General features: G+C 41.7%; 1 protein-coding gene and 1 pseudogene across 2 annotated transcripts; one reads left to right on the top strand and one right to left on the bottom strand.

Annotated features, from left to right (window-relative positions):
- Positions 1-14,768: 14,768 nt before the first annotated feature.
- LOC111144508 (nei like DNA glycosylase 3) lies at positions 14,769-62,159 on the bottom strand. Its single transcript, XM_022498822.1, has 10 exons — positions 62,004-62,159; positions 46,080-46,207; positions 38,543-38,677; positions 38,056-38,269; positions 35,271-35,345; positions 33,282-33,448; positions 24,581-24,738; positions 22,700-23,120; positions 16,831-17,005; positions 14,769-15,245 (listed from the first exon to the last, which is right to left on the bottom strand). The coding sequence occupies exons 1-10, from the start codon at positions 62,157-62,159 to the stop codon at positions 15,063-15,065; spliced, it is 1,812 nt and encodes a 603-aa protein (XP_022354530.1). The 3' UTR covers positions 14,769-15,062.
- LOC111144509 lies at positions 52,891-54,160 on the top strand (annotated as a pseudogene). The gene has a single exon (XR_002640405.1). The product of XR_002640405.1 is annotated as a triosephosphate isomerase pseudogene (transcript).
- Positions 62,160-72,089: the final 9,930 nt, after the last annotated feature.

Genomic DNA, 72,089 nt, shown 5'->3' with positions numbered 1-72,089 from the left:
CATATTTAACAAGTGTCCTGATCTCAAAACTCGTCTGTCTACCTCTTCTTTCCATTAGTTTGAGTCTGTTTCCTTTCTGAACTTCTATGTCAATCCATTCTTCATTCTTAAAAGAATGCAGTCTACCTCCTAGTTAGGCTAGACAGTAATTTGATTTTGTTCTTTTTTTCCTCCAAATTTTCTCATTGTGTATTGCTCCCAAGACTCCAAATAGTTAAGTTATCCTTGACTTGAACTCGCCATTTTCTCCTCTGTCTTCCCATCTTCCATCCACTCCTGAGCTTTTCCAATATATTCCCTCACCAGAGGCGCCTATGCTGGGACTCTCATTTATATTTTAATCACTTTCTATATCAAATACTACCTCTACCTCATTTATAGCCTTCTTAAATCTTTAATCTGTGAGTTTCAGAAGATTCACGTTTCTGCTGCTACACTGTGTTACCTCTGCATTTTTCAAAGCTCTATATTCTTGACCTTTTCCTATAATCTCTGATGGCTTCTTCATCCATTTTTTTTTTCTAACTCTCAGTTACCAGCTCACTTGCTTTATTCTTGAATCTTTTTAACTTTCTCATACTCTTTGCTTGAAATAGTCCCATTAAAAAAAAAAATTCACACTACAATGTACCTAATTTCAGTGTGTTTCTGTGAAGTTTATCTCACTCTATCACTCAACATAAAGCCGCTGAACTCTTGAGTCTGTGCCAGAAAGATGAATTGGAAAGTGCATACAGAATTGGTATACTGTATATAGGCATCTACCATTAATTGTTACTGAGTTGATGACTCCAAGGTAACATTACAAACAGAAATTACTATTCTATGGCATAACAAAGGGCTGACTCTAACACCAAAAGAGACAGGATGCCCCCATACATTTCGAATTCTTGATCTCTGCTCTCTGTAGTTTCCAGCTTTCGTGTTGTCTTGCTTTTATCAGTGTGGATACCAATAAGCAATCTCCTTCCTTCCTCCCTCCCTCCCATTTTTCTGCCTTTGTCTTCTGAGGTCTGGAATACCAGAAAACCAATTTTAGGAAAATAAGGTACAAAACAAAATAGGTTCAGGATCGAATCCTCACCCTTAGGGTGTTAGGAGTCCATCCTGAAAGTAAGTTGTAGAAACTTGGAGAAACTTGTAGAAACTTGTAGAAGCCTGGACTTAGGGACTTACATTTTATTTCCTCAAAAGCACATTTTATACCTACAGTGTCCCAGTGACTACTAGATACCTGGGTTCAACATGCAGAGGTTATTAGATCTGTCAGTGAGGTATCTAAAGGTATGTTAAAACTTTATTCAACTTCTGAGATGCACAACCAACTCATTTTCATCAAGAGAATAACTTGAAGCCTTTTGGGAATGGCGATATTCTATAACAAAGAAGTTATTCTTGAAATTTCAAAAATCAGTTATTTGTACTTTTGTTTTTCCCTTTCAAGTTCTTTGGGCTCTATGTCAAGAGATTACATTTCCTGTAGATTAGGGATATTTGAAGAAATAAAACAAAAATGCATTTTTTGTACATTAAATTTTGTAAATATGTACCTCTTGTCTCTTGAAAGCAATTAGAAGTAAGCCTGGAGACAGAACCTGAGAGTGGACCTCACTGCACAAATGGAAAGTACCAAAAGTTCTGGAAAACTGGGACTCCCGAGCAGCAAAATAATTCGACAGTATACGAGGATAAAGCCAACGCACTCATTATTCATAGACTAAAAGAATTTCAGTCACTAATTTTTAACCATGAGATCCTTTACACTCCAATGAATCTTTTGGGGAAAAAATACTTAGACAATGGCTAGCCACACTCTAACATTTCTAGAGGAGCCACAGGAAAGCCTCTGATATTTGGTTTCCCTGAATACCAAGAGAAGTCTTTTCATTGCTCTTCTAAAGGAGAAATTTCTGGAAAGTCAAATATATAAAAGAGCACAGCCCACTCCATTGTTCTTTGCCCTCCGTCCAGAACAAAGAGCCGAATAGCTCCCAACTGTATTCTGCGGGGCCCTCCTGGCTTTGACTTGCAGGAGAGATGCTGGGCAGCCTGGCTAGAACTCTCGTCTGACTTCACTGTGCCTCACTGTGCCTTCCTGAATGGAAGTCGTTGGATATGAACCAAGTTGTGTTTTCCAAGAACGTGTAACACTGAGCCATCAGAAGCTTTTTATTACTATTATTTTTAACACACTGTGCTTCTGCCTGCTGTCCTCCTCTAATATCTGGAAGACAATGTCATAAACTTCCATTCCAGGCCCCCAGTGAAAAACTCACGAAAAGCTCTCTTACGCTCTGTGAGGTCATGTAGGAGTAAGTCTTTGCCACCAGTCCTCAGAGACAGGGAACAGTCAGTAGAAAGGAAGAGGGCATAGAGCCTTGGTTTGCTGCTTCCAGAAGCCCCAGGAGTTTGGGTGTGGTTAGTACGGAAGAGGGCAGGGAAAGTCACCCCAGGAGTTTGAGATAAAGTTGCCCTCCAAGAATAAAATCAGGGAGATTCAAAACATAATGGATGAGATTAGTTATCTGTAGAAATGATGCACCCTAAGGAGTCACCAAAAAGATTATGTGGAGAAATTTAGAAACACCCTGAGGAATTTGACAATAGCAGAAGCTTGATTGTATCCATATATTTCCAGCAACAATCTAATCAAAGTAAATGGATGAAGCCGTAACACAATCAAGCAGTAACTTAATCAGTTATAGTGAATAGATTAAGTACTCTAATCACAATCAATTGTATTGCAACCCACCTAAAGGAAGGGCAGCTGGGAGGAAATGGGTACCGCAGGACCTGGACTTGTCTGGGCCTCCAGCTCCCTCCAGTGTGGGAAGACCAGCGAACAGGCAGGCCTCAAGGCTGTTTCCATGGTAATTTGGATTCTGAAGGCTTAGTCACAGGTCCATTTGCCTACAAGGAGAGAGTGCACTTGTCAGCAAAGCAGCAATCCTTATTGGTTTTGAGGCCTAAGGACTGCATTTTTAGAATTATAGTAATCACCAAAGAACAGTCAGTAAAATTAATAAAGTAATTGGATCCTGTTTGCTCCCCCACCATTTATGAAACGGCTGCTGTACTCAAGCCACTGGCCTAGGAGCTGGGGGTCAGTGTCGAACCAGAACACCCTTGCCCGCATGGAACATTCGGGCATGTAAGAAGGAAGACAGATATCAAACAACTAGCTAGATGATGGATTATTTTGTTATAATTGTGACTATTTCTAGGAAGAAAACATACAGAATTTACTTGAATGGGAGCACATTACAGAGACCCCTAAGCTGATGGGAGGTTTGGAGATCGCTTTCATGAGGATCCCTTTGGTGGATGTAGGCACATCTTATAAAGGGGAAAAAGATGAAAAAGACAAGAATAAACACAGGTTGAGGAGTAGGATTAGACTAACCCTGTGAATAAAGCAGGTGACAATAAGTAGCTCAGAAATGATCTGTGACAAAACAGTTACCCACACAGAGACTGGAAAGACTACTGCTAATACTCTTGAGAGGGGGCACCAGGGGAGGCTTACCTAGCAATCCATATTCCAGAGACAATCTACTATTTAGAAATGAACTACCTCGATATTTTTGGACCTGGTAAGAGACGGGGAGATTTTACGCCACCGGAGTTGACGATGGATCAACATTATCTATGTTTGCTCCGGAAACAAAATGAGAGTGTTTGCTGGAAACATGGTATGACTGCAGCACCACACTGCAAAGCACCAGATGATCGGCTACGGTCGTTAGACCGATTTGGGGATGCAAGACCATAAGACATAATAAAGGTAGAATGATTGCAAAGCGATGGGCAAATAGAGCTCTCCCCTGTAATTTCCTATCCGAGGCAGAGAAGGGCTATTGAAAAGTTTTAGATCAACCATGCACATGCTCTAAGTGGATCTCAAGGGCACTCAAGCAGAAGCTGCATTACCCAGGAACGTGTTAGGCGTGGAGTGCCAGGACATAAAATATGGAGTGCTGAAACGCCGCTCTGTGTAAGATAGGAGGGAGTGCAGGCATATGCTAGCTGCCCAGTCACAGATCAGAACAGAAGGGAGGCAGGAGCTGATGAAGCAACAAATAGGCAAATCGAAACACTGTATCTTCTTGCAAAAATACAGGTAACATTTTGGAAAGAAGCTCGAAGGACTGTAAAGAAAACAGATTTACTGACTGTGGCCAAGATTTTAAGGCAGTAAGCACTGGATTCTTTATGTATTCCTTAAGCTTTGATTGAGAAATCATTTGTTTCGGGTGTTAGACTTAATGTTAGGGAGGGTTTTTACCAACTTTTGCCTTTTGGAAATTTACCCGAGTTTAACATACACAAGATTTGGTGACAAAGCAATTCAACCCAAAGAAAGTCTGCAGGAAAAAAAATTAAAAATGAGAAGGAAGGGGTAGGGGAGAGGAAGGGAGGGAGGGAGGGAAAGAACTTCTAAGGCACTGTGTACAAACAGAACAGTTGAGCTATTTTCCCTGGGTCTCTTAGCTTCTTGAAAACTTAACTTCAGTGAATGTTTATTTTCTCCTTCATTCCCATCCCCTGTGAATTGTTCCATCGACATTCTAGAGAGGATGTTTCACACTCCGAGTGCTATTTGTTTTGTTTTCATCGAAAAGTCTATTGGGGAGTTTTAATCAAGGAGTCTTCATGAGAGTTAAAATGTATAAAAGGAAGTGTCTCATTCTCAACAGTCCTGTAACTGAACCAACCACTGACCCAAAGGGGGAAGACAGAGAGAAAAGCAGGTGCAAAGTGACGGCCAGGAAACACAGCAGAGAGCAAGGACCAGAGGGCTCGCAAAAGACACTAGAAGCAGGAAAAACGATGGAAGGGATTCAGCAAAGAGACTGGTGTAATTATGTTACTTAATTATGCAAATAATTGACATTGAAACCCATTCAGAGCCACAGTGTTACAGACTTGGAAAGGGATGTCAGAATTCTTCGAGCACCACCTCCTTGTTTTATGTCTGAAGACTCGGAGGTCCAAGAGCCGTTCGGTGTCTGGTCTCTCGGCAGGCTGCACGTTATTTAGCAGTGATTATTTTTATTCGGTCGTGCAGGGCCGGCCCTAGAAACCAGGTCGCCTGACCATCCGTGGCTCTTTCCTCAACCTCACATTCCCATTCCATTTCAAAATGAGTCATTATTACAGCACATTTAAAAAAAGAAGCATTACATGCTGTTTTTAGTATAGTAGATTCAAACGTTTTCTGAAACAAATGTAAAAATACTGCATTCCAGAAGCCAGCTTCACAGACTGGAGCTTGCATAAGCGTTCCCCGGGGCTTCCTACGGCAAACATCTCCGGCCCTAATCCTGGAAAGTCTCCCAAGCTTTGGGGTGATGCTGATGTGACGGGCCCACATTTTTATTACTTTACTGGTCCGGCTCCCAGAAATGGCTAGTATTTATAGTAGACCGACTCCGGGAAGTTTGCATGAGAGTAACCAACAACCTGCAATGAATCAACGACATGAAAATAATGACCACAGCCCAAGTTGGCTGATTTGGGCTCTAGTTATCCTCCATAGGTCTAATACAACAAACAGCCTCTCTCTGTGCCAAACACCTCATACACAAACTTCTTCCATGCCTACGAGCTCCTCCTAATCTCTACCTGTTTGTGGCAGGCCAACTCCTCACCTCCAGTGTTTCCTCCTACAGGAAGCCTTCCTGGTGTCCCTCAGGTTGCCATGAGAGCTCTTTGTCCTCTCTGTTTCTGTATGACAGCTCTTGTCATATTGGATCTAATTACAATGGTTGCTTTGAATGTTTACTTCCCCCAAGACTAGAAACAACTTGGTCCCAGCAACAGCTCCTTAAATATTTGTTAAAATATTACAAAAATGAGGATAATCAGAGAAAACAAATATAAAATACATACAACTAATTCTCTGTGAGTGAAATTCATGGTTTTAAATTTTGCTTATTACCCTCTACCTATGTATCTATCTTACCCTTGGTAGACCTATAAATAAAATGAAAATTTCTGTCAAGAAACAATAATAAACATACTAAACATGATTTGACACGATACAAATCTTCAACGCAAATATTCAGAAAGTGCCACCCAAAAGTTTAGCACCATCAATGATGATTCATTATGTGCCAAACCATTTCCTTTAGAGGTTTAATTCCTAGGATTTTACAATGGGAAGAAGCCTTTGGTGGAACCTGAGGTCCTTTCTAACCACATCTGCCCTTGATGGAGGTCAATCACTGAATTTATTTGATGACATCTGGAAGGAACCTAAACATCTCACACTGTACCCAGTTCAGTTTTAAGAATTCTAATTTTGGGGGGCGCCTGGGTGGCTCAGTGGGTTAAAGTGTCTGCTTTCAGCTCAGGTCGTGATCCCAGGGTTCTGGAATCGAGCCCCGCATCGGGTTCTCTGCTCAGTGGGGAGCCTGCTTCCTCCTCTCTCTCAGCCTGCCTCTCTGCCTACTTGTGATCTCTGTCTGTCAAGTAAATAAATAAAATCTTTAAAAAAAAAAAAAGAATTCTAATTTTGGAATTTTTGTCCTATTAAACCCATAATCTCATGTCTCTTAGTTCTGTTTTTCTGGACCCGTATGAAAAAACACATTTCTTTTTATGTTGTATCAGTCCCTCAGATTTCTAAAGATAGCTTCACGTTCTGTTCAGCACGTTTTCTTTAGTTAAAAAAAAGACAAACAAGATCCTAATTTAAGAAAGAAATGCTTATCAACTACATTTATTAATCAAATGGAACTATATATTTACTGTAAAGATATCATCATTGAGGTATATATCTGAAAATAATCTCATCCAGAAGGGATATATGGTGTATGCAAATCAAATCTGGTCCAAAAATGTAAACAAATACGAATGATACATATTATAGGAATTTTACTAATGGATTTTCCTATCATCCTATTTCATGAGCACTTTCTGGTCACTGGTAATATCCTTATTTCTGTATTTTTCACTTATGGAACTTTATTCCTGTGAACATAAGTAGTATTAGCAAAAGAAAATGTAAAATGGCTGTATGCCATCGAATGTTAGAATCCCATCCCTAATTTCATTTCATGGTGTTACTCCCACCAGTTCAGGACAGAGCTGATAAACCTCCCTTCCCCTTGAAGTCTCCATGTCGGATAAAAAATGGAATACTTGAGTTTATGCAGCTGTTCATGAGCTAATTATCTGCAATCATTTCTGATTACTTAATAGGCCATGGTAGGATGTGTGTTTGCTGCTATGTTGAGTTTAGACATTAGGCTTTAATGCGCTGATATGGTTAATTGTTGTGCTCACTGCTGCCTGCTAATAGACCATTCCTGAAAATGAGACCATATCTCAATGGAATTTGCTTGTTTATTTTAAATAAGTAATAACTACAAACTCAGATCCTAGATCCAGTGTTTACCATGTTAAGAATGTACTTTTTAATGCTGTATCATTTCTAATACATTTAAATTATTCAAGTTTGGAGAACACACGTTATTAAACTAATGAGTCAATAACCAACTCAAATACTTAGATTTCACATTCTTCCTGCTCTGTTCGGCTTCCTAAATTGTTTTCTGCTATTGATAGCAACATAAATTCTCTTTAAATGCGGCCAAACAAGCTGAATGTAATAACACAATAATGAGAAAAATATATGCATATTAAAAGCAGACAAGTATTTATTAATATGTGAGCCAAGATGCCGATGCGCGCGGCCGGTCGGAGCCACGTAGAGGCGTTGACGCACGAGGTGGACGAGGAATTGTAATGATCCTGCTCATTTGTTCGGCAGTTTTGCATTTTATGACAGCGTTTAGTCCAAAATGCTAGTGTGTAGTTTTAAAAATTTAGCAGGCTGTTCTTTTGTCGACTCTCTCCATATATCTGTGTTTCTGATTGCCCGCGACGGAGGCGAAGTGTCCATACAGATCCTTTGGGCGTCTCTTTTCCTTGCTGTTCACGAGCTCTATTTTTTCCTTCTATGAGCAGGGTTTCATTTCTTCATCTCCTTTAAACTTCCTGTCTTTTCGCTGTCTCGCTATTCTGTGACCAGAGGAGCCAGTAGGATCCAGACAGGAAGTAGAAAGTGTTCCAACCCCCAAACTCTCGGCTGCCTTTCTGCAACTTCCAAGAACGGGGTCCTTCCGCCCTCTGCCTGTCCCAGGCCTTGTTAGCGTGGATGGACCCCCTTTAAAGCAGACTTCAAAGAAGGGGACCCTGGGGATTGTTTGGGTCCATCGCTCTGGGTGGCACGGTACAATCCTATAACCTGCTTTCCCAGAAACACGGTACACGTCATGCTTCCATGAAATTAAAGCTGTGTCTCTCTCTTCAAGATTTTATTTTTTTTTATTAGAGAGAGAATGAACGGGGAAGGAGCAGAGGGAGAGGGAGAAGCAGACTCCAGGCTGAGCAGGGAGCCCAATTCGGGGCTTGATCCCAGGACCCCAAGATCATGACCTGAGCCAGAAGGCAGACATTTAACTGATTGAGCCACCCAGGCACCCCCAAAAGCTATGTCTCTTCTGCTGTCAAAGAAACAAGGAGAGACTGGAACTAGAATTGTATAGATAGTGATTTATATTCCTTATTGGATTTATAGGATTTCCGTTTAGAATGTACTATGTACCTGGATTTCTTTGAAACTTTGGCTTTCCATCACGAATTAAGGTTCTTGGTGGTTCTTTCATGTTTTCTATTTCTAAATGTTTGAGGTATCCCTGGAAACATAATTACCCCAGCATCTCCTTCCTCATACCTTCCTTTTTCAAAGTTCTGGGCTCTCTGTTCCCCAGACTCAACATGCACTTCCTCAGGTACTCGCGAAAGCCTCTCTCTGGTGAAATTCAAATCCTGTCCGACCACTGGCACAGCGCTTTCCTGAAACCTTCCACAGTAGTTGTAGCCGTAGTAGTTAAGCAACCATAAAGTTAGTAATCATAAAGCTAATGAGACGAAATAGAGTTTTTTAACCCCCAAGTGCTGTGCAAGCCCATTAAATGGATACAGTACTTCATCCTCAAAATGGTGCTGTGATGTGGTATATTATCATGATTTCATTGAGGAGTTAACTGGGACTTGGCTCTCGGTAGCCAAAGCTTAACAAAGATGTTCAGGGTCACATGGTCAAGGTCAAGGTAAGCGATAGGGCAGGTCTTTGAACTAGCAGTCTTAAGAACTCAATCTTATTCCAGAATCTGCATAATTAAAGACTAGACATTCAGTTCCCGGGCACTGCTGGCAGGATAGAGGCCTTCTTCTCATTTGTTCAGAAAGCCCCTGTGTTCGCATCGGTGGTCCAGCAGGGTTCCCAGGCAGCACTGGCTTGCTCTCTGCCCCTGGGCTCCTGCAGGGAGGACTTACTTATTTTTATATCCTCAGAACAAAGAACTGGCCCATCTTGTAGCACTGAAATGGAATTAAGTCTTCCTTTACAAAGATTTTTCTTCCTATGCATACCTGTCCTTAAGATGCACCATTCATTTACTCTTTTACTCTTCTCCTACCCCCTTAACCCCCCATGTTGCGTAAATGAAACAAGATGGGATTGGGAGGGAGACAAACCATAAGTGACTCTTAATCTCACAAAACAAACTGAGGGTTGATGGGGGGAGGGGGGTTGGGGGGGTGGGGTTATGGACATTGGGGAGGGGATGTGCTATGGTGAGGGTGTGAAGTGTGTAAACCTGGCGATTCACAGACCTGTACCCCTGGGGATAAAAATATATGTTTATAAAAAATAAAATTAAAAAAAAAAAAAGATGCACCATTCAAGCCACCCAGACTATTTGCTATTACCCACACATCCCCTGCGCGATGGTCTTAGATATCGTTGCCTCTGCTATGCTCGCTGCCTGAAATGCCCTTCCACACATGCAGATCTTCAGAAAGTTGGAACTGCAATTGCAATCTCTTTCTGGAAGCTCTTCTAGCTTGTGAATCAGTTGCGAGGGAGCTCTCCTTCCTTGTTCTTTCTGCCCCTTGCTTATAGGGCTGGTATCCCTTATGATTTCCTACCTCAGAGACTGCCAAGCTCTTCTTTAAACCTATGTAATACTGATTTTTTTTTTTCACATAGTAGGTGCTTGATAGAGATTAAATAAATTCAAAACTGAGAAGTTATTTAAACCAGTTGATTTGGTTTCCTGTAAAATGAGAAGGTTCAGACTCATGGGCACCGGGAGTTGTAGGTACATGTGTTCATCTCTGTTATTAAATGCAGTTTAGCAGTAAGGCAGCATTCTTCTTTTCATTTCTTTTTCCTTTTCAATGATTGCATACCCTTCGATCTGATTAGTTTTGGCCTATCCATTTGTAAGCAAATATCTACGGAATGCCAAAAAAAAAAAAAAAAAAAGAGAGAAAGAGACACTTTCATTTAAATTACTAGAAAGACTTAACAGCTTTTGGATACAGGAATTTCTTTCTTTTTTATAATATACCAGCAACACTCTCTTCAATGACATTTAAGTGCATTTATGTTTGAGTAGTGAAAACAAGGTTAAAAACGGTCAGTAGACTGACATTATATTAAACTTTTATCTTGAAATCCAACAGATGGTCACCAAATTTCTACTGTGTGCAAGGCACAATGCTGGGCAAGATTCTGTGAAGAACAAATAAGACATATAAAATCCCTTCAAGAGGGAACATAAGGAAATGCAGATAGAACAAGTTACGCAAAAGGAGACACACTGTAGTATTAGCTCCAGAAAACACAGCAAAAAAAAAAAAAAAAAAAGAGGTTACGTCTTTTGGGAAACTCATTAGAACATTTCTTCTTTCGTTTCACACACCAACTTGCTAATGATGGTGGCTTGGAATATGTGATGACAGGTGCCTTTAGAAAGTACCTAAAAATAATGGATTAAAAAAAAATGAATAGAGGGGCACCTGGGTGGCTCAGTGGGTTGAAGCCCCTGCCTTCAGCTCAGGTCATGATCTCAGGGTCCTGGGATCGAGCCCCACATCAGGCTCTCTTCTCAGCGGGGAGCCTGCTTCCTCCTCTCTGTCTGCCTTTCTGCTTACTTGTGATCTCTGTCTGTCAAATAAATAAATAAAATTTTTAAAAAAATGAATAGAAATTAAATAAATAAAAACAACAGAAGGTAGTGGAAATTTAAAAACAAATTAATGGGCATTTTAACATTGCCCATTTAACACGATAAATTTTAAGGAAAAAAGGAGCGTAATCTTTTCGCACCACGATTTTCTTTTGCCTGTTAGGTATTTGTGCTATTCTGAAACCAGCACTTTAGTACACAGAAAGGAGAACAGCTTCTTCAGTGCGGACTTTCACACGTTGCAGACCTCATTCAAGCCACAGCCTGTGCGACATGGACGCCTCTCCCACTTCACCTACAGGAACCAGGTTTCCTAAACTGGAAAATGAGAAGAAACAACAATAATAAGGCCTATTCCCTGGATGGTCAAGAGCATCCAATGAAATGCTCCAGGGAAATGACAGCTGTTGTCCCAAAACAAAGGCCCACGAAACAGGGGCTCTTTACACCATCCCCCTCACTGTACCTCCTACCTCATTCTCCGTCCACCCCCATCCCCGAAATCCTTCATACTCATGTGATATGGGTCTGAAATACCAAGAAACAGGCAGATTAATTCCAAAGAGCTGAACAGCAGCGGACCACATAGCGAGTCCCGGAAATGCGGGGCAGTGTTGAACAGCTGCCTCCGAAAGGCTGAGGCCGGGTCCTGGTCCCACAGCTGTGGGCGTCCATGTTGTCCAAGTGGGACAAGATCCATACCTGCTTCCCTCCAGCTAGAAGCATCAGGAGACAGAGAGGCGATGGCTTCTGCCCTCGCTCCCCTCCCCCTGCAGAAGGTGGCCTAGAAGCACCCGGCAGCCTGGCGAGTCGCCTCTTTGCCTAAGATAGCACAGAAGCACCGAGCAGGAACCTCAGCAAGAGCAAAGGGAAGCCAAGCAGAACCACATGACCAGGGCGCTGTGACCGCCACTGTCCCTGGGCCCGAAGCCCACAGTTTATGTCACAACCTACACATTGATCTAAGCAGAACAACAACGTGCTAAAGCAGAAGACCTAAATAGGCTGGAGAGTTTCCTAACATCATAACGAAATATCCAGGATAGAATAAAAGATCACCCATCGTGCCCCAAACCAGGAAAGCCATGATGGAAAGAAGAAAAGACGCTGCACCGGTGGTGATTAACAAGACGAAGAGATGTTTGGATGATCTGACCAGGATTTTCCAAGTGCTTCCAAGATCAACTCTAAGTTCTCTTGAAACCAACTTAAAAAAAATGGAAGATCTTAGCAAACAGACGTTACGCAAAATAACCAGGCTGGAAATTACAGGACTGAGAAGCAGAGTCACCGACATAAACAAGCTTGCTGGGGGTCTCCCTGGTGGTAATGGCAGACTCAGGGACCACGGCAATCGGAGGACCCAACATTTGTATCCTTGGGATCTCAGAAGGATGGGGGCAGTGTGTGGGACTGAGAAAATGTTGGAAGAAAGGGTGGTTGAAAAGGAGTGGGTATTACGTCTACGTACTTAACCTCCGCCCACTGAGATAAAAGGGTACCGCTTCGCATAAGATGTAGAAACCTGGAATCTTCTCCTTCGACCTCTCTGTCCTTACACTACAGTCATCACAGCCCGCCTGCATGTATCGTGCGTCTCATCACATGTTATATTATCTTGCTTTCAACAGTCCCATGTGTTGTAAAGAAACTAAGAGAAAATAGGAAATATTTCATATTTATTCAGATATTTGCCTTTTCAGGTTTTCCGTATTGCTTCTTAACGATTTGCATTTTGGGCAGGCATCGAATTCCTTTGGCATGGACCTCAGTGGGCATCATTTGAACAGCTGCTTTAAAACCCTTGTGTGCTAATTCCCATGTCTCGACCATCTTGGAGTCGGTCTCCGTTGTTTGTCTTTTCCCTGAAACTAGGTCACATTATCCTGGTTCCTCTTATGTTGCATAATTTGGATGGCATCCTGACTATCACATGGAGGTGGGTCGGCACTGGGGACATTCCTCTAGAGAGTGTTGCTGTTTTTGTCTCCACTGGCAATTAACTGGGTTGGATGCAAACTGCAAATTCTGTCAGGCAAGTTGAGTTCTTTTGTCCTTAGCTGCTCTGTGTGCAGTCTGTCCCCGCATGTGGCTGGGGTGACTCAGGGGTCAGGCGAGGACAAGGGCAGTTTAAGCACAGAACTTGGGGCTCCTCCTCTGGGATCTCTATTTCCCCCTTTCCAGTGGCCTCTTTGGGCCCCTTTCTGACAGACTTTCTGCCACTTCCAGTGGCAGCTCCGCTTGGCACTGGCTTTGTTCTGCTCTCAGGATTAAAGCTGTAGTGCATGGCAAGTTACCTCCAGCTGGTCTCGCCTCCCAAACCTTCCACCTCTCCAGAATCTGCCAGCTGTGGTTCACTCGCCAGGATGGTTGTTGAGTGTGTGCAGAACCTAGTTATCCGGTTGCCCAGAAACTAGAGTTGGGTCCAGTTAGAGCTTGCCCCACCATGGAAACAGAAACCTCCTTGGGGTTTTGAAGGGAGATGCAGTTGAAACTCCAAAGTAGGTCTGAATGAATGTCATTTTCCAAACAGCCATTCTTTCTAAACAAGATCCTGTCTGGCCTGTCCATCTGGTTCTTTGATGCTCCTCAGGAAAATTTCCTTCGTACAAATCCTGCATGTTTCTTACCAGGTAAGTATCTACACGTACAATGCTGAAATTGATTGCATTTCGTTTGCCTCTATTTCCTTGGCGTTACTTTGCTCATTTATGGAAGCCTCATTAGAGATGGGCTTCCCCACCCCGGGGCACAGGAAGTCTGTGGTTTTGTTCTGAATGCACACCTGGGAACTTCACACCAGGTCAGCGAAGCTCACCCGTGGTCCAGCCCAGTCCGAGTCTGCCTTGTTTGTCATTGTCTTGTTGAGCTCTTTGGGTTGGGATCACTGATCTTGGATTGGTTCCAAGTCTGTCTCGTCAATGTAGAGTTCAAATGCAGATAAGACCATAGCATATGCTCTGACCTTGCGGAGAATTTCATATGCTGGTGACTCTAAGAGCTGTGCGTGGACATTGTAGCGACAGAATGGGAAAGGGGTCAAGCCATTTCTCTGCAGTCCTTTTCTTTTCTAAAACATCTTTTTCATAGACCGAACCAGCTCTGAGTGGAATTTTCCACAAACATGCAGAAGCAATGTAAGACTGAAGTTTTCCTTTTCTTTTGGTAAATAATTATACAGTTACCTGCACTAAATTTGGCGGGGGGGGGGGGGTAAAAAAAAAAAACAGAAGGAAGATAAAATGAGAAAAAATAATAGCATATTAAGCTTTTTAAATGGACTTGTTTTTAAATAATTAATTTCAGATATTAAAATTGAGATCAGAAAAACTTAATATCAACTCTTCTAGCAAAGATCTACAGACAACTTCTTCTGTTCCTAAATGTTACTTTTATATTCTGAATCCCCACAGGTTTCTAGGAAAATGCATTTGAAGTTATCCAAGTGTTTGGCTTATCTCTAGCATCTAACAGGGAACCTGATGTCTGTGGAATAGAATAAAAACCAGCAAGTGTTCTTTTCCTTAAAGGAGACTTCATTTCCTTAAATTTCATTTAAGAAAACAAGAAGTACTTTAATCATATGCTGTGAAGAGCGGCGATAACCCAGAACGTTACTCATTACAGATAGGAGACTCAGCTCTTTCCTTGGACTGATAATCTTTTCCTTAAAAAAGAAAAAAAAAAGTCACTCCTTCCCCAAAGAAGTTATAAGAGACCAACAGCGCACTAAAAATACTTTATTGTCATTACTTGCATTACATATACATGATAAATAGAATATACAGTACTTCTGATGAAACACCCAAAGTCTTCATCCAGGTAAAAGAATCATCCATAGAATGGAAAGATGACACCCATTAAAAAAAAAAAAATGAACATCTCTCAAATATTGCAACAACTATAAAAAAAGCCACAGATATTCTACAGCCTTCCTATTAAACAAAAGGGGACTAAACGTTACATATGGTTTGAAGAAATTAAATGCCAGATATTCTACAGAAGGAGAAAATATTAGCACCCTGGAATAATTTTTATGCCTGGTCCATTTTCTGCCCACTGGAAAAAATTGCACTGTTTTGCCTTTCCAAGAGGACACACAAAAAAATTCTTTCCATTATTAGGTCCAATCTTTAGCACCGTTCTCATGATGGAGCGTTTGCCATGGTTGCAGAATGGGAAGGACAAATCTGCCCACTGCAGGGTGAAAACAGAAGGATTGTAAAGTTTAGGAGCAGGTTAGAAATACGTACAGACTAAGCCAGGGTGCACATCATGAGTGCACCCCACGTTCCCTGCTACTATTAATCAGGCATTGTGAAATTGACACAGGTCATTAGTTCCGGCCCTTAAAAAAAGCTTATAGACTGTAAGAGCATCTCCTACAGATTTGCTTGAATTATGCAGAAAACTGCCATGACTGAGTTTCTTTGTCTGAAGGTATGCTTATAGGAGTTCCTTCCTCTTTATGGAAAATATTTGAAAACGATCAGAATCCTGCCATCAAGCCATCATATTTCTGTTATCAGTCTGTTTCAGTTCAAACAATGAAGATCAAAGATTTGTTACATGTTTGACACTAAATTTCCTTCATCTCTTAGGAAAAGAAAGAATCCAATGCAGAATTATGTGGATGAATTTAGTCACATTCCCTTGTATTAGTCTTATAAATTTAGGCCTCAAGGGAGGTTGGGGGCCAGCTGTGATATTATTAACTTGTTACCTAATATTTTTTTCATTGCATCCACAAAATCTCCTTGAAGAGGATATGTGTCAGTTTAGGAGGGCAGAGTTACATCTTGTGCAGGGATTAAAACCCGGAAAATTCCTTAGTAAGGTACCACACTGAAGAAAGAGATTTTCTTTCTCAATGAGCCCAACCCCCAAAATTTTTACTCCAGCAATGAAACAGATCAGTATTTTCTTTTTTTCAGTTATGCACCAGATGCAACAAGTGGAAAAATACCTATCTTTCAACATTAGAGTCACACTCAGCATATGAGAGGCTCACACCCTGAGAAACAGAGAAGGTGAACCTGAGGAAGAAGGACCCCAGATTTTAGTGCCCTCTCCCATCTTCATTTCCAGGGACACACCCAGATCCACAAGCGGGGGTGGGGGGACGAACTGCTCTCCACTTACATTGTTACTGTGCAAGCTTGTGTAATGGGACTTAGTAAGGTCACTGTAAACCTAAGGAATGTTAACTAATTTTCCTGTGTACTTCTATCCAGTGCACAAACTCAGAAATTAGGAAGAGCATGTTTGTATCTTCATTATTTGCCACCTGGGTAAATCATTCAAATCCTTCTATCTTTATAAACCAAGGGCAACACATCTACACTTGTGGCTCATATGTGACATACTAGAATCATTGAATGGCTATTATTTATGTTTTCTTTGTTTGTTTGTTTTGATGAAGCTCTTTGAATTTTAAGTTCTTCAGCATTCAGGCTTCTGACTGAAGTGTCAGTATGGCTATTTGAAATTTAAAGGTGAAAAAGGAAATAAAATTTAAAGATGAAACTGGGAAAAAGATTGCTATTCATTTTTTTTTTTTTTTTTTTTTTTGGAGAAGCTGGGAGGAGGGGCAGAGGGAGGAAGAGAATCTTAAGCCCTGACGTGGGGCTTGATCTCGCAACTCTGAGATCATGACCTGAGCTGAAACCAAGAGTCAGACACTTACCTGACTGAGCCACCCAGGGGCCCCGCTATTCATTACATTTTAATAACGGAAGTATTCAATTACACTAGAGTGAGCTTAAAAAAATCTTACGCGTACTTGGAAAAATCCACACTGCGCTTCCCTAGGTAGAGGACAAGCATAAAACTGCCTGCCTTTGTTTTCGCCATCCTTCCGCACGACTCGGAGAACGCAGCGGCGGCTGTGTTTACTGCAGCGAGGACGATCAGCATGTAATGCCCAAGTACCATCTGCCAGATTAATTCCAAGTTCACTGAAATGACAGGTTACAAAGTTACTACAGTGTTAACAGCGCTGAAGGGACAGTTCCCACCACCTCCCCCCTGCGTCAGAATTCTGTTGGTACCAAGACATGGGACCAAAAAGTGGACCATGGTCCACTGGAGGTCATTACACACGCTGGGACATCTTTTTAATTCTTGGTTTTCCCAGGTAATCCCAATTTACTTCCAAAGCTACCCGTGCACTCAACGCACGCGATTGGAATTTCTAAAGAACAAAAACAGCTTAAGTGTGCACGAAGTATACCCACCTTACTTACGTTTCATTTGTGATACCCAGTTCTTCCCTCATTCAGGATTATAGTGTGGCCCCTTTGATTTCCCCTAAAATATTCTCAAGTCCGCCGCTCCCCGCCCCCCCCCACCCCGAGTAACTAGAATGTCAGTCTCCTCTAATTATTTTCTCACCTGTAGCAAACTCTCTTCAATGGCTCCAACAAGAGCCAACGAGGTCACCCTTTCTGTTGTCCACTTTAAAGACAATTTTCTATGCTTTTCTTTGATCAAGGCTACTATAATAGTTGCAATCATATTTCAGCAAGGCACCGGCTGCCTGGCGGAGCAGAAATGTGTGTTCTGTAAAGCTACTAGGGAAGCTTTGTTTTCCCCCACAATTAGGATCAAGAGTATCTGCAGGTTAGTCCCACATACCGTGGACAAAGGTCAGAAGCCCGACCTCTACTGTGAGCTGGAGAAGAGGAATTTTCTCTTGGAAAAGGAGCTTCATGATCATTTTAAGCTTTTTTTTTTTTTTTAATATTTTGCATATTTTTAATAATACCTTTATAAGAATTGGTCTTTAATAAACCAGTTGAAGAGAAGAGCTTACATTAATTAAAACCAGAAGTCCTTCCCCTTAATATGGCTATTTTAAAACTTTTTAATGATAAAAAAATTCATCCTCCCTCATTTGTTTTGGTTAAAATATCATTATTAAATAATTTCTAGGGCAGGATAAAATATCACTCTTAAATAATTTTTAAAAAATACTTAAAAATCATAAATACTTCCCCTTTTTCTTTCTTCCTAAACAACATTCTTCATATGCTTATTCCTGTAATGATGCTTCAAGGTATCATATTCAATTGAAATGTTCAAAGTGTGAGGTATTTTTTTTTTCTTTCCAGTTTTACTGAGATATAACTGACATATGAGGTCTTTTATTTGCAGTGAAATTGTTTTAAAATCACTTAGAAAGGACGCCTGGGTGGCTCAGTCAGTTAACGAACTGACTTTGGCTCTGGTCATGATCCCAGGGTCCCAGGATCAAGTCCCACATCTGGCTCCCTGCTCATCAGGGAGCCTGCTTCTCCCTCTCTGCCTGCTGCTCCCCGTGCTTGTGCTTGCTCTCTCTCTCTGACAAATAAATAAAATCTTAAAAAAAAAAGAAATCATTTATAAAACAGATGCTTAAATATGTTGCTTTCAATTAACTCAGGTATTCTCAGGGTAGTTTCTGAAGCTGGTCACGCAGCAGGTGTTGCTAAGGAAACCATTACAGTTAAATATTTTGCCAGCAACTTTTTCGTGGCTACCTTCTTCAGGGTGGGGGACACTAGCCAGTATTTTAGAATCAGAGGTAATACCATCCCGAAATAGCAAAGCCTGAAGACAACAGGCCTTTCTTTTTCCACACTCCCTCCATTTTACCAATGCCCCTTCCAAGAGAGGGGATATTAAAACTTTAACTTCCAGGGAAGCTACATCTGTAGGTGGTTGTAGATAAGCCAAGACATGTCAAAACCAAAGGGAATCATAAATGTGCTTTTAAAAAAACTGTTAAGAGGGAATGAAAAAAGGGTAAAGAACATTAATAGAAAGGAGAGAAATGATGCTTTCTTACAAAAAACATGCACACAGGCCAACACAGTTTTCTACATTATTTTGAAGGTGGCTACCTCAGGTAACAATTAGTTGAACATCTTCTAACCCATTTGCTTCAACCTAGACATCTCCAGAGCTCCAAATACCCAGGAGAGGTTTCCATTTCTCTTACTAGTAGAGCTTTATGGGGAGGGGCAAGGTGGAAGGTAGGATTAAGGTGTGTGGGGGAAGGCCCCAGTGACACCCTTGAGTTCCTCATCTTCTGGCTTTCATTCCATTTCCTCCTTGGTATAAGTTAAAGACAAAAATATCCACATGCTATCTTATCCCTAGTACTTGGAGGGGGGGCCGCTGACCAGAAGTCTCAGCATTACCTGGGAGAGCCTTACCCCCTGCTTGGGATTGCCCACAGAGTTGGAATCCGGATGTTAACAGGATTCCCCGATGATTCTTACACACATTAACTTGTGAGGCACTGAGTTAATGTAACCAAGATATTGATGCCACCTGTGATCATATCAACTCTAAATATGTATAACTAATCTTAATTTTATGATAGAAAACATTATCCAGGATAATTAAATGTTCTGATTAATTGAGGACATCTTGGTTCCTCTTTGTTCCCATCATTACTTAAAAACTTTCTAAAATGTAGCAGACCATTTTCTTAGGTAAACTTAGCATACAAAATAGTTTAACTTGCTTTGATAACTAGAACCATCACTCTGAATATTCATAGTGGATTATAAGTGGCCTGTTTATATAATAGATCCGGGGTTGACAAATCTTTTCAGATGGCACATATATTCGGCTGTGGGTCATAACAGTCTCTGTTGCAACTACTCAACTCCGCTGCTGTTGCATAAAAAGCAGCCATAGAAAATATGTCAGCCAATGGGAATGGAAGGTGTTCCAATAAAACTTTATTGATCAAAACAGGCGGTGGGCCAGGTTTGGCCCTGTCATGGTAAAGTGAAAGTCATTAGAAGTGAGCAACGCTTGATGCGTAATAGGTTCTCAATAAATACTTGCTAATTAATAAATAAGTAACACTGAACAGAGATCAGATAAAGACTATTATCGAGAACAAGGACATGACCATGCACAAGTCTGTAATTTTAAAGTGGGTAGTTCTCAATGCTCGATTTATCAAGGTCTAACTTATCTTACAGATAGGGTGATTCATTATAATGAGAACACTGCCTAAAATGTTTTGAACTAATCAGCGTTGTTGAAGGTAGATTTTGGAGCTCAGTGGTATTTCACGAAATAAAACAGAGGTTCAGTGACTCATCCTAGGGGGTCACCGGTGGTTCTAAAATCCTTGGGGACTGGAACCTGCAAAGGGGACAGGAAGCGCATCTAAGGGGTCCATGCTTCCCGGGTATGAGAGGTGGAGCTCTGCCGACGCTAACTGGCAGACCGGAGAAAATGTGAGTGATGCTGCCATCTTTATTTCTCCTCCAAATGAGCCTCTGCTCAGCTCAGGAAAAACCTTAACTGAAAACACGTACTACGTGGGAACTACGTACCCCAGTGTTTCGCTCTGCATTTATAGTAATTGGATCAAAGACTTAAAGCCGTTTCTAGCAGTTATTCTGAAGTGCTTAAAAACCGGTTTGACCACCCAATTTATAATCCAGTAGCTGGATAAAATTCAAGTATATGGAAAGACCAATCTGGAATTATGCCTCATCAACATAGCACGTATCATGTGGTGATGAGCCCAGTCACTAAGAGAACAAAAGGCGAATTAATTACCATATAATTATTAAAGAAAAAAAATAAACTGGCTATAAATTCTTTGAGTGGACCACCTGCTTTAATCGTATTATGTTGTAAGCTTCTGCTCTGCATCTTGTCTGCAAGATGAACACTGTAGCTGCCAGACAAGGAGAAAAATGAAATAAATGACAGTAATTTGCAATTTATTCCTTGTAAAGTAGCTGGGTGCAGAAGGGCTGCTGGGTGAATGTATTTCATCACTTGACATTTATTCTGCTAGTTGATCTTGATTGATTTTAGAGTCTCGGTCCTGGGGTTCTTCTATTCAACGCAGGCTGCGGCGTTTCTAAGTAATGCTGTGTGCTGTGATTAATCATACGACCCTCTTACTAATGGCTTATGAAGAAATCATTTAAATTTAAGGTTACATTAATGTTTTTTTAAATCCCTAATTCATTAGTTAAATTGTCTGAGATTTTCTACAAAGCACTGAGGAAATAAAAATATGCCAAGATGTTCCATCAGGGTACAAGGAAGGCCACAACACTTTCAAATGCTCGCCTCTCCTTCTTTCTGCTGAAGCTACAGCCCAGGAAAGACTTCAGCAGTGATTTTCTTAGAGGACAGCCTCCCAACTCAGACCTTCCAGACCTTAGCTCCTTCACGACCTCTGATTGGGGTTCATTAGGCATTAATATGGATGAAAGTGTAAAGGGAGTGTCCGATCCAGTCAGTGACATGCCTCCACAACTTAATTCAAATGTCTGTCATTCCTCAGTATCAGTGACAAAAGTTAAAGCAGTTATTACAAGTGATTATGAACAAGATTTTTTTAAGAAACCAGCCAAGGATAAATCATCAAGACTAACTGGATGGTAAATCTCGAGTTGGGATAGAAGACTCGAGACAAAAGCATCTATTGACCAAATACTGCCTCAGAATTATGAAATAAGCTCTAAGGGTTCCCAGAGGCTAGTCTGGGATGGTACCCCAAGCCGGTCCCCTGTCTTTCTGCCTGAGGGAAGAATCTTTCCCTCAGCAAAGACACAGTCCATCTGGGGAGAAGCTAATAATGCAACCCTCCCCCCACAGTCACTTTCAATCCCACACACACCAACTTTCTTCTGCCCATCGCCACGGGCACTGAAAGACTCCCGGGAAGAAGACTGTCCACCTTCACTTCACTGTAGAAATGCAGGATGGACAGCACCTGCTTCCTGAAGGTGGGTGGGGGGGGGAAACATGGCTGGGAAAAAAATTGTGGAGAAATGTTTCTCTATGAGGGGAGCCTTATACCAGGTTGTGAGAGGAAGGAAGCCCAGATAAAGGGTGTAAGCAAGGTCGTGTGGACAGGCAGTTTTAGGCGCTGACAAGAATCCTAAGGGAGGGGGTGACATGTTTGTTAACATTGCTTTATCTCTGGTGACAGCAATCGGGCATGGGAGGGAGCTTCTCCTAGATGTGAAGTTCATCGTCTCAAAACGTATCTGGTCTCTAGTATTTACTAATCAAAATGACAGCTTTTCAAGTTCAGATACAAAAGTCGCACACGTGTTCTTTGGCCCTTACTGGCTGAAACCACCACCACCACCCCACTGGGCTACTGAGATAAGCCACTTTCTCTAGGAGGAATATTACTGAAAGTAACTCTGATCCCCTTCTCTTTAGAAGACACTTAGTAAACTGTCATGAGTGACCTTTCCTTTAGAAGAACTATCTTTCTTTGGAAGGAAATATATTAAACAAAAATGTTAACAGTGGTGATTGATATCAGGTGGGATGATGGGGGATTTAAAAAGTTTTCTTTATACGCCCAATTTTTTTCCAAATATTCTGTATTGAACTGTAGACAATTACAGTCAGGATAAAATAACTTTTTACAAATAGATATAGAAGGTTCTGTTTTCAATCTCTTCCTTTCTTTAACATTATGAGCTAGAGACAGCAAGGGAAGTAAATTACCATGAGACAGCAAGAGAAGTAAATTACCATAATCATCTTTCCTGGTTTGATTTACCTTCCAAAATCAACGCAAATTGCTTTAGCAGGGGATGACTTCCCTGCCCTCTTAAAACTTAATGCAAATACCTTCAAGATCAAGGTCAGAAGTATCATACCTGGCAGGAAATCCAGGCTTACCACTTCGGAGGTCTGGTGATGAGGAGTGGGTTGTTTTCGATTTTTTATATGCTGGACTAAATAATTCAGACTGAGGGCAGAGCGAAGGCGATACATTTGCTTTGTCAGATGGTTGAGATCCGTGGTTTGCTCTGTCCTCAGAACGGTGCAGTGGGTCATTAAAACAAACGTGAGTCGGCGAACGGTTCTGAAATTCTCCATCTAGGGTCTGGTTTTGGCTCGTTTTTCTTTCCAAAGCACTGGACTTATTGCTGAAATCGGCCAAAACAAGGGTTGTAGTTCCAAATGCTGTTTTCCTGTTGATCTTCACTTCCTTACTTGGTTTTCCGAAGCTGTTACAAGGATACCTCACTAAGTCGGTAAAGGCAATGGAATGTTCTTCGTTCTTGATTACCGAATCTGGGAGGAGACAGTGGTAACTCTGCAGTATCCCTATACTATACGGACTACATGAAATACATATAAACCTACATATTTGTAATATATTGACTGTCTGAAACATCTTTTTACAGGACTAAAACTTATTCACCTATGATAGTGAATACGTAGAATGAATAACACAAAGTTACTTTGGACAATTAAGGATTAGCCATCTGGCTAGGAAATGATGTATTACATAAAGAAGAAAATTTCAACCACCCATAGAGGCTCCAAGGTGGTTTAACAAAGATTTATATTTGCTTCCTACTAGGTCTACCATTTAAAGGTCACGGAGCTACCAATTCCGTTACTATGTGGCAACATAGTAAAGCAGCGGTAATTAAGAGGCAGACTCAGGTCTGCCATGAGTCTTTAGATCAGTGGCAAGACACCTGTCTCTGGATTACCAGGAATGCTTCCATGAATGACACAGTAAAGGGAAGGGCTTAGTAAAATTAAGCAAAGATGAATTACAAAGACTAAACATTAATTAAAAATGTTTCAGCAAAGCATCCCCGGATTTTGGAGTCGGGACTGGAATAAACCAGTCTTTCGTACTCAGAGAAATAAAAGGAAAATAGTTAATGAGATGCAAAGTGGCATTTCGGTTGAAATGAACGAGGAGCCCTAAGACTGTGGTTTTCTGAGGGCTCTCTGCTCAAAGATCCCAGAACAGGAGGCGCTGTCCCTTCCAGCAAAGCTGTGAGCACCCGGCGAGGCCTGCCTTTCTGGCCCAGAGAACAAAACGCCGTGTGACAGCAGGCACAATGTGGGGTCCGCAAGTCAAGAACGAACTTTCTCATCGCTAATTGAAGGAAGAAAGAAGGCTTTGAGAACACAATAGGAGCCACATCAATGAGCGGGATCTTAATCACGGGCTCTCTCTGAGGTTTAACTTTCTCTGAACACATGAAATTGTGAGCTGTAAAGAGTTATTTTGAAGGATTTCAATGAAATCAGTACAATTGTCTGGGTAAAGATTTTAATAACAAGGGGTAGGAAGGATAAAGAAGAGAAAAAATTCAGCATTTTTCTATTCCACCTGCAACGATATTCTTACAGAAATCCTCCCTTTCAGTTTACAAAGCACTTGGACTGAATAACAAACTCCAAAGTTGCTGAAATCTGCATAAAACAAAGCTTTATTGAATAATTCATTAGAAATAGTAGAGAACAGATGTGATCATCTCCGTTTTTTGAGATACAAAGGCACATACTCTTTTAGCACAAGCATGTTTCCCCTCCCTGTTTAAAAAAAAAAAAAGTGCTTAACAGAATATTAGCGTGGTTTACGTGCAAAGGCCAGCAATTCCTTTAAATCTTTCGGAAAGAAAGCATTTGACTTAGTTATGCAATATCAAGGTGGAACAAGATATATACCTTTGTATAATTAGCCCTCTTTGAAGCAGAAGGAATTCCGAACCAGAATCCAGGCTTACCTGGAGGTCTTGAAGTTAGGCAAGCGGCACAGATCTTCGAAGACGGGCTATTTATTAGCGTACAGACCACACACGCCCATTGCTCTTCCCATTTCCGGGCCACGTGCTCCCCTCTGCTAGACCGCCACCTGATTGTCATGTTTCTCGTGGGCAACTTGCTGCAAAAGGATTTTTGACATTAATCACGAACACTGTTGCTGCTGTTCTTATCCATTCTGGGTATTTTAGAAATTCTTATAACCACTAATACCCACGTGTGTACTGGCTCTAATTCTCTTGGAATAAAATGTTTCCTCTTGTGCCCTGCTGATTGCTATTAAAGACAGAAATAAAAAATAAACGTTTTTATTTAAGTCAGAGTTGTGGGGATTTTGTTGTTGTTATTGTTTTTAAACCCACTAAAAAGAGTTGACAATAACTCCTAGGAAGCATTTCTCAAATAATGTTTTAGGTAAGTGGTCCTTCTTCCCAAAGCCAAACTGAGATAACTTTATACAACCAAATTGGTGGGGAGGAGGTGGGGAGAAGAAAAGACTTAGGCAGAAATTAGAACATGGAAAGTAAAATGAGAAAAAATTTTAGTTACTTCATGTGCATGTCTCTCCAGAATTTCTCAACAGGGTCTACTAAGCACTAGATCTACTACCTGATCAATAATGAAGAAAAAGATTCCTGGCCTCATATTACTTCCCCTTAGGTAAAACTCTTTCCTGTTAGATAGCTAATAGATTCATAAGAAAAGAGTAAAACCAACCCTGATTTTTGGACTCAAACGTAAATCATGATTTCCCATTTGGAATTTTTTTTTTTTTTAAGATTTTATTTATTTACCTGACACCAACAGTGCACAAGCAGGGAAAGTGGGAGAGGGAGAAGCAGACTCCCCACTGAGCAGGGAGCCCGATGCGGGAATTGATTTCAGGACCCTGGGATCAGGACCTGAGCTGAAGGCAGATGCTTAACCCACTGAGCCACCCAGGCGCCCCCCCACCTCTGGTAATACTTAATTGACTATTGTTATGCAAAATACCGTTAAAAGCTCTGCTGAAACCCTACTCTTAAATACATAGTTTTTTAGCGCACATCATGTGGGTAAGCAACATGGCAGAGCCATGGATTTCTTTCAGGATTCTAAACATCCACACGGAGAAAAGCTTTCTGGTAAAGGCTATGGGACCTCCCATCTCAGAGCATGAGTTCTTTGACTTGCAGCAGTACCCTGTCCCCTGGAACATTCTGCTCCTTACATAGAATTACAGCAGTTTTTAAAATCAAGCTTGTCTGGTGAAATAACAAATAGCATAAGAAAATCTGAAAATGAGACACATCTCATTGTGGTTCTTTTATCGTTACTGACTTTTAATGCTACTCAGTATTTGTTTCTAGGGAACCGCCGACCTCCCATAGAATTTGTGTACTTGGCCTAACTCCTGCCCTCCTACCAACTTACTGTGAAAGGCAGCAAAATGCATTTATTCATAATTAAATATACACAGTTTAAATAATCTTCAGATTTTTTGTATGCTACAATTTTTCACCACTTTCATCTTCTATCCTACAGAGTTCACTAACCATAAGCACATGTTCATTGTTACCTATAGAAGCTGTGGAAGCATTTCTTCCCCTTACTGTTCCATTTCTCAATAACCTACTAAGAAATTCTTTTCAATCCCCACTTGGAAGTGCAATAGGAATTTCAAAGTTAACATACATCTGTCCTGGACTGAGCAATGGTCTCCCAAAGATAATGGGTCATACTACCAGGACCCTGCAAACATTACTTTATAAAGAAAGAGGACCTTTGCAGATGTAATTAAAAATCTTGACATGGGGAGATTATCCTGGATCATCTGGGTGGTCCCTTCATCCAAACCCCAGTGTCCTTGGAAGAGAGGCAGAGGGAAGCTTGATACCCTGGCAAGAGAAGGTGATGATGTGACCCCAGAGGCAGAGACTAGAGTGAGGCAGACTGCAAAGGAAGGAGCCCCAGCTACCACCAGAGGCTGCAAAAGGCAACAGATTCTCCTCTAAAGCCTCTGGAGGGAGCACAGCCCTGTCCATACCTCTGGCCCCATGAAACGGATGTTGACCTTCTGGCATCCAGAGCTGCGAGAGTACTTTCTGCTGCTTTAAGCTACCAAGCTTGTGGTTGTCTGTCATGGGCAGCCGCAGGAAACTAGTGTGAATAAAATTCATGATCACCGCCCCCCACATAATACCTTGCAAGCCTGCTAGCTCGTCTCATCTCAGTAAATGGCATCACTGTGCATGTGATGGATGGATGGGTCAGGCACTGTGCCTGACCCACTGCTCCGGCCAAAAACTTGGGAGCGATTCTCAATGCTTCTCACCCTCACGTCCCACGTTCGGTCCACCAGCGAATCCTGTCCACTCTGCTCCAGAGGCAAATGCACTCTGAAGCTACCAAAGCTTCCATAGCTCGCTGTGTTCTCCTCCATGGACCAGAGTGGGGAGCATAGAGAATGCATGCAGTAACCCCAGCCACGAGTCCTGTGGCGTCCGTCCTGGGGTTCTGGTCAGGCAAGGCCCATGCACCACCAGCACCATCTTGCATCTGCTCAGTGCCCGGGACGAGGTGCCCCAGTGTCTCTACTTTCAGAAGGACCTGAAAAGGTCTGCTGCATTCTTTGCTCAGGGGCCTTTATGACCCAGGCTGCAAGGCCATTTGACAAATGCACCCCCCAGCAAAGGCAAGAAGTATGAGGCCAAAATGTGGAAAAAAGTGATTACACACGGGGTGCCTGGATGGCTCAGTTGGTTAAGGAACTGCCTTCAGCTCAGGTCATGATCCCAGAGTCCTGGGATCGAGTCCCGCATTGGGCTCCCAGCTCCATGGGGAGTCTGCTTCTCCCTCTGACCTTCTCCCCTCTCATGCTCTCTCTCTCACTCCCTCTCTCAAATAAATAAATAAATAATCTTTTTTTTTTTTAAAAGTGATTACACACAGTTGTGGCTTGCAGCTGATAAGAGTATCTTAGTTGTCTCATGTCTGTGGTGTTTATAAATTATAATTTGTTGTTTCTTATTCTAAATATTCAGAGTAGGACCAAACTTAGCATTCAAATTTTTAAATATTTTTTTCATAAAGGCCCCCTAAATTGATTTCAGCCCTTAACCTTTACTACCTCAACTTCTAAAGCGATCCTAAATTCAGCCATTTTTTTTTTACCCTCCACCCCCCCGACCACAAGTTGCCGTCATTTACCAAGGGTCGTACTGTTGAGCCACCCAGACGCCATCTCTTCACTCTGGACACACTTACAGTCACTTTTCCACATGGTGACATCACCATCCTCATAAAACACCAGTCAGTGTATGCCACCCCTCTGCTCACAACGGTCCAGCGGCTTCCCAGCCCACTCAAAGTCAGTACACCCCCCTGCTACCCAGAGCGATCTTTCAATATCTTCTCTCCCATTCAAAACCTCTGAAGGCAGCTCATCACACTCCGAAGACACCCAGAACTTCTTGTCATGGTGGGCCAGACCCTCTGCCCGCATTCATTCTGCTCCACTCAGAGCCACACCTGCCTCCGTCTCCCCATAAACAAGTCAGAGACTTTTTCATGATCTTCCAGTCACCTGCCCCTCCACCTTGACAAGGAATCAGAACCTTTCGAAAGTCTCCTCAGAGACTTTATGTATCTCATACATATGATAATCTCATACATTATCCAAGGACACAGAGCTTCTTCCTAAGATCTCCTCCCACTGGAATAGAGAGTCCCATGAATAGGTCACAAATACAGGTTAAATGAATGAATTTTGCCCTGCTGGAAGATCATCATTTCCACGTTGTTGAAGGCAGTGGCCATCCCTCAGGCACCACCGGCTTGAACTCCCTGGATGTCACTCTGTCAAACACTCCCCACGGCTCTTCCATGGGCGCGTTCTCATCTTTTGATCAGCAAAGTCAAGGTAACCTCTAGGCTCCCCTTAGACCTTCCTGGCTTGTCTTCGTACATCCTCTCCGTGAGTGCGATCACTACCAGATTCCACTCTCGTCTCCCGTGATCCCAAGGCCAGTCGCGGGGAGGGGCTCTGTTCTCAAAAGTCAGACGCTTACAAAACAGGTGGAGGAGAGCCATGTCTCCGAGGAGTGTTTGCACTTCTCAGTGGAGACCAACCACCAGCATGGGAAGCAACTGATTTCTCTTTATCTACATGAAACAGATTGTTTTTTAAGGACAGCAAAGTAAATGTTAATAAAACAAAAAGAGGTACACAAAATCAAGTAGCATTTAAAGAAGGTTGGAATAAAGAGGATGACCAAGTGGCTGTGCAGCTGCTATTTTAGGGGGATCGACTGCTATTCCAGGTTAATCTGATCCCTCGCTCACGGAGCGTCAATACTTTCTGGGAGCCCCTCCAGAATGTGTTTCTTTTGCAGAAACCAGAAGGAGGTTACCATCGTGAGGCTTGAGCAAGCAGCAGCTTACATCCTCCTTTATTCTTTCTCCCTGTTCTAGCCATGGAGAGCCCAGGCGAGGTCGCCTTCACGGGTTCCAGGCCCCAGGACTCAAGTTTTGATAGTTTTCTATTAATCCTGTGAATTCCACCAATATTCATTTTGGTTACATGACCCACAGATTCCCATTTTTGTTTAAGATAATTTGAGCTGGGTTTCTGTCATTGTCCTCAAAAAATCCCTTTTAAATTATGTTTTTATACATGACAACGGTGTCATCAAACTCTCTTGCCGGAGCAAGCCTACCCTATCCAGGTTAACCCATGACAGATTTTGTTCAATTCATGTCTCCCGAGTTCTCTGGAATTGCTCCATCCCCTTCAAAAATCTCTAGGAGCTCAGACCTGCCTTAACCGTTGCCTTGCAAACATCAGTAACTTTTCCTTCACTAGCAAGCAATTCTCAATAACTTTCCAAACTAGATGGCTTTCAGAGGCCTTTTTTTTTTTTTTAATTTATTTGACACAGAGAAAGAGAGAGCACAAGCAGGGAAGCAGAAGGCAGAGAGAGAGGAAGAAGCAGGCTCCCCGCTGAGCAGGGAGCCCCACACAAGGCTCCATCCCAGGACCCTGAGATCAACCGACTGAGCTACCCAGGGGCCCCACTGAATATATCTTCTTATAGGAACAAAACGCCCTCGCCTTCATGTGGCTCTGCAAATGCATGTTCCTGCCTTTTGTTTTCTTTTAAACCAAGAGCAGAACCAGAGAGAGAGAATCTTTTTTTTTTTTTTTTAAGATTTTATTTAATTGTTTGACAGACAGAGACCACAAGTAGGCAGAGGCAGGCAGAGAGAGAGAGAGGGAGAAGCAGGCTCCCCGCTGAGCAGAGAGCCCGATGTGGGGCTCGATCCCAGGACCCTGAGATCATGACCTGAGCCGAAGGCAGAGGCTTTAACCCACTGAGCCACCCAGGCGCCCCATTGTTTTCGATGAAATTCTATTTCCTTCCACACGGATCTCAAAGGTCACCTTCTCCAGAAAGACTTCCTTGTTCTTCCCACATAGATTTAAGTGTTTCCTCCTCTCGTCTTCCACTACCATTAGTAGAACCTTGCCCTCTGCAGAGCTTCCATTCCAAGCCCAAAGGAATTTTAAAGAACTATTTACTCACTGACTCCCCACCTTAGACTTTGAGCATTTTGAGAGGCTGCACTGTATTTTGTCTTTGGAGTTCCAGTACCTGACGTAAAGCAGACACTAATAAAGAAAAAAGTAATAACAAATGATTTTTTTAAACAAATTTGTAAAATAAGGACTAGTATGGGAAAAGAAACAATAGCACAGTTTCCCCTCAAGGAAAAAATATTCACCTGGATAAATTATGCTAGCTCGTATATAAATTAGAGCCAACAACAGATGGTACAGGCATTCAATAAAGACTACAATTTGGGGAGAACTTCATGAAGGAGTTAAGTAAACTGTACAAATGAAGGAACGCGGGGATTTAGATCAATACTGCTTTTTGTATTTTTGGGGCTTTTTGTATTGCTTCAACTTAATTCGAAATGACTTTAACTTAAAATGAGAAAATGCAGTCAACATAAAAAATTTTTTCAAAAACTCATGGAGAAAATGAACAGAATATACTTCATGATAGAAATCTCTAAGAATAAGGCAAATACTACTGATTTTCAAATGTTTCATTATGTACACATTTTTAGTTGCTTTTCCAAATGATGTCTGAAGCTGAATGCCAATACCTAAATCAGAAGTAGCTGAGGAGGGAAGAGGGATTGCAGGGCTCAGAATATTTTCAGTAGAGCAAGTCCTCCCCTAATTCATAGGTGCCCCATGTCTCTTGCAAGGAACCCCTGAGCTTTACAACCTAACTTCAAAAAACCTTTGGAATGGACAATTATTTATATGGTAAATAACACATTTAACAATTTGGAAGTATACTTTTTTTGTTTTTTGGGTCATTTAAGATTTTATTTATTTGAGGGAGAGAGAGGAGAGAGTGAGAGAGAACAAGAGTGGGGGGGTAGGGGCAACGGGAGAAGCAGATCCCCCACTGAGCCGGCAGCCCAAGGTGGGGCTTGATCCCAGGAGCCTGGGATCATGGCCTGAACAGAAAGCAAACGCTTAACTGACTGAGCCATCCAGGCGCCTCAAGAATACCTTTCTTAAAGCCTCAAAAGTTATCAATTCAAAGAAAACAAATATAGAACATTAAGCATCTGTTCAGTAAACATGAATCCAGTGTCCTCTATCTGCCAGACACTGTGTTAAACACTTTTGGTCAGAGAAATGTACACCTATAATATTAAAAATAAGAAACCACAAATCTGCACAATAAATATATTTATACCTAAACACATCACAGATACCTCTAATAGTACAGTGGGGTGAGGAAGAAGCTGTGAGAGATTCTGAGAAAAGGAGCTGAGAATAAGAGAAGGAGAGATGAAAAGGAAGTCGCAAAGGGAGGGAGGACAGGAAGAAAGCCACACACTTGAAGGTGCAGGTGGAGCCCTCCCCGCACACCACCTCCAGCCCATCACTGAGCTTGCCATGGAGAAGATGGCGCCTCGCATCCCAGGATCCATAGCGGCAAGATGGCGCCTCCTGCCCAGGTTCCACAGCGGCAAGATGATGTCTCCCGCCCCAGGTTCCATGGGGGGCATCCTATCCTGCCTTATTCCTAACCACACCACTGTGCTCTCTTGGCTCACTCTTTTCCTCCTACTCTGGATATTCCCTAAAGCTCAGACCTTGGTTCCTTCCTCTCCACTTTCCCTGTGAACGATCTCTTGAATACTTCACTTAACCACCATGAAGCCATTACCTGCCACCTGGGATGTGGCCCATGATGCATCTCTTCCATCTACTGTTGCTTCACGACACAAAGCTCTTCTGTGCTGCTGTATCCCAACTTTCTCAGAGCCATACAGTGAACATTTCTATTAGTCTGAAACTTTTTACATTGTTCTACATACCAAATCTGTCCCAATTCTTGTTGACTTTTAAAATTCTTTAATTGAAGTACCTATTTTCTTTTCTGTTTCCAGTGCCCTGATCTCAGGCCCAGGAACCCTCTCTCAATGTTACACTGCAATAGCTTCTCTACCTGTGAGGTTTAGTCTCACCATTTCCCACTCACTGAAAAGTCCTTAATCTACTGATTTCCGCAAGACATCAACCATTCCCAGAAGGACCAATGAGTCCTATTATTTGATCCCAGTCTATCTGGAAAACTAGCTTTTGCGATCCAACACCTGAGGGACTCCCTGGGGCTTGGCCAGTGTTCCCATCATCCTCCAACATGCCATGCTAATGAATGGTTAGGGTTTGTGGCTGTGGTATGTCTTTCCACTTAACTAATATTTGTTTTCTCATTTATTTAGCCAAAATTCCATCTTTTTAGAGTAAACTTGAAGATCACACTCTTTCTAGATCTTTCCCGCTTTGTGTGGTTATATAAACCTCTAACATTCCTGAACTCTTGTAACACTTAATGGGCTTCATGTCTGCTCTGGTTATTTTGGCCTATAATCACATATTCCTTTAGATTATTCATATGTGTCCTGGTCTTTCGTAAAGGGAAGTAGGGACTTTTATCAGGGTAACTGTGCATCCTTAAAAAGGAAGTAATCGGACCTCTTGGGAACACTGTACACTGGCTCCAAGCAGATACTAATTCCAAGGGACTCAAAATATCACTGTGCTCCACCAGTCAGCGCCGGGGCTTATGGAAGTCAGGTGACCAATGCAGTTGTAGCTCAGATCCATCTCAGCGGGTCCCTGAACCTACCCTCTGGTTCTTTGCCTAGTTCTGGAAGGTGTAACTGGAACAGACATAATCAGCAGCTGGAAGAATTACCATGTATGTGTTTAGTAAGCAGTCGACTGTTTCACCCAAAAGACATGAATTTTGTAAAGACATCTTGCTTAGGTTTTATAATATTACTTCCAAATAAAGCAAGAACTTTTGAAGATAGTTGCATTTTTCCCATCATTGACCTATCTACACCTCCTGGTGATCACTTTACAAGTGGGATTAAAGTGAAACGCTGGATATTAACATATGAGCTGGGGATTTTCTACTGAATCCAGAAGTGGTCCATACATCATCTATAGCTTACCCAGGTTTTTTGATGACGTTATTTACTATTTCCTTCCAAGGGTTCAAATAACTTTGAATTATGTTCTTATTAATAGCCTTTGAGTTAGTGATTAGGGCAAATAGTATACGTTTAAATTAGATAACTCACCAAATGTCAACATGTTGAGGATTTTCTTTTTGACAGCGAGGGCAGAAATATGTCATTCTGTTATTCTCTCCTAAGCGACACACAGTTATTTTGCAACAGCACTGACAACAGTGAGGACGCTTATAGACCTTATAGTGTTTAGAGATAACAGATCCCGTTTTATGGCACTAAAAACAAACAAACAACATTATAATATTATCTATAAAACAGTGTTGCTAAGGATCCAAAGATACATTCCAGAAAGTCATTTCTGAAAATAATTTGTTGAAAATTTACATGTTTGTACATAAGTCCGTGTAATCTTTTCTCTCATCTGAGAAAAGTTATTGACAAGACTCAGCAATATTTGTCAAACAAGATTTGTGTGAAATAATTAAGCCATTATTTTATAACTTATTAGTATTCAAATTGTTCTTTGCATAGCATTATCTTTTTATCTAAATGGGATGTAAAAGTTCTACAATTTAAAATGTCGCTCATGCTTTTAAGTTTTTTTTTTAATTAAACGTAATTATGTGGTTATAAGAAAAAGACTAGATTAGCTAGAAATCTGATTATTTTTAGAACACTAAAGCTGCTCACTCTCTTTCAACAGACAAAAGCAAAAAAATTTATTGCTACAATGAAAAACTTGAGACCATCCTTTTTTGTTGACCTGACAAAGGCTGCTTTTTCATTTTTAATCTCACAAATTCACTAAAAAAGAAAATAAAAATTCGAAAGCCTTCCTAGCAAAGAATATGTCCCATTTGGTATACATTCTAATTCAAAAGACATTTTGATATTCTGTCACAGTTTTATTCTACTCGTATATATTTAAAGCTTCTAAAAAGACAATGTTTGGGGTTTATATCAGCACTGTCAAAATCTCAAGGCCCAGAAATATGACTTGCCAGATATAAGTTGAAAATTACACAAACAACTTCCATTGATTTAAGCCAAGTATTAAAATACCCAAAACTTAATCTGTCTCAAAAATGGGTAGTGGTCTATAATCACCTTTCCCTGAAAGAGTAAGCAAGCATACAGAATATTAAATTTTTTTTTTTAAAGATTTTATTTATTTATTTGACAGAGAGAGATCACAAGTAGACTGAGAGGCAGGCAGAGAGAGAGAGAGAGAGAGAGAGGGAAGCAGGTTCCCTGCTGAGCAGAGAACCCGACGCGGGACTCGATCCCAGGACCCTGAGATCATGACCTGAGCCGAAGGCAGCGGCTTAACCCACTGAGCCACCCAGGCGCCCCAGCATACAGAATATTAAAATTGCCATAATCCTCAAGGCAGACTTGCAAAACAAGAGGTTCACTACATGAGGCCAACACATGAAGACTCCTATCATACCTGCTATCTGAACATAATAAAATTAAAAATTTTGAATAGAAAATGGACTGTGGGGGAAAAGAAAACAGACACGTTTATACTCTGCTGAAAAGAGAAACTGTGTTTCCCGAACTGCCCATCCAGAGGTATAAGCATATATACAACTCTCCAAAATTTATAGATTAGCAAGTACTTATTTCATTCTCAAAATAGTCTTTGTGGTAGATAGAAAAATATTATTATCCCATTTTACAGATGAAGAAACTATACCAAAATTATCTAAATAATCTAAACCACACAGGTAGCAAGAGGCAAAATCTGACCGAGTTGAGATATATTTATTCCAAAGAATTGAGTCTCTCTCTCTCTGGAGCTCCTACATTTTTCTTTCATATGTCCAAAAATAGAACAAAAGTCTAAGTAAAATGCTAACACAGGTGTTCCCGAACATTGTGTAAAGATAATTTAATATAATTATTGGTAGACAAGTTTGGACTGACCCATGACACCAGATTTCTAGAAGTGAATTATGCTGCCCACAGGTCCCTCTCCCTTCCTGTACCTCTACACACTGACCACTAGATGGCTACAAACAGCCTTAACATTTTTGGTGCAATCCAAAGGGAAATAGTTGACATTTTACATAATGGAAACATTTTTACTCTTACCCTGTAGAAGAGAATGCTGAAGTCACGTATCATTTTCACAAGGTAATGGGTCTGTTCATCTGTCAACTGACAAACCTTAAAACACAGAAAAACCGTTGAAGACAGTGTCATAATTTGTTACTCTCCAAAAATAATACCCGTTGCGAGTTCTAAGAAAACTATATACAGATTTAAAATATATGCATATCTTCTATTTCTCACACATCTATTTAATTTCATTAACAATGGTTTCAAATGACAGCACAGATTAAAAAAATACCGTTCTTGTTTATAAATTTCTATTTTAAATCTTTTTTTTTTTTAAAGATTTTATTTATTTATTTGACAGAGAGAGAGAGATTACAAGTAGGTAGAGAGGCAGCCAGAGAGGGGGGGAGCAGGCTACCCATCAAGTAGAGAGCCTGATGCGGGGTTCGATCCCAGGATCCTGAGATCACGACCTGGGCCAAAGGCAGAGGCTTAACCCATGAGCCACCCAGGTGCCCCTAAATTTCTATTTTAAATACAAATAATTCTAAATAAGTATCTCTTCTGTATGAGACATCTTCAAAGTCCCAGCAATGTGTTTTGGCCCTGGATTTGAAAAACAAAAACAAAAACAACAACAACAACAACAAAGAAAACTAGAAAGAAGGAAGGGAGGGAAAGGGATAAATCAGCACAGGAATGAATGACCATCAAGGTCACTATCAAGCTTTAAAATGATATACACCCATTAATATCAGGGTACTTGTTAACACCCGGAAGAACTCAGAAATAGCAATTATGGAAGAATTTTGTGTGTCACGGTCTGGCATAAATCTCAGTGTTACCCTTGTAGAATTAATTACCATTTGGCATGTGCTTTTGTTGTTGTTGTTGTTGTTGTAGGCAAAGAGGCAGGCAGAGAGAGGGGGGAAGCAGGCTCCCCGCTGAGCAGAAAGCCTGATGTGAGCCTGGATCCCAGGACCTTGAGATCATGCTCTGAGCCGAAGGCAGAGGCTTAACCCACTGAGCCACCCAGGCGCCCCGGCATGTGCTTTCAATAGTGATGCCAGAAAATAGCTTGTCTGATGACTTAACCTTGTTTATGTATGTGAATATATGCAAACATCTATATACAACAGAAACTAATTTATCAATGACTATAAAACCTAAAATCACTGAATCAACATAATCATTACAAAAATATTATGTCTATTTTTCATTTATTTAAAGTTTAAAACATAAACACTTTAGATTCACAGACCTGTACCCCTGGGGATAAAAATATATGTTTATAAAATAAAATAAAAATTAAAAAAAAACACAAAAAACATAAACACTTTGAAACTGAGTTATTTCTTACCATATCTTATATACTATATTTAGTCAAACCTTGAAATGTTAAACTAAACTTTTTTAATAATTGTGCATGTGATTTTAGGGGGCTAATAGCTAAGCTTGAGAACTATCATTAATTTTTCAGCTCCTAGACATGTGGGCAAATGATCTTTTACTAGACGAATGGCCTGCTGGATATACAGATAAAAAGTAAATTCTCAGTTTATCATAGATAATGACAATGTTCTAAGTAACAGTACTCCAGTTTCTTTTTTTCTAAAACATTTTCCACAGAGGCCTACGTGATTTTAAAAAGCTTGCTTCTCATTAAAATTCTGTTTCATCACTCCCATGTTACAGAAATTTAACCAACTTGTTCCAAGAGTCAAAAAGCAGAACCTAATCTAGAAAAATCATTAACCAGTTTCTTTGAAAACTTATTTCTTATTGATTTGGATTTAAAGAAAACTAGGAAATAATTACAGAAAATCAAAAGGTATCTTTGGACTCGTGTAAAAAAATGATTTTGTTTAAAGAGACCAGCTGGGTGTAGATAAAAGCCATAGAGTTCCTCCCTTAGAAACTAAAATATGCTTAGCTTTCTACCTGGGTTCTAAAGACTTCTTTGGGTTCTAATCTCTGACTTTCTTACAACTTTGCCCTATTAATCACCATTTTCTTTCCTACAATTTTAATCTCTCCCTCTTGACTATTTTTTTGCCCTTATATAAATTAGTTTGTGTCTCTGCAGTTGAAGAACAAGGAAAACACAACAAAACCCAGTCCTCGTCCTGACCACCCCCGACCCCTGCAGATGGTCTGTGTTTTCCCCTTCTTCCAGCAGAGCTTTTACAAGTCCTCCAAATTGTTTCCATCTCCCTACTAGTCCCTTATTCCTCAGTCCTTGCTATCCACCTGCCAACCTTATTCCCCCCAAACAGCATTTGCTAATGTCAAAGTAGCCATAAATAGGAATATGGGAGTGTGTCTAGCATGTGAATTTAATATGCCAGTTACAAAGAGCAAGTGGTGAGCTTACTTCATTCCTACACCCGACAGATAATTCCCAAATGCCTTCCCTGTGCCAGACCCCACGTTCTAGACGCTTGGATCCCTCCATGAAGAAAACAGACAGCTCCCTCATGAGAGACTGTGTTTGGAGCAGGAAGAGACAGATTTTTAAGTAATAAATCTAACAAGTACAAATGAGGTTATATTCGAAAGTGATCAATGGTACGGGGACAATACAAAGCAAAGCAAGTGATAGAGGACAGGGATCGGGAAGTGGGCAGGGGGGGAGCACACAGCGGTTGTAAAGGAAGTGGTCAGCGTTGGCCGCATTGAGTCGCAAACAGAAACAAAGACCCCGAAAGTTTCACTTTGGGGAGAATGTTTTATGGCAATAAGATTTACGTGTTCCACGTTGCTCCCTCAACAGCATCTAAAAATACAGAAATCATTTTAAAAAATGCTCATGACCTACTTTAACAGCTGGGTGGAGGCCACTGTCAAAGAGAGCTTCATTTCTGATGATGTTCCCCACCCCAGGCAACACTTTCTGGTCCATTAACACATCACACAACATCCGTCCTTTCTGCTTCTTAACTTCACTTTCTGCTCTTAAGAAACTAAATTTAGGGGAACATACATCTAATTCTTCCATCATTCGTACTCTCTGTTGGCTTTCTGTGGAGTTTCTGTAGCAAGGAATAGAAAACACATTAATCATAAGTCGAGTTATAATTTCGCAAAGTGTCATTTAGAAGGAGCTTTGATATAAACACTTTCTGTTAATTGGGGTGTGAGTTATACCGTCCAACAATGAAGACCCTATAGATTATTTAAAGTGTGTTCAAAATGAGGTTTTATCAATTACAGATCATTTTAAAACATCTATCTATCTCCACATTTCAAACCGCAGACCCATCTCTGCAGTTTTTCAGCTGCAGTACATTTCTTTTCTGCTTTACCTGAATTCTACTGATGAGTCAAAGAAACAAATCAGATCTTTGGTGAGCTGTAGTTCAAAAACAGGAGAAACTCCATTTTTATTTTTATGCTCAAGTGGATTAATCATGATGGAGCCTTTCATTCCAAAATGAATCCTGAAACAAAATCAAACCCAGTTCTGAGTGGCAGAAAGTATAATGTGTATCTAATTTTTTTCCCTTCATTTCACTTTTTGGATTATAAGCAAACAAATGTTAGTCAAGATAGGCACTTTTAAGGGGGGGGGAAATGTAGCCAATATTATATCTTTTTCTGTTATGGCTTTGTATCCTCATAAAACTAGAAGATGTGACAATTCAGTTTTTCAAACCACAAATAAAATCAATTCCTAGAGAAATAATAGGGTCTGACAATAAGCCCAAGAAAACATACCCTGTTCTTCTTTTCTTGTCAGATGCAGTACTTTTATTCATGGAACAGTCTAACATTTCAGCTTTCTCTCAGATTCAAAGGCTTTGGATGAGATGAGGCTAAATTTAAATTGCCTATAGTTTTTTGTTTTTTTTTTATATATAAATTCTACAAAGCCACTAACATTCAAATTCTGTATTTCTAGCCACAATGGATGGGAAATGTTTACCTACTCCAAAATGATATCTACAGTTTAAGACACTCTTTCCCTCCCCCTTGCTCTGGGATACACAATGAAACAATTTTTTGCAAAATCGTATGCATCCAAAGAGAAGAGAACAAGTCAAAATGATATTGTCTTCAGTTCTTTAAGTTTTCTTTTACCTTTATATGTATTGGGAAGATGGGATTTATAAATATTTACGGTTAGCTTGAAAGCCCCAATGCAGTGATGAAAAATTGATAACCTTTCAGTTTTTATAGGATTGATTAGCATGTCCAGGAAAAACAAAGAAAAAGAGAGAGAGAGAGAAAGAAAGTGGTTTTGTGGACCTCTGATGATGAAGATCAAAAATGATTCTTGAGATGAAATAGTGTATTCTGCCTTTCAAATCCTTCTCCTTCTAGCTTTGTTGAGTTAATAAATATGGCTCTTTGGGCAGCAAATGTTACTGCACTGTGCTTCTAATTCCAAAGCACCATGTTATAGCATTGTACAAGGTTAACCAGTCTAACTTTAAAAATGTGGGTTTTAAACTCTGTGTGCCCTACTATCAATCATAAATGCATTTTACATGCCCCATAGTTCTTGACAGGAAAAATGTGTGCCTGTAAGTACTCCATAATTTAGCTTATGGAAGTTCAACCCCAGTGAAAGGTGTACAACTGGCATGCCCAGAAGCCATCATATCTAAAATCTTTTCAGCTGCACGGCTCATAAAGTGGATTCTAAATCACTTTCTATAATGAAACTGCGTCCACATAAAAAAAATCTCAAAGGTTAAGACCCAAATGAAATGCAGGAGTAGCCCCAATGAGAACTCTGAATCAAATTAAGTATGCTTTTTCTGGCCTTATTAAATCTATTCAATGTAGAAGAAAATGTGCATAAAAACCACAATTTTTAGTTTATTCTTATTTATTTTATTTTTATTAAATAGCAAAATGTTGTTTTAACTGAGCCCCAATATATCAACAAATGTTGGGTTTATTGTTAAGTAACTTTCATATTAAACTAAGAAAAACACACCAGTATCGTGGAAATTTTTTGGCATAGTAACACCTGTACTCTTGTAACAACTGTCATACTGATCCTTCATAGACTGGGACATAGGTTCATATCACTTTTACATTCAAGAGTTTGATTTGCTTTTCAAGATTCCTCATTATAATCAACTTAGTTTAAGAAAATTTTATTAGATCCTTATTCCTAACTCTTTACCTTATCAAATCCCTTCCATCCCCAGCCCAACTGGTCACCTAAGATCATGTACTCTGCATAGCATGACCGCCTGCCAATAATGGGCATTAGGCCCAACTCTGAGTCGGTGTCTTGTCCCTTCCTCAGCTCTTGTGTCTTGGCATAGTTGAACTGGAAATGGACACCTGAGTCAAGCTAGACCCATCAGTATCCAGTACCTGGATTCACCTGCTTTCCCCTGATGAATTTATGGATTTTGGCTGCAGACAAAGCAGTTTCCCGTTAGTACTAGGAGATCCAACATGGGAACAGTCTTTGGGAATGTTACCCAACATGGGAGGGGACTAACAGAGCCATCCTCAGTGGCATGGTGCCGGGCTGTAGCCAAGGGAGGGTACAAACAGAAAGCCCTGTGTCCCGGAAGGAATACCAGGAAGCCTTGTGCACACACAGCGCACAAAAAGAAGCAGGCGGTCATGGGCGAGTGCAGGAAAGTCTTTGCCACCAGGCTCGGGCCAAATGCACTGCTGCTGAGGTTATGCAAGCAAAAGCATCCGTCGTTAGGGGTGAGGCAGGCCATCAGATTTGTCCTTCAGTGATATGCGGAGACATCTGTTCCCTCTGAGAGAGAGGAAGGAAACGCTCTTTTACTGGGGCCCACCCACACATAGAAAGAAGAATTTGACTGCCTTGGGGAGGAAAAGGGTCAGTGGCTCTCAGAAAAGTGTAACCCTCAGGTCCATGTGCACAGGGCCTAAGATAAAGGCTAGCCTAGAAGAATCCTTTTCCCCGTCATGGACTTCTCATTGAATAGCAAGCAACAGCAGTATCCCACTGGGGTGGGAGTGGGGATGGGGAGCGAAGCGTGTGGAGAAATCCCCTTATGGTACATATACCCAGGGTCTGCTAAATGCTGAGAGTAGAGGACAGAAACACAGAGAACCAGTCCCAGCCACACCAGGCCACACTTAAGGCACAAAACAATCGGAGCCACTGAAGTTTCTGATGTTGCTGGTTTCTGAAGCTGACTACAACACAACGAAATCCGAACCAAGCTCGACTGCTCAATCCCCTGCCCTAATGACCTGATAGAAGAGGCATTACTATTTTTGAGGTTAAATATTACTTAATTTGGTCTCTACTGTTCCTCTAAACACAATTACCTGGGATTTAAAAAAGTTATGACACATAGAAAAATAAGATAAAAATTAAACAACAACAAAGGGACTCGATGTCAAGAGATAAAGTAGTCAACAGAGCCAGACCCGAAGATGTGCCAGATGTGGGAACTATGAGGCAGATAACCTAAAGTCAACTTAAGTAAAATTATGGTTGTCAGTTGAGAAGAATACCATGCCAGGTCTATCTGCTATGATAAGGTCTGTAACTTTCCATAACCACTATAGTGCTGCACATGCATTTTATGCTAACATGTTTCCAGACTTTTATAACCTTGCACACAGGTGTGGATAAATCTACATAATCAGAGCCAAGGCAGGCCATGCACGGGCCATTCTCTATCGTATGGCCAGTTGCAGATGCTTCCCGTTCAGGATAGTTTTCTATATGCCTTCAAAAGGGATATAAGAAACTATCAGTAACCAAGATCCAACAAATCTACATCTAGGAATTTATCCTAAGAAAACATCAAAGTGGTAAAAGATACACACTCAAGGACGTAACGTCCTTCAGAGTTTTTCATTAGAGTGAAAAATGGGGCAAAGTGCTAATCAGTAGTGAAGATATCACGGTCTGTGCATATGTAATATAAATTATGTATGAATATGCGGTATATACACAATTTATATTTTATCTATAATATTTACAAAAACTGTTAAGCATGTCCTCTTTTGGTGGTAATAATTACGGATGGTATTTATTTTTGCCCTTAGACTTTTGGGAACTATCAGGTACAGAAGGGAAAGCCTATGAAAAAGCTAAAGACTTCTAGATCTTCTCCAGCTACAAATAAAAGCATCACAGTAACTGAAAGAGAAAATAAAAATTTCAAAATTTACCATTTTAAAAACTAAAGATGTTTAATTCTTGGCTTGTAGATTACTTTTAATGGTTAGTTTTCTTATTTTCTCTTTCTTTCTCTCCTCCTTCCTGCCTTACTCCTCTCCTTCATTTAAATTGAGGTATCCTTGACATATAACATGAGTTTCATGTGCAAAACATGATTCAATATTTGTAGACATTGCAAAAGGATCACCACAATAAGTCTAGTTAACAACTGTCACCGAACACAGTTACACTCATTTTTTCTCGTGATGAGAACCTATAGGTTCTATTCTCTCTGCAACTTTCAACTCTGTGGCACAGTACTGTGAAACATGGCGGTCCCCGTGCTGTAGTTACATCCCCACGACTTACTTATTTCCTCTCTGGAAGTTTTTGCCTTCTGATCATGGTCAGTTTCCTTAAATTGCAGGTGACAGAAACCCAACTCAACAGGTTTAGGCACTAAGGAGTACTTAGTAGCTCACAGGATCTGAGGGAGGGTTGACAAATCAAGCTACAGGAAAGGAAGGAAAGCAGCTAGGACCAGGAACGGATGGAAGGAGGGGCTAGAAGGTTTTTCGGATTCTCGGCTTTGTGTAGGCTGGTTTTATTTTCCACCACCTCACAAGCCAAGGAACACAGCCACCTACAAGTTCTAAGGCCTCACCTCCTAGCTTCCCTACGTTATAGAGCCTGACCGTCCTCAGCTCCAGGTGAGGAAGTTTCATGGAAGAACCCACACTGACCCAACCAACTCTGTATGAGACAGAAGGTCCCATAAGATCATGCTAGAGTCAACTCGAACTCTGTGGTCAGTGTGGCCTGATAACCACCTTCTAGAAGGAATGCTGTTCCCAAAAGACAAGTGAGCATGGTGGGCAGACAGATTAGCAGGACTGACTATTCTTCAAGTATCTGATTTCATTTAGAACCTTTATCATGCTTCCATTTTTCTAACATGGTATTGTGGCAGATCACAAAAACTACATCTAAGCTGTAAAACCCTTTTACGAGTTCTGTAAAATAGATTCCTTAAGGACTGTTTCACAAACTACGAAGAACTGTCACATTACCTCATGCATAGCCATTTAGAGGATCAGATCACTTACACCCCAACAAATTACAGAACTGATAATGTACAAGGCTTCCCTAAAATGACAAAGCCTGTAAAATATTTCAGATATACTTTTGGAATATGATCATCGCAAACCATCAGAGTCCTATAAATCGCAAATTGGAAATAGCAAAGTGTTTTGGAAAGAGAGACTCATTAAAAAAATATATCTTTTAAATGCGAGTCCGAGACGTAACAGCTGGGTTCTTTCTGATGGAAAATGGCAGCTTCCAAGGTGGGTGTGTCTGGGTAAGTAGACGGGTAGATACATTCCCACGCCATTCTGGCAATATACACACATACGTATATAGTTACAGTTATACATATAGCCAATATGTATATATACACATATGTAGTTAACAGAGGTTATATTTGGGAGTGAGATTACGAATGTATAAATTTATTCTTGCTTGTTCTTTACGTCTCAGTTAGCGCTAACGAGTATTTGTTACATATATAGCCAAAAAATTAAAAATGGTTTCTGTTTTGTGATCGATGATGAGCTTCTTTAAAGTGTTCAGAAGGAGCGCCCGTTTTAGTCACACATAACACCACTACTGTGCTCCAAAAATCACTGCATATCAAATAATTTTTCGCGCTCACTGGCACTGTTAGGATCACTTGAGCACTTTGATAAATCTTTTCGTAACAGAAAGAGGTGCTCTAATTTGTATCTCTCTGAAGTGTGCATTTTTGCATGGCAGATTCCCTCACTGAGGGCTTGGTCTGTATCCTCTTTCCATGACAAATGAACCCCAGGAAGATTCATGGTCTGCCCTGTAAGATGCATTAAAATCCAGGGCAATTTTAACTGTAAAAAACTGCACATTACGGGGTAAATATAAGCAAGCACTAAGCGTGCTGCCTGCTATGTGCTCTCTAAAATGCAGACCGGCCTGCTGGGTAGCAAGCAGCGGTGAGGAATGAAGACTAAATTTTTGTCTCAAGCTCACAGACCTGTAACCTCACACAATGATCACATTCTGTGACAGAGTCATCCATTCCCTTAAGAAGCGTAGGTTGAGAGAGTGTGTGAGTGTGTATTTTTACCTGCTATTAAGGTGTGGAAGGGGATGCAGTTGATTTTAGGTTGCTCAGTTTGTATTCAAACAGCTGATCGGCCACGGCCCTGGAATTATCACATCAAATAGTCATTAGGGCTGTGGGAAATTGAAGGGAAGCCGGCTACGGCGCTTCTCCCCACGCATACACCGAGACACATACTAGACCCACAGAGGGTCCTAGTTCAGTGCGTTTAAGGAAGTGATTGCCCTTGTTTAGGACTTCAGGGAACGTTTACGGACAGCCCTAAACTGAGAAACGAGTCCCCCTTTGCCAGTCTGGTGGAGAATAATTGATAAAAACCTCTATCTCCTCCAACAGACATGAACCTGCACCTAACACCAGAGAATCAACAGCGTATCAATGTTTCCAGCCACCTTCCGTGGACGCCACTGTGTCCTCCTCCAGTCCGAGCGGAGTTTTCCATCACCTCCATCCAGCACCACAAGAGCGCAATGGCAGGAGATCACTCCTGCGTGAGCCAGGTAGCACACGCTGACATGACCCTTTCCAGACTGAGAAAAAAACCCTATCCAGTGATGCTGTGGTCCAAGGACGGCAGCCGCTGACAACAAAGAGAGAACATTTCAGAGAGAAAGCAATTACATAAACTCAACGTTCTTGACCTGGACGGTAGGTGAGGGACGGAAAGTAACCATCATACAGTCATATTAGCTCTCTGAGACCATCAGTCACCTTCGGTTAGAGGAACAGGGCCTAGTACCAGGGCTTCTCCTTCAAGGTGAAATTGTTCAACAGCTTCCAGAAACATTAAGAGATATTTAAGGGAACACTACCGTTCTTCATGGGTGGCAACACCTTAGGCTAAACTCAGAGAAGACAAGGATTAGGTAGACATGCTAATCCACGGCCTTCCTCATTTTCCCGCAAAAACTGAAGAGGGGATCATGATCTGGCAAGTCCACACATTTTGACATTCTTATCATTAAGTCAACCAAAGTAAGAGATTGCATGTCTTTCATTGCGGACACATTAGCGATGACTTCATAACCACTGTGGAAGAATGGAGAACTTGGGACTTCTGGGAAAAGTTCTAGAATTTTGTACACAAGTTTCCAATTCCATATAAGGCTTCAGAAAAAGAAGGAAGACAGAGGACTCTAAAAGCCTAGAGACAGGTTGAAACCGAACTGGGAGAGGTTATACATTTAAAGAAACTAATCCTGCTAATACAATAAATGCTTGGCGGAAAACACAAGAGAAAGCAGGAGGGGAGAAGGGCCTGGAGAAGAGTGTGTGGGGGATTTATGAAGAGCCAAGCCAAGCTGTGTTGCTCTACCGTCTCTTGGAAGCCCATCTAGCTGATTTTAGTTTTTCGTAAAAGCAATACACTGACTAGCCCTCCAAGTAATGATGACATCATAACTTACTCATCTTCCGCATCAGATAGGATCTCAACCTCTTATATTAGAACTTAGAATTGGAGTACTTTCTACGTGATTATGTGTGACACCAGGTGAGCTGCAAGAAAAGCCTACACATCCCTAAACAGGGCAGTAAGATGTGTTGTGCAGGTTTATCTTACCGTAAAGCTTTGGGCCCAAAGTACATAAAGAGCTCCTTCCCCAAAGTCTGGACACCACTGTAAACGTATCCATTAAACAGTCTCAAGGGATTCTGGCTGGGATCTTTCTTATTATTCAGTGCAGCAGCCTAGGAGAAAATACACACACACCCATGTAAACACACATACCACCTCTAAACAAAATGATAATTTCATTCTTAAATGTATTTCTATTACTTCAATTGCAGGTGCATCCCAATGAGAAGACTAATCTCCAGCAAGTCAAGTCATGTGATCAGCTGTTTGCATACACTCTGTCAAATTACTATGGAGTCATTTAAAGAGAGATGCCAAAAAAATTAAGTGGAAAAGAAAGTAATTGGCTCACCATCAAAATGAGTTTCTTCCAGGACCCTAGAGCTCTGCACATATGAAAAGAAAATAAAGAAAAACATTGTAACGGTTTTAAAACCAAAAAAGGAGAGTCTTCCATTTCTAGAAGCATAGCTGAGTTCCCTGAAAGTGCATTCTGATCGAAACAGCTAAAAAATAGTGGAAAAAAAAAAAAAACCCAAAAGTTTTACCTATAATGATGAACTCAAAAGCGAGAAAGGAACAGTAAGAGGTTGAAAAGCAAGTAAAAGAGGGAGAGAACACCAAAGAGAAGCAGCTCTCTGAAGCAGGCTTCTGTCAGAAAGGTATTTCTGGGCCCCAAGGAAGGGGGGTTTCAGTTTTCATGGTCTTGCGGGGTGTAGGGCATCAGTGGTAAAGACGGCTCCCCTGAGTGGTGGGATCTAATGCACGATCTGCTCTTCTCTCCCTCCACAAACCACAATGGCAAGAATAAAGGAAAAAGAAACCCACTACTTCTTCCTCCCATCACTATGCAAAACCGAACAATATATTGTGAGGATTACAGTATAGGTACTAACACTGTAAAGATCGAGGAAGTTATAAACAAAGTATCAATCAGCCTTTTTGTGGGGCAGGGAATGGAATGGGACTGGGTTTAGATATTGGTAACGTTCTTTTTCTGGATGGGCAGTGGGTAAACTGGTATTCTTTGCATCATTATTTTTCATTCTTGAGAAGTGTTTATAGATATTCTTTAATCTGTAATCAAAATATAATAAAAAATTTAAAACTATCATTAATGCCTAGCTATTCTATAAGATATAATAGGTACATATAATTATATTTACACATTAACTCTTAATCTAAGGGAATATCCTCACATACTTCTAACCTTTCTTTCCTTCTTCTCAAATGGACCTATGCATTCCCAGAAGATCCAGGATAAAATCTTGCCGACGCTGGGGATGCAGGTAGTGGTGATGGTGACAGGGAGATAATTATAAAACAACTTTAGACATCATCTAGAAGCAAATCATAGCTTCCCTTCCGCTTATGATAGAATGATATTCATTGATTCTCAAACATTTGGTTCACAGACATCTATCATTCTAAATAGTTAAGATGATATGTCCACTCTATTCTTTACTTTCCTAGATGAGCCCTTGTTAAGAAAAAAAAAAAAAAAGACACATTATAGTATTTAGTTCAAAGGAACAGAAGGATAAAAGATTTTTTTATACACCCCCTCCCCCAAAAACAAAAGACTGCAAACAGCTAGGGACTGAATTTTGTCCCTTCCAATACTCAAACGTTGAAACTCTAACTTCCAATGGGACTGTGTTTGAAAACAGAGCCTTCGGGAGGTACTTAAGTTTTTGTGATGTCATAGGGTGGGGACCGATCCAGCAGGATCAGCATCCTGGTAAGAGCCTGAAGAGAGCTCACTCTCTCTGTCCCATGTCCTCAGAGGCTGTGCCATGGGAGACGGAAGTGGTGTCTGCAGGCCAGGAAGTCAGCTCGCACCAGAAACCAGACTGGCCTGAGCCTTGACCTTGGACTTCTGGCCTCCAGAACTGGGAGAAAATAAATCTCTGTAAGCCTCCTGGGCAATGTCACTTGTCATGGCAGCCCAGGCAGACTAAGGCCAGAGCAGACACCATTCTTCCACGGAAGCCACGTTCAGTTATGGCTACACTGATGTTAGAATCTCCCAGCTGCCCGACGTTCAGGGGACCAGCCTCACATCCCTCCTCCACATAATAAGAACTGGGGATCAGTCACATGCTTGGAGGGACCAAGGAACCAAAGCACAGAAGGGATTACAAATGGCAGCCTTCCAGTTCTGCCCAAACCACAAGAAGAACCTGTGGGAGATTCTAGCAAGAGGCCCTCCAGACATACATGCCACCATGTGCTCAGAACATCTGCCTCTGATTCCTTTCCTCTTTCTTGGTTGAACCCCAGGGCCTAGCAGTGATCACCAAGCCCTCTCACAACAGGCTGGAGGACCCAGGGAAGGAGGAACACACTTTCACACGTGCCTCGTTTTCCTAAATGAATCTGCGAGAGCCCTGAATTGAGAAGCACCAGGAGTCTCGATGTTTTCCTGCCTAACAGAAGACTTCACCTGGCCACAGAGCCAAGTGTAGATTAAGAGGGTGGGTTTCAGTGCCGGTTTCCATTGACAACCAAGTAGTAGGTAAAAAGTTCTTCTAGGGGTGCCTGGGTGGCTCAGTGGGTTAAAGCCTCTGCCTTCGGCTCAGGTCATGATCCCAGAGTCCTGGGATCGAGCCCCGCATCGGGCTCTCTGCTCAGCGGGGAGCCTGCTTCCCCCTCTTTCTCTGCCTGCCTCTCTGCCTACTTGTGATCTCTGTCAAATAAATAAATAAAAAATCTTAAAAAAAAAAAAAGTTCTTCTAAATCAGCCAGGATGCTTTGAGGATGATGATATACAGAGCAGACACAGATCTGTTGTGAGTAGCCTTTGCCTCAGCATAGACTAGGTTTGATGCATTTCTGGATCTTAGATTTAAGGTCCTAGCGACATTTTAAAAACCTTCATTTCTAAATTGTTTTCCCCACCACTCCCATGTCAGCAATCTCTTAGCCTCTCCCCATACTGTTTGCTAGCAAGTGGTCTCAGCCACGCCCTGCAAAGTCCTTCAGCTGCGGGCAGAGTTCCCCGCATTCACCCATCCATCTGATCCCGTTTCATACCTACGGTCCCACACTGCGGCTTCCCTGAGAGGGAATCTGTGACCACTGCCGCCACAGTGCCTTCATCTCCTTTAGTCCTCCAAGTTTTACAGGTTCATCTAAAACTCAGCCTGTCTTCAGAGCGCTGGGAAGGCAATCACACGCAGTCTGTCATGCGTCCATCCCCCTGGATGCATGAGAAGGGGCCTGGGACCTGGAACATTGCCCATCTAGAGACATAGAGCCCTCAGAATCTGTCGCCTTGGGAGGAAGTATCGTTCCCTCTTCCAGGCTTGATGCACATCCCCAGGTGTGCCAGAGGCTCTCAGGCGCGACCCCAGCTTTCTGTATGGCAGACCCCGGGGGAGGGCTTGGCCTCCTTCCACCCCACACCAAGCGGGGGGAGTGCAGTCACACTGTCCATGTCTCCTGCAACCAGGATCTACTGGCCGTGGGGACCCACGCCTTGTGAAGGGCTTGATCTCTGCTCTCTCTCACGTCGGGCCCTAAGCACACACTGGACCGCCAGAACCAGATGTGCTTGATTTCCCAGCAACTTGGATCAGGATCAGGCACTGGTTTCTTCCAGTGGCACTTAGCTGCCTTTTAGCCTTGGCCACTGTCTTGTTAGAGTCTAGCCTTCCACACAGCAGGACCCCCAGGGAACAGTGATGGTTTCTCCCAGTACCACCCTGAAGCTAAACTTGCCCCTCACTAGTTCACCCAACAGGAAAGCGCGGAAATGAGCTGCGCTCACCCGACCGCTTCTCTGTCCCCTGCTCACACCTCCTTTCCTCCACTTTATCCAGCTTTACCGGGTGTTATCAAGGCTCCTGGCAAAGAGACAGACAAGGTAACCTTGAACTAGGCAGGCTGGCACGACACCTAATAAAACAGTACATGAGTCCCAGTCGTCTCCTGTGAAATCTGCTCACATTGCCAAATGAACAGCTTCGAAGAGCACTTGCTCCACTCAGGCTAAACTCACCGTCGACAGCAGCCACAGTTCAAATTCCTCACTCTTCACGGGGCTGGATCTGTCATTTGATGCCCCCTGACAACAACGGTGGGATGTGACGTCTGCAAAGTCCCTCACCATTGAAAATGCACCGTTCACGACCATTCATTGGATTCATTCATTTTAGAAAGGTCGACTGACCTTCCACTGTGTATAAGGCTTGTTCTAGATGCTGGGGATGCATTAGTGAGAGAACAAGAACAAAAACCTCCTGCCTTCATGGAGCGTATAGACTTCCAAGCAGGAGAGAGTAGGTTAATAAACATAATGACAGTGCGTTGAACCATTTGGGAAAGAAATCGAGATGAGAAAGAGATCAGGATTAGGGGAGGGTGTAGCAGGTTATAATTCTAAGCGAGGCACTCATAATCTCATGAAGGAAATGGTATCTGAGCAGATCTCAAAGGGGTTTTGAGTGAGCCATGATCCACCCGTAGGGAACAGGGATGCAAACGCCCTCCAGGGAAGTGTTTCTGATAACAGCGAGCAGATCAGGATGGCCCACAAGGGAAGGTGTAGACAGAGGAGAACCAGACCGTGTGGTCCACAAGGTCCACTCTACAGACTGGCTGCTTCTCTGACACAAATGAAGACGAATTAAAATATGATCTCCGTTACTTTTTAAAATGCTCTCTCTTAAAATGCTGGGTTGGATTCTGGCTCAGGAGATCAGGGGGCAAGTGGTCCAAGAACTCAGAGGAACCACTGCAAAGACCCAGACAAGAGAGGAAGGAACTCGGGGCCGATACTGGAGCGGCAGAGGCGGTGAGAAGTGGCCAGATTGCTGGACAGATTTTGAAGGTGGAGCAAAGAGCATTTGCTGGCACACACTGCATGTGGGAGAGTTTTGGCCTGAATTATAGCAAAGACAGTAGCGCTGGCAACGGAGATGAAGATTTGGGTGGAACTGGAGGGGAGAGGAAAGTGAAAAGCTAGTTTTCAGGTAAGTTGAGGTGAGACCTCGAGCAGGCAGTAGGGCACGGGATCTGGAGGTCAGGAAAGCGGTCTAGGCTGCAGATGTCAATGTATCTAGTCATCAGCATGCAGATGGCTTCTAAAGCTTCAAGACTGGAGGACGTCAACAGGAGAGGGAGTACAGAACACCAAGAGAAGGGGCCAAGAACGGTGGGCTAGGACACCGCCATGTCCTGGTGGTGGGGATAGGAGGAGGAATGGGAAACCGTCAGGGAAAGGAGGAGGAGAACAGCACAGGGGAGAAGGCAGCCAGCCAGGAAGGAACAAAACCCAGCAAGGGCACTGTCCTACAAGCTAAGGAAGAAAAGTTTCGAGGAAAACTCGTGTCCGGCACTGTTAGTACCTCAAAGTCAGATGAAGACCGAGACCGGACCACTGGATTTAGCTGTGCAGAGGTGATTCGTGACAAGAGTTTTTGGAGAAGTGACAGAAAGCAAGAGCCTGGCTGAAGTGGGTTTAGGAGGCTACGAGAGAAGAGGCATCAGAGGCACTGAGGCGGTGTGAACACGAGATGCTGTCCAGGCTAACACAGGGACACGGTGATGGCTGAGGGGAAGTAGAGGCAAGAAGGTTTGTTTGCTTTAAGATAGGACAGCTCAGGAGAGAGAAGAACTGTCATGCAGGGGAGACGATGGCTGAAGCGATATCTTCACTAGGCAAGGAGAGACAAGCTCAAGGACACATGGGCTGTGTTGGTCTTGACAGGAACATGGACAGTCCACCTACAGCATCAGGAAGAAGGCAGCTTACATGGGTACAGACGCTGGTAGGTAGATGTGCTTGTGCAAATTCTCTTGTGGTTGATACATTTTCTCAGTAAAATGGGAATCAAACTATCAGCTAAGAGGAAAACCCCAGGACCCTGCCTCCTCTATAGGTACATGTAGCGCCTAATAATAAGATTCATTTTTGCCAGATTCTGACGCGATTCCCAATAATCATTCACAAGTAGAGGCCAATGGCTTGACATAAATGGTGTCTGTCCTTCCATCCCGGAGACATCTATGTGAAAATGTCATTAAAACCTCACTGTTTAAGACCATGTTGGGTATCCTTCATTGCTTACATTGACTTAATGCTCGTCAGTGGATGTTTTTAATCTTATTATAAGGAAGTATCCATTTGTATTTGCCTACATAATCGGGCTTACTAGGATCATAACATTCCCTGATTTTTTACTTTATTCTCTGCCTTTTGAAAACCCAGATTGTTTTCTGGGAAGTTTTCCACTCCATAAGGACTAGTGGTCACCATTAAAGGGCTAGACTAGACCAGCTGTCCCATTATCAAAACATCCAAATTTAATTCAGCAGTAATACCTCATGGGGTTTTATTGTAATTGGTTAAAAAAAATATTTAAGAGCACAATTCATATCACATTTTTCTGTGCCACCCATTCTTTGAACCACTCTACAATATACGTTTCAGAAGAGAGCCATCAAAAGAAACAGTAAAAACCAGGTTAAAAAAACATATGGGTTTTAATAAAAACCACTGCCTTTTTTTTTTTTTTTTTTTTTTAAATCCAGGTAGTCAGATGCCCCAGAGCTCCAACTAATGTCTATCAAAAAGAAATTCAAACCTAGCTTATCCTGATTTCTATCCAAGATTTCCCTCCCAGGGAAGGTTGAACAATCCACGAAAGGGGTCTATAAGGTCCTGCCCCAGGACTGTCTGGAACCTCACTGTGGGGAATTTGGTTCCATAGACAGCTTATGGAGAGCACAGCTGAAACATCCTTTATTACCAATGCTAAGGGGTAGGTTAAAAAAAGTTTTTATAGGCGCTGCTTCTGACCTTCAGGGTGTCGGCAGCAGCGCCATGGCGCCCTCCAGGAAGTTCTTCGTCGGGGGGAACTGGAAGATGAACGGGCGGAAGAAGAACCTGGGGGAGCTCATCACCACTCTGAACGCAGCCAAGGTGCCGGCCGACACCGAAGTGGTTTGTGCACCCCCCACCGCCTACATCGACTTTGCCAGGCAAAAGCTGGACGCCAAGATTGCTGTGGCTGCACAGAACTGCTACAAAGTGACGAACGGGGCCTTCACTGGGGAGATCAGCCCTGGCATGATCAAAGACTGTGGAGCCACGTGGGTAGTCCTGGGGCACTCTGAAAGAAGGCACGTCTTTGGGGAGTCAGATGAGCTGATTGGACAGAAAGTGGCCCATGCCCTGGCAGAGGGACTTGGAGTAATTGCCTGCATTGGGGAGAAGCTAGATGAGAGGGAAGCTGGCATCACTGAGAAGGTTGTTTTCGAGCAAACCAAGGTCATCGCAGATAATGTGAAAGACTGGAGCAAGGTTGTCCTGGCCTATGAGCCTGTATGGGCCATTGGGACTGGCAAGACTGCAACACCCCAACAGGCCCAGGAAGTACACGAAAAGCTCCGCGGATGGCTTAAGTCCAACGTCTCGGACACCGTGGCTCAGAGCACCCGTATCATTTATGGAGGTTCTGTGACTGAAGCAACCTGCAAGGAGCTCGCAAGCCAGCCTGATGTGGATGGCTTCCTCGTGGGTGGGGCTTCCCTCAAGCCAGAGTTTGTGGATATCATCAATGCCAAACAATAAGCCCCCCGGCCATCTTCCCTGTTCTTCCTGCTAAGCCAGGGACTAGATAGCTCAGAAGCTCAGTAACAGTGCTCCTCCCCCACCCCACCCCCCACCCCACACATGCTTCTGATGGTGTCGTCCCCTTTGTGGCCAAAGTATACCTCTTCCTTAATGTTTACACCTTCCCCTGTAATGGCTGGGACCAGGCCAATCCCTTCTCCATGTAACAAACGATTGGAACGAAACATCACCAAGGTGGCTTCTCGATGGCTGAGAGATGGAAGGGGTGGCATTTGTTCGTGGGCCCCCTCAGACCCCAGTGAGGGCAGGAGAGAGAAGCCATCCTCGTCTCCCATCTCGCTCCCTGAGGCCAGGGGCTGAGAGAACGCCCTGTCCTTCGCCCAGAGGCCAGAGGTGCTGCTCTCTCCCATGATGTCAATGCCTGTGTGTGTTGTGTATGTGAGCAATCCCACGTGTGGGGGGGGCAATAAACACCTGGCACTAAAAAAAAAAAAAAAAAAAAAAAAAAAAGTTTTTATACCCGGGATTAATTCCTCAAGGCATCAGAGGTTGTCCTGTTGCAGACACATTACTGTCAATGATCAGAGATTTTAGACTAAGAGATCCAACCATGGGAAGTTTGGCTATTTAGCAAAAGAAAGTCTCAGTGGATGGCCCTCCAAAACTTTATGGTTACTGGACCACATATTTAAAAGACCAAAGGGGAGTACATGCCCTTGTAAATAAATTCTGTTGTGCTTAGGAGGATGAATCCAAAAATATAAAGGCCGATATACTTAAAATGCACGAGACCATTAAATCTCTTAGCATAGCCGTCAGTGAAAAGTGAACTATGTCCTTCTGGCTGAGAGGGCCTCAAAGAGAACCACAAACCAAACCCTTAAAGGTGTACTATAGGTCTTATTTTACTGGTGATTTACCCTCTTCTCCATGACTAAAAATAACACACGATATGACAAAAAAAGAAAAAAAGAAAAAAAAAACACATGTTGAAGAGGTCATGAAACTAACACCTCTCCACATACTGAAAAAGAACATGTTGTGGCCCAACGACAGTGCACAGGACGACACAGAGGCCAGCAGAAGGGCAAGAACAGGAAGGACAGCAGGCGCAGCAGAAGTGGCCGTGGAAAAAGACCTGCAACTGTCAAAGGACTTCAGTGCGGCTGAAACCGTTCCAGCTACAGATGCTGCGTGACCTTGGCTGGGATACATTTTGGAATTAGTTTTTGAATACTTGATGAGGTGTTTGGGAATTAAAATGAAATGTTAGCATAACCTCTTCCTTGCACACACATATAGATTGCATTTCTCTCTAGTACTAGGATTTCCCCAGCTGGGAGGCTCGGTAATCTTGAGGCTTTCCCCTGCCAGATCCAGCAACCACTGTCATGGCACTTTCCATACGGAACGAGTGTTTGACTGTGACTTACGTTTCTCCTCTGACTGCCTCTAAGCTCCATGGGGACAGCGACCATGGTGTTTAACTAATACTGTTGAGAGCTTCATACAATGCCTGGAGCGAAGTAAAGATGTGTGGGATTAATTAGATCCCTCCTCCTTCCCCTCTGAAAACTACCCCTGGCTTTAAAACATAGGCTCACTCACAGCATAATGTATATACGTGTCCAGTCACCAGGTTGTACACCTAAAACTAATGCAACACTGTGTATCAACTATAATTTAATCATTAAAAAAAAAAAATACAGGCTGTCTCCTCACCTACCGTTCCATCCTTACTTAACCTTTCCCAGGATCTCTTGGCAAAAATTTCTACTCTACCATTTGTTTCATCTCCTCTGAAAATTATTAACAACCTAGTCTCTTGTTTTCTTATTTTCTTTCTTTAAGATTTATTACTTGAAAGAGAGCATGAGAGAAAGATCATGCGATCAGGGGGGAGGGGCAGAGGGAGAGAGAGAATCCCAAGCAGACTCTTGGGAGCCCAACAGGGGGCTCGATCTCATCATCCCAAGACCACAACCTGAGCTGAAATCAAGAGTCAGATGCTCAACTGACAGAGCCACCCAGGCACCCCGAGTGTCTTCTTTTCTTTTTTTTTTTTTTAAAGATTTTATTTATTTGACAGAGAGAGATCACAAGTGGGCAGAGAGGCAAGCAGAGAGAGAGAGAGGAGGAAGGAGGCTCCCCGCTCAGCAGAGAGCCCGACGCAGGACTCGATCCCAGGACCCTGAGACCATGACCCGAGCTGAAGGCAGAGGCTTAACCCACTGAGCCACCCAGGCAGCCCCAGTGTCTTGTTTTCTAATGACCTGCAAAGGAGTGAGGCTTACATATTAGAGGGCCACTTTCTCATAAGGACCAAAAGCTAGATGGGAGTAAAATACTGTATTAACCAGAATATCCCATAAAGTAAGCTTTATGAAAAGGTTTAGGAATTCTGTTTAGGAATTCTTCAGGGGAAGAGATTTAGGAAAGGACTGATGTATTTTCAGCAACCAGTGTTAGCATGCCCTGGTTTCTGTTTGAGATGTTTACTCAGCATTTAAATGGTTGCTTTAAACACTGATTCTAATGCTTCGCTTGGGTTTTGAGGGTAATGATACATGAAGATCTTCTAATTCAGTTGTCTATCATTTGGGCACTAGACTCAAGTTACCTGATTCCCGGCACACTATCGTTTTTAAAATAATCAGTGTTGGAAAATATACATAGGACATAACAAAATTTTCGACTTATGACTGACCATCTCAAGCACTTGCTTATATTTTTAGTCTTTTTTTAAAATTCCATTTTAGAAGGAAATTCTTGTATACCCATGATGGTTTGTTCCGCTTATTTTGAGAGCTACTGTGTATGAACTGGCCAAGACTTCTGAATAAACCTAAGATTTGCAAGATATTCACTTGTCCTACGGTAGAATCTGGGGTTATCACCTCTTTGTATGAGCTCCAGCTGCCTAGACAAATTCAAAAATTAATTTTCACAAGCCTATTAACTTTGTTATAACTATACACAAATGCCCAATATATGCTTGACTTCCTCACACTGACCCTTACAATTCTGTTATTGTGTGATTTGAACATTTCCTCCTCTCCGACCCAAAATAGACATGAAAATCTTCTATGCCACAATTTTAAGTATGATTGGGAAGGGTTCACCTTCCCATTTTCAAGTGGCTTAATAATATGAAATTGTCAAAACAACATATATTTTCAGAGACAGCACATGATTTATTGTGCTGATTACCATTTATCCTGCCTATCCATGGGTGAACAAGGAAGATGAACTTTTCAAAACAGAGCAAGACTTTTCTATAGATAAATGTTTCAATTCTAGTGCAACTATATATTTTCCCCACAGAGAAAAGAAAATACCACATTTACTTTCATAGTCTCTCCTCCTTTTTTGCCAAATGCCTCTTTCTCCCCTAATACAACAACACTTTGCTAATCAGAGATCACTTACCTACCAATTTAAACCATCAAAGAACCTAATTTTAAAACGGTCTCTAAGCACCCAAAGAGAGGTCTTTAGGTTCATACATCAAAACATATTCTACAATTTTTTAAAGAGCAGAGCCTTCAAGCATTTACCCAGAGGCTAAATGCTTTGTACATAATTTGAGGGCACCAAATGATTGCAAACCCTTCATTAAGGAAAAGAGCGTTCCTCCAATATATGGGTCTGGCAAGAAAGCCCTATCTGGGAGAAAACAGAACAAATAATTACCAGGACACTTACTTTGCTAGACACTAAGCTAAGAGTTTCATGCATCTTCTAATCTAATCCTGACCAAATCAGCAAAGATGTGAGTGTATCATCTCTATAAGAGAAAGTAACAAAAGACCTAGAATTCAAAATCAAGATGGTCAGGTGCTCTTTTTTCTACATCAAACCAAATACTTTGCTGTTGGATTAAAAGCTACAGTGGCCATGAAAAAAATCACCTTCCTTAGTCTCCTCATCTGTAAGATTGTTACCTGTTCTCCATTATCCTTTGTTCCATGATTCCATGTGAGGCTGAATGCTGATAATAATGACCCACAGTCACTAAGGTGAATCCATTATCAGTCTGCGTTTAAAAAGGTAAGGGATCATATAATGCATGTTCTCGATCACGGTATCTCCCCTGCCAGGTTAATATCATATTGCACGTCCTATAAAATTATAAAACCCCTTTGTATTGAAAGGCATAACCTTCCTTTAGCTAGAAAATGAATCTCTGTGGATTAGCTCATCCCTTCATACAATGGCACTAAAATGAGCAATGATTTCTTTCTTCCCCACTATGAACAAGAGGAAGAAAGGAGGAAATCTTTTATTGTGTGGCTTCACTATTTTCTCGTGGTAGGAACTGTCACATAACATACATAACAAAATACACACACTCATAATGAAAGAGTCCTAACTGAATTTAGTTTTAAATCCTTAATCATTTTGGGCTATTCAAAACTCTTCTGTTCTCCATCCATTTAAAACATTTATTAAGTGCCTACTCTCTTCAGGACACTGTGAAGGACATAAAAAGATGAGAAAGCGTTGTTATCATATTGAATACATGTATCAAGTCTTAAGGAGGTATAGAACAGCGGGAGCCTCATGTTTCAAATGAAAGGAATGCTTATAAATAAACTGTTTCATATCCCGTTTGGTGAAAAGGAGATTGAAAACATATGCAGATTACACACCGGACTTCCCTGAAACATTGTATCCACCCAACAATTAAAATCGGAGGATTGGCTCTTAGCAGCTCATCAACCAGAAATGTTCATTGATATTCCGATACTGTTTCTTACCAGAAGGTTCCACGAACTCCAGCAGAGTTTTATGCAATGTGCTTACACAGTGGCATAATTTTATGCTGACAAGACGGTGGATCAAAATTCAGAGAAAGAATATAATGCATGCATGACTAGCAGATGCTGAAATCTCGGACGGGTAGGCTTCTTCAAAACGAGGATCAGTTGTCACAAGGAGACCCACATTAAAGCGTGTTCTCTCTGAACTCCAAACTGAAGCCAAAAGCAAGGAACACTATCTGATACACTAACAGGTTCATTAATGCACCAGCTACGTAGGTGGGGGGTTTTCTGGTTGGTTTTTCAGTACAGTGATTACCTGAATTACTTTAAATGCCCACTATTTCTTTAGCTCTCCTTTTTTTTTTTTTTTTTTCATGTTCAGTGCAATGTAAAGAATATAGTATGCAGTTGTTAACTTATTTTTAAACTCTGCCTTGTGGAAACTAGTGACTTCAAGCCAGCAGCAGAAACATTTAAACAGCTTTAACTCCCTACCATAAATGCCTGGGAAACACGGGGTCATCTGTTACAGTAATGACCATGCTGGAGATCAGTGACAACCTACAACATTTTGATTAAATTTACTATAGATCCAGCAACCCTCTAAAATGCAAAAGGCCCTTTCTGTTTATGAAGATTATTACTGCTATTATTATTGTTATTTGATCAAAGGCCCAGCAAGTGAAACCATGGCAAAATATTTACTATTTTCCCAATAACCACAAAGAGATTATTATTAATTCCATATTGATTTTCAAATCCAGTTCCCATAAAATCAGATTCTTGATCCCAATCATAAAGACGTATTCCAATTTTTAATACCTCTTTATGTCAAGGTATTAAACAGAACAGTTTTAAGGGCAGGCCTTTTTTATTTAAGGGGTATAGCTTACTTAGTGCTGCTTCCGAGAGATGTTAACAATTGCCCAACAATTAATGAAGCATTTGCGTTCTATTATCAGGTTGCCCTCTCTCGTACAATCTGAACAGAGGATTTTAAGTCCTTAGAAGAGAATTCTCAGTGAAAGGAAACTGATAACTGAACAAAACTACAAACGGTGGGTAGATATAACCAAAAACCCAAGGTCTCACTTTCCTAGTTAATAATCACTACTACCTATTAGGCAATGTGGTGTTTCTGCCTCTGAATTATCCACTTTCCCACTGAATCTTTTAAAAATGAGAAAAGCTATAGTTAAGAGAATAGGCTTTGGATTCCAAAAGAGGGAACCCCCTCTTTACCCCTGGTTCTACCCCTTGCTAGTCCTGTGATCTTGGGCAACTTAATTAAACTCCCTCTGGACCTCCCATTCCTCAACTGTGGAATCATAGGGTTATTTTTTCTCCCAGCTACATGAAGTGTAAAGATTTTTCAAATGCTGTTAATGCTTTGCCACCAGAGATAACCACAACAAACTTCAAGGAAACATTCTGGCTCTTTTGGCCTGAATACCAAGGTGGTATTTATTGAAAACATTAAGTTGGATTCTCACAGGAGGAAGTTTATCTCATTCATCTGTGCATCCCCAGGAGCTAGCATAAAATCTGACACAAAACGCAGGACTGTTGAATGATGTAAATCATGATATCCATACACATATTCAGGCCCTATCCATTTCTTTTTTTTTTTTTTTAAGATTTTATTTATTTATTTGACAGAGAGAGATCACAAGTAGGCAGAGAGGCAGGCAGAGAGAGGGGGGAAGGAGGTTCCCCGTTGAGCAGAGAGCCCGACGCGAGAGCCCGACGCGGGGCTCGATCCCAGGACCCTGGGATCATGACCTGAGCTGAACGCGGAGGCTTAACGCACCAAGCCACCCAGGCGCCCCGGGCCCTATCCATTTCTGAGCCCTCGCTGCCTTTGCTTCGGAAATAGCAGCTTGGTCCCCTCTTCACCTCCACAGCCGGCCCTCCCCCCTGGATTCCTGCAGCCCTCTCCTAAGTGAGGGTGCAGTATCCACTTTGGCTTTCCCCCAGTCTTTTATTTTTCCTTTTCAAGATAGAGTGACCTTTCCAAAGTGTGAGTGGATTTCACCACACTCTGAAGACCCCTCTCCTCCATTACTTGTAAGATAAATACAAAGTCCCTAACCAGGTCTACAAAGATCTCCATGGTCTGGCTCCAGCCCAGCAACCTCAAACGACCTACCTTCTAGCCCATTCTCTGTTTTCCGGTCACACTGCTTTTCTTTCAGTCCTTCAAACATTTGAAGCTTTCCTCCTTTGCGAATGCTCTGCCTAACGTGTTCTGCCCGCCAAACCCACCCCCAGGTGTTGCTCATTCCTTCTTCCCCCTTCAAACCTCAGTTTAATTGTCAGCCAAGCCTCTCCTGACCTCCCTGAGTCCTAACAGAACCATGTAGGAGAACCTTCAGAGAATTTATCAATTTGTATTTATGTTCTCAATGATTGCCCGTGTACCTTCCCAACTCCAATGCAGGCTCCACAGGGGAAGTGTCCGGTTTTGCTCCCTAGGCAACTTGAGTATTCAAAATTTTGTGGAATGCGTGATTTTATAAACATTAATATTCTAAGAGAACACTCAAGATCCAGCCCAGTGGTACCCTGACCTGATTTTGAGAAACACCACAGTAAAAGAATAGGTGCAGAGCACTTAACGACACAGAGAGTTAAAATAAATAAAAAAAACAAGTTGAAAGAAGATGCAAAACTTATTCTCTTCCAAGTTTGAAAAATATTACTCTCTCAGACTCTCATTTCTTTCAAGTTGTAAGCATATGCTAATTTCATAGCAAGCCGCTTTTTCTTCCTGGACCAAAGGCTAGGAGCGAGTTTTGCAGGGGAAATTCAGTACAGCACAATATTGCATGCATTCATAAAATACAATCATCCACACATCTAAAGGGCTTTTAAGGCATGATGGCTTAATCAGAGTATTTTTAGTACAAGTCCTAAATTCTTAACAAATGCAAATCACACCATCTGCAACGAATGCCTTGAGTGGTCAGAAGCTGTGCTACAATATACTTTAAGAAAAAAGAAATTCACTTAAGGGAGGCAGAGCTGGGTTCCATAGCCCCTTCATTAGATGGCAATATTAAGTTGAGTGGGAAGGTCAGTGCTAAATTTTCTGTGTGCAGTTTTAGAATTATACGTTCGTTGTGCTACACTTATCAACTGCAGAATAGTAGGCAGGCGAGAAGCTGAAACTTCATGCTAAAAGCTCATTGTCTTAAAAATGTGAAGAAAAAAATGGGGAGCTCTGATAATATTAACAGCAGAAAATGCACCTACAGACGCAAGGAGACCATCTTTTGCTGGGTTACAGCAAGTTAAGCAAAGTGATTCGTAATAAGACACCTTCGACCAGTTCTTGCCTGGGCATCTCTGGCAGCCTTTGCTCAGCCGTCCAGTCCTGTCTAACCACACAGGCGCGTGAGCACTGACTAGTCCCTCTTACAAATTAAAGGTAGGGAAACGCTAAGCCCCAGCGAGCCTGTTCCAGAGCAAAGAGATGACCTTTTGGGCCCTGGAAACCCAACGGGGTCTTTATTCCACTGTCCCCTGCTGACCCCGTAGCAAATTACATTAAGGGCTCACCTGGGCAGAGACCACGGCCAGCGAGGCTGCGCGAGGCAAGACCTGGCCTCCCAGGCTCTGCAGGGCGCTTCCCCGCACGTCCGTCACCGCCTGGCCCTGGCGCACTCGCGCCCGAATTTTCTCTCCATTTAGCGTACAACCGGGTCCTTCCACCATCTCCTGGCCGGGGCTGTGGCTCGCTGGTTGCAGACGCCGCGGAGAAAGCCGCTGTGTGAGTATCTGCGCGGAGAGGAAGTTCAAATCTCCCGCGCTTCCTGCACCGCCTCGGCCGCCAGGCCCCGCCCAGCTCGGGCCCGCCTGGCCCCGCCCAGCCCAGGCCGGCCTGGCCCCGCCCAGCTCGGGCCCCGCCCGGCCCGCCCTAGCCCCTCCCGGTGAGGTCCGCCCGGCCCCGCCCCAACTCGCCCACCGTGCGTGGAGCCCAGGGAACCCCGCTAAACTGTAAGGGCCCAGGCAATTGGGACCTCAGAAACTCAAACCTTCTGCTTTGAGGTTTTGCTCTTATCCTTGAACTACTCAGTACACGTCCATTTTGTGATGTTGTCCTCTAATTCTGCCCTAAAATTCAAAGTCGTCTCAGTCTCCGCAGGCTTTGGTTCTTGTATGCCCTATTCAGAAGTGGGTAAGGAAGAGAGGGACTCAGAAAAGGGTGCTTAGAACAAGCAACGGATATATTTTCTCCTGTAGAGTTAGCATATCTTCGTAAATGTGGCTTTATATGCCAAATGTATTTTAGTCTCTATTAAAAACCCTTTCATATTTTAGATAGCTGAGCTAAGTGAGCTCTACCCAAATTCATCAACCATTCTTTTATGGGATGCCCCAGATGGATGCTATTTGAAATTGCTTTGTAAAAGGCAGGGCTCTATACAAATATGAAGGCAATGCATAGCTTTTCAAATTTACACACAGACGCAAACATATAAATACATGAAGCAAATGACTCCATACAATTTTTAAATAATAAAAAACCTAATCTTTTTTGAAAAATAAAATACAGCACATTAAAACAGAATGTTAATCTGTGATATAATCAGCCTATCACCGTGCTGTAGTTAAACCAGAAGAATAGTAGTTAAACCTGAACTCAAACATTTAAGAAGCATTAAATCTTTCTCTTTGTGGGGAGAGATCAGTGATCGAGTTAGCTGGATCACATTCAGGATTCTTTGTACTTTATTCCCTTGTTGAATTGTTGTTTACTCTTCTAGGTCAAATTATTAAATAATCGAGAAAGAATCCTCCTCTTCATTGCAATCTAAATTCAGTCATAATCTCTGCCCTTTGCTGGAGGAAAGTGCTATACACCTTATTGCTTCTACCTTTGTATTAATTATTTGTCGCTACCTAGTAAATTATCCCGTTTTTTCTTTTGGAGTTCCTGCGGGTCAGGAACGTAGCAGTGGTCTGGCTGGGTGGTTCCGGGTCAGCGTTTCTCAAGAAGTTGCCGTGAGGGGCGCCTGGGTGGCTCAGTGGGTTAAGCCGCTGCCTTCGGCTGGGGTCATGGTCTCGGGGTCCTGGGATCGAGCCCCGCATCGGGCTCTCTGCTCAGCAGGGAGCCTGCTTCCTCCTCTCTCTCTCTGCCTGCCTCTCTGCCTGCTTGTGATCTCTCTCTGTCAAATAAATAAATAAAAATAAAAATAAAAGAAGTTGCCGTGAAGATGTTGGCCAGGGCCCCGGTCACATAAAGGCTGGATTTTAGCCAGAAGATCCACTTCTGAGGGGGCTCCATGGCACAGCTGTTGACAGGAGGTCTTGGTGTGTCATCCTCTGAATCTTCTCCTGACAGGGCAGCTGAGGCACCCCGGAGGTGTGATCTGAAAGAGAAGGCAAGGAGAAAGCTGTAATGATCTTTATTACCTAGTCCCTGAGGTGACACAGCCAGGCCTTCTCCTCTTCCATTTGTTAGAATCCAGTCAGTCAGCGGAGCCTACAGGGGGCAGAGATGAGGGATGAAGCTTTGTCTCTAGAAGAGAAGAGTATTCGATAATTGGTGACCGTATTTTAAAGCCATCACAGTCCTCATTAATTCATCACGGACTTCTCATTTCTCTTCAGCTTGCACAGTGTGCACGTCTGCATCAAATATCATCTTTAGCCAGAATCAGGTGTGCCATTCCCCACAGAGCTCACTGGGAGGAACAATGAAGATACTGAGACTTCATGGATGCGTCCTGAAGAGCCAAGCCGGGTTTTGTTTATATATGACTCGCCTTTGGGTCTACTGATACTTCTCTTTATCTTTCCTTGCATCCAGTTATGAATAAAATCACATGAGTTACACATCTGTGGCACCTAAAAAGAGCCACCTCACCATTGCAAGCAAACCTACCCCAGGGGCAGACTCTCGGTGCTCTTCTCAGACTGTGTCAGATTTCTCCTAACTGTCATCCTTTCCTGCCCTTAGCCTTTCATACGTCTTCTGAAGCACAATGTATTCCCTGATGACTTTATAATTTGTTTTCTCTAAAACTCCCTGTCTTCATATGTGAGATCAAATATATTTTTTCCTGTTAACCTCCACAGGATTGTTCTAATTCCCAAATACCAGAACATATGTGAAAGCTCTTTGAGAAAGGTAAAAGACTCTACAAATTCAAGGAATTAAGATGCATTCTGTTTGTTACTGTTAGATTTTTTTCTGTATTTTATTTCTTTGCTCATGCTGTTATTCTTACCTTTTTTTTCTTTTTAATCCCTCTCCAGCCTAGCTTACTGAAATTTTCCCACTTTAAATCCTAGTTGAATGCATATCCTCTAAAAAACCTTCCAGGTACGGTCAGAATTAATCTCTTATCTTCTGAAGTTGGTTTTCCTCTTGATTTTACCAAACCTACCTCGTGTTAGAGTTAATTGGGTACATACTTGTCTCCCACTAGAGTCATTCCTTGAAAACAGTCAAGGGACTGTCCTATTTATCTTTAGACTTCCCATAGGACTCAGGGTGCTCTTTTGCACATAACAAACTTTCAATGACTATTTGTTGAATTCAATTATGATTATTAACTTATGAAAGAAATTATTGCAACTTTCTGTCCCCAAATACCTTTTCTTATATTTTTAGTGTCATTTTTATGAATTGAGATTTTATGTTCTCAGAAGTCCTTGCTAAGGGTGCCTGGGTGGCTCAGTGGGTTTAAGCCTCTGCCTTCGGCTCAGGTCATGATCCCAGGGTCCTGGGATCAAGCCCCACATCAGGCTCTCTGCTCAGCAGGGAGCCTGCTTCCCCCTCTCTCTCTGCCTGCCTCTCTGCCTACTTGTGATCTCTCTCTCTGTCAAATAAATAGATAGAATCTTAAAAAAAAAAAAAGAAGTTCTTGCTAAAATAAACATCAACAAAAATAGGTAATACATTAAGTTACCCTACAGTATACTTTCTTTATTAGATCAACAAGCTAAGAATCTTGATGTATCCTTGAGGAAATCAGATCAACCACATGTACAATCATTTGTGTACATTCATTTCTATCTATTTATCTTCACAATAACCACAAATATAATGTATGATGGTCAGGATACATATTTGTACTACATGAATAAAGAAATTATGTTTCAAACCACTGGTTATTTTCCATAATCACATGTAGGCACCAACGAAGATACAGAAATGAAGCCCAAATTTTCTGACTCTGAGACCAATATTCTTTTCACTAGCAGCACAGGTAAGTGTAGATGAAATAAAGATGTCTAAAACATTGGAAAAGATAGCTTTCTCCAGGACCTCAGGTCTCTAATATACAGCACCGATCACAGGCACTAATGGAAAACATGTTGGACAGGGTAAGAAATCACCAAAAGGAGATGGAGAGGAGCTAAATATAAACCTGAGTTTTACTTCCAAAGATTTGCATTAATAAAAACATACTTAATGTTTGCTCTGTGTGAGGCACTGAGTCAGGCTGCACACAAAAGATTACAATGTAGTTAGGAATGCTGACATGAAAAGATACAAGAGAAAAAGAGAGCCCATGTTATATACAAAAAAGGATTTAGAGACTGAGAGAATTCATTGAAGGGACACATCACTCAGAAACATGTCTGGGAGATGCTCAGAGACAAGATGGGGTCTGAGCCAGTCTTTTAAGAAGGAAGGCCCTTGGCAAGGAAAAAGGTCAATTAAGAGCATTCTAAGTAAGAGGAATACAGGCAAATATGTGATGTATTTGAGACACGATGATTAAAGAATTGTCAGGCAGGGGTGAACTGGTAGATAACCCTGGAAAGATTCCTAGGGACTGCTGTGTGGAGAGCCCAAGAGAAGGAAGAGCAAAATTCATCTTCCTGGACAATGGGCAACCATGAAACATTTGAGCAGATGTAGGGACCCCAAGCCCACAAATTCACTATATTTATTTACTAAAACTGAAATCCGGAACTCCATTCAAACTTTGAAGAGGAACCCACTCTGCAGTTTGGATCCCTTATTTGCTAATTCTTCACTAAGAAATAGATTGGGATGCCTGGGTGGCTCAGTCGGTTAAGTGTCTGCCTTTTGCTCAGATCATGAACTGTGGGTTCCTGGGATCCAGTCCTGTATCAGGCTCCTTGGTCAGTGGGGAGCCTGCTTCTCCCTCTCCCCCTGTTTGTGTTCCCTCTCTCACTGTGTCTCTGTCAAATAAAAAAAATAAAATCTTAAAAAAAAAATAGATGGGTCACAGTGGCTCATAGTAGGTGAGCATAGTTGCTTACTTAATGCTAAGTTCATAACACTTTAAAGAATCCTTAGTTCAAAATTCCTCTGTTTTCAATAACAATTATCCCAGATACTTATTTAATGTTTCTAAATCCCAGGCAGCGCTCAAAGCATTCTGCAAATACAGACTCTTCTGATCCTTGCAATAATCCTCTGAGGTTTGCACGATTCTTATCTTCATTTTACAAATGAAGGAACTGGCACAGAGAGGTTAGGCAATTTGTTCAAGGCCACAGAGTTGGGATCCAACCAGGCAAGTCATGGCCTTTGCCAAATACTTTCAGCAACATCAATTACAGTACACTGGCCTTCAACTAGACATTTTTTGCAATGAGCTTAAGAAATGGTGGTTTAGAGGAAAAGCAACCTTTTAGTCAGCCTTACACAGGAATTAAAGTCAATGAAAAAACCTTCCCTTAGTATATTAAGTTTTGACATATTTTGGTTAGTGGAACTTTGTTTTCAACCCTCTCTTTACAAAGTCTGTGGGCAGCTTTTTTAGGCGGAATGAAAAAAAATGTAGCCAGGGGGAAATTTCTTTAATCTCTGTGTTTTACATAAATTACCTGAATATATTTAACAAGTAGAGAGATAACATCCATCCTCTCTCAACATCCTCTTAATTTGAGCTCTGAATAGAGGAAACAGTCATTAGTGAACATGAACATGAGGTGCAGGTGTTTTTGGTGATATTTACTAAAGAGTCTCCAGTTTCTACCCATTAAGAGAAACTTTTAACAGTAGACTACCAGAAGAATAATAAAACGCACAGCAACAGAAACCATTTTGACAGTTTTATTGTTTGAGGCAGGTACCAAATGTTGAGACTTTGCAGAGCAGTGGATTTTGTTCCACTGCAAAGCCTGGAAGTGCCAGGTGACAGTTTTCTGCCAGCACAGTTACAATTGAAATCGCAAAACCAACTCGGGCCTCCTAGGTGATGCACGGAGCCAGTCTGACATAGGGAGTCTTTTCAGAGTGCTGTGGAATCCAGGACTGTGCCGCTTTAATTCCAGCTTTGTTTTGGACAATTCTCCGCAGAAGGGATTTTTCTCGTTTGTTTTGTAACTTAGGCATATTAAGGAAGTAAAAGTAGTTTCTGAGCATGAACTTGATTTGGGAGAAGTCAATAACGAAACAGTTATCAAGCACTCACAGAGGAGCCAAAATAATCCCTTCGCGAGGGTTTTCCCCCTTGAGAGAAGACAGGAGAATTGATTTCTTTCCTATTTTGAAATAGACCAGTGAGTTATTTTTTGTTAATATCTTGGGGCAACATTCCTCATTGGTCTCCGCCTCCAGAGGATGTATTACGGATGAGTCATGAAATGCGCCATTGACTCATTTATTCAAAAAACCGTCATGGGCTCCTCCTGTGTTGCAGGAAGGGGGCTAGACCCGTGGATACAAATAAAGGTGAGAGATCTAGGCAGCTCACAGACTAGTGCAGGGAGAAGAGGAAATGAGTGCCAGTTCTCTAACAGGTAAGCTCTGAGCTCCACAAGCAGATGTGGACGGGAGACCTGGGATTCCAGATATCCCAGCTCCCTTTTGAGGAAGAAGAGGGAGAATTGCATCTTAAGAAGAGTCAGAGGAGGGGGTTTTCAGGCAGGTGGGGAAGAAACAATTTCTGAAGCCAGGAGGTGTGAGAGAACGTCATATTAGGGGAACTGCTAGAATGCCCAGAAGACAAGAGGTCAGGAAGTGAGAGCTGATGGTGGCCAGAGAAGACAGCAAACCAAGGTTATGTAAGATCTAAGATTGGGGCGCCTGGGTGGCTCAGTCATTAAGCGTCTGCCTTCGGCTCAGGTCATGGTCCCGGAGTCCTGGGATCGAGCCCCTCATCAGGCTGCCTGGTCTGCTGGAAGCCTGCTTCTCTCTCTCTCACTCCCTGTGCTTGTGTTTCCTTTCTCACAGTCTACCTCTCTCTGTCAAGTAAATAAAATGTTAAAAAAAAAAAAAAAAGAAAAATCTAAGATGATATGCAAAGAAGTATGGATATTATTTTTAGAGTAATGGGGAGCAATAAAGAATCCTGTGCAAGAGAGTAACACGATTCCATAAGCTTTACTTAATGGTCACCAGAACAGTGTAAAGCAGTGATTCTCAACAGAGGTGAATTTTGCCTGTTTGGGGACCGTTGGTCACATCTAGGGGGAAGGGAGTGCTATCGGCATCTAATGGGCAGAGGGTAGAGATGCTGAAAAACAGCTTATAATGCACGAGACCTGTCACCACAACGAAGAAGCATCCAACCAAAAATGTCCACAGTGCTGGCGTTGAGAACCCCTGGTATGCTATGCCGCCTCACGCCCCGCTCCCCAAGTTCACGCGCTAGTCCCTGGGACTTGTGACTATGTTTCCTTGTACGGCAAAAGGGATGTTGCAGATGTGACCACGGATTGTTGGATGAGGTGAATAGTGTGGAAAACCCAGGTGGGCTCAAGGTAATCGTAAGTGCTGATGAAAGGGAAGCAGTAGAGTCAGAGACAGAAAAGGTAAGGTGAGCACAGAAGCAGTCAGTGAAGGAGACAGGGTGACACCAGGCTGTTGCCTTTGGAAGGAAGAGCCATGAGCCAAGGAATGCAGGGGCCTCTAGCAGCTGGAAGGGGCAAGGACAGAGGCTCCCTGAGAGCCTCCAAAAGGAGCCAGCTGTGCTGACCCTTTGATACCAGGCCAGTAAGACTGCTCTTCGAGTTTTGACTTCCAGAATGGTCAGAGAATAAATCTGTGTTGTGTTAGACCACTTAACTTGTAGTTTGTTATAGCAGCAGTAGGAAATTAATACATCTGTTTTGGAGAATGGGATAGATGGGAAGCAAATCTGGAGGCAGAATGAACAGTAAGGAGCTTTCAGTAATGCCAGGCACGTAACTGAGCACTGGAGATACACCAGTGAGTAAGGCAGGAAATGAACAAAATTCCAGCTCTCTTGAAGTTTATAAATTAGTGATTTATATGAGTTCTTGTTATACTCCAGAAAATAATCCCTTGTACAATGCTAATTTCCTTTCCCTGTCCTTTATACATCAGCTAACTTTTTCTATTTTGAGTAGAAAGTTTTATTTTTGACTTTATCAGTATTTCACATTATGATTCATACTCTCCTCTCCATCCAAGGTCATTTCAGTGTCATAAAATATCTCTCTACATTTTTTTCTATTAACTTAATTTATAGTTTTCTTATGATCAACTAATTATTGCTGCCAGGTATTACTCACTTTTTCAAAGAAATATCATTAACCCTACCCTTGCCATGTGTTCCTGTAGAGGAATAGACTTTATCACACCATTGTCAGGACCAGCTGTGTGACTACCTTTGCTCAACAGAGTGTGAATTCTCTTATTTGATCATAAACTTGTGAAGGAGAAATACAATGTTTATTGTTGGAAACCAGTGAAATTTTGGAATGGTTGGTTATGAAGCATAACCTAGGGAAATGTGATTAAAACACTTATGTTTATATTTAAGTCTTTTAACTAGGATGCCATCACTGTCATATGGAAAGTTGTCCTTAATATACAAATATGTTTGCTCTCTCTATTGTGTTTCAGGGATCCATCTGATCCTGCACAATTTTATGCTATTTTTATGACTGTTCTATTATACTGTATCTTTATGTCTTGTGAGTTCCTGCTTTTCAGTCTTCCTTCTCAAAATTATACTAGCTTTGTAGGAATGGTCAAGTTTTCAAGTTATAGTTAGACAATGTTTCCTGTTCTCCCCCAAATTCTGCTGAAATATTGATTATAAATACATTAAATATGTAGATAAGCTTAGGAAACCATTAATAGTTTTACCATGTTAACATGTCCGCTTTTATTAAGGTCTCATTTATTCAATTTTTAGAAATTTTACAAGTCTCTATGTAAAGATACTGTGTTTTCTTCCTTGGTTTAATTCCTAGTTGTTTCATTGTTTGGGTTGGTATTTTAAGTGACATGTTATTCTCTATTACAGTTTTAGTTGCTGTTGTTGAATTTCCATGTGAGGCTCTAGACTCCAGTGTGAAATGGAAACACCCAACTGGGGAAGAGAGGAAAATACTAGCACTTCTCTGTATGCTTATTTTTTAATTTTACTTTAACATTTTTATGTTTAGGCAAATTGTATCTAGTGTATTAATATAATAGTTCTATAATAATAAGAAGAGCTAATTTTTAGGAGCATTAACTTTGTGCTAGGTACCACAAATGCTTTCCAAATATGAAATTACTTAATCCTCACCATATCCTAAGTGGCTAAGTGTTGCTGTTATTATTATTATTATTACTATTCTCACTTCACAGACAAGAGGAGTGAGGCAGAGAGTGATTATGTAGTTTTTCTAAATTCACACAACCAGTAAGTAACAGAACCAAGATTTGAAACCAAGGCAATCTTCTTCATGATATATATACTACTTTGTATGTAAACTGTGTAACTGCAATTTATGAATAAATATTGGGGTCATGCTAGACTCAAAGGATCAGTTGGCTTGCTTTTTAAAGATTGTTATTTTTTTAAGTTTTATCTATCAACTTTTAGGGGAACCAATATTTTGAGACTAGCAGAAAAATGCTGTTAATCTTTGAAGTTTATATTGATTCTGGCAATTCACTTGACTTTTTTATTAGATGTCCTAATTTGTTCATTCTGTTGGGTTTTCTATGTAGCAAATCTTATCATTTCCAAATAATGACAGTCTTATCTCTTCCTTTCCAATTCTTATCATTTCTAATTATTTTCCTTGTCTTATTGTGTTGTCTGGGGCCTTCAGTATTATATTGAATAGTAGTGGTGATAAGAGATATCCTTACTTTGTTGATGTCAAAATTTTTTCAGGAAGCACTATCTAGCTGAGCCTTTTAAGTAAATACTTTTATCAAGTTAAAGACATCATATTTGTTCTCAGTTTTCTTAGTTTTTCTTCTGTTCTATCAGTATTTAACCTCAGAACTTATTAAATGCTTTCTGTATCTACTGAGATCATTTATTTTTCTTGTTTAGTCCACTATTATGATGAACTACATTGATAGAATTTTGATCAGTAAACCATTATAGCATTCCCAAAATAATCCCTTCCAATTCGCACCCTATCATTCTTAACCGATTATGAATTTACTTGGCTACTGTTTTATTTCATATTTTCTAATCTGTGTTCAGAAGTGAACTAAGACGGTTTACTCCCCTTTTTCCTTTGTGTTGTCCTTATTCAATTTTTATACCAAGATATTAATATTATAAAGTGACTTGTGCCATCTTTGTTTTTTCTGGAAGAGCTTTCACAAGATAAAATTATCTGCCTTTCAAACATTCACTTATCAATCTTTAAAGGACCCTATTTCAACTAACTCTGAGGTATTTAGTTAGCAAGGAGGGATACCAAAGGTGTGTTATGGCATTTTCTAGAGGA

Source organism: Enhydra lutris, unplaced genomic scaffold (genome assembly GCF_002288905.1).
Source record: "Enhydra lutris kenyoni isolate GAN:26980312 unplaced genomic scaffold, ASM228890v2 scaffoldscaffold11, whole genome shotgun sequence".
Taxonomy (NCBI): Eukaryota; Metazoa; Chordata; class Mammalia; order Carnivora; family Mustelidae; genus Enhydra; species Enhydra lutris.
This window is presented reverse-complemented; position numbering and strand designations above follow the sequence as displayed.

Coding starts and splice junctions, on each gene's coding strand:
- LOC111144508 (XM_022498822.1), bottom strand. CDS start 62,159: ATGGTGGAAGGACCCGGTTGTACGCTAAATGGAGAGAAAATTCGGGCG. Junction 35,346..38,055: donor GCCTCCACCCAGCTGTTAAA/GTAGGTCATGAG, acceptor CTGTGTTTTAAG/GTTTGTCAGTTGACAGATGA. Junction 23,121..24,580: donor CCTAACTTCAAGACCTCCAG/GTAAGCCTGGAT, acceptor GTCTCCTCCCAG/ATTCGGTAATCAAGAACGAA.